The sequence below is a fragment of the Doryrhamphus excisus genome, chromosome 12, assembly GCF_030265055.1.
Source record: "Doryrhamphus excisus isolate RoL2022-K1 chromosome 12, RoL_Dexc_1.0, whole genome shotgun sequence".
Lineage (NCBI taxonomy): Eukaryota > Metazoa > Chordata > Actinopteri > Syngnathiformes > Syngnathidae > Doryrhamphus > Doryrhamphus excisus.
Window position 1 is genome coordinate 5,142,897 of NC_080477.1, and position 72,089 is coordinate 5,214,985.

General features: G+C 40.2%; 2 protein-coding genes and 1 long non-coding RNA gene across 5 annotated transcripts in view; 2 read left to right on the forward strand and 1 right to left on the reverse strand.

The window, feature by feature from the left end:
* Positions 1-3,631, forward strand: part of LOC131139428 (guanylyl cyclase-activating protein 2-like) — a 7,767-nt gene extending 4,136 nt beyond the window's left edge. The window contains exons 3-5 of the mRNA XM_058089057.1: positions 2,001-2,112; positions 2,224-2,367; positions 3,202-3,631. Coding sequence (XP_057945040.1) covers positions 2,001-2,112; positions 2,224-2,366 — 255 coding nt within the window. The 3' untranslated portion in view covers position 2,367; positions 3,202-3,631. The remainder of the gene's footprint in view (positions 1-2,000; positions 2,113-2,223; positions 2,368-3,201) is intronic.
* Positions 3,632-4,884: 1,253 nt separating this feature from the next.
* Positions 4,885-44,268, forward strand: LOC131139687 (C-Jun-amino-terminal kinase-interacting protein 1-like). 3 transcript variants are annotated; one of them, XM_058089509.1, is made up of 12 exons: positions 4,885-5,032; positions 17,780-17,891; positions 23,979-24,224; positions 28,570-28,651; positions 30,645-31,781; positions 34,097-34,172; positions 36,493-36,665; positions 37,687-37,790; positions 37,887-38,003; positions 39,517-39,587; positions 40,533-40,631; positions 40,837-44,268. In XM_058089509.1, the coding sequence occupies exons 1-12, from the start codon at positions 4,956-4,958 to the stop codon at positions 40,907-40,909; spliced, it is 2,367 nt and encodes a 788-aa protein (XP_057945492.1). In that variant the 5' UTR covers positions 4,885-4,955; the 3' UTR covers positions 40,910-44,268. The 3 variants fall into 3 exon arrangements, with proteins under 3 accessions (XP_057945492.1, XP_057945493.1, XP_057945494.1); XM_058089510.1 differs by lacking the exon at positions 4,885-5,032 and adding an exon at positions 9,919-10,161; XM_058089511.1 differs by lacking the exon at positions 4,885-5,032 and adding an exon at positions 12,716-12,938.
* Positions 44,269-48,538: 4,270 nt separating this feature from the next.
* LOC131139754 (uncharacterized) lies at positions 48,539-49,925 on the reverse strand. The gene is made up of 3 exons (XR_009132293.1): positions 49,776-49,925; positions 49,102-49,172; positions 48,539-49,009 (listed from the first exon to the last, which is right to left on the reverse strand). It is a non-coding gene; the product is annotated as an uncharacterized LOC131139754 (long non-coding RNA).
* Between the last annotated feature and the right edge of the window lie 22,164 nt (positions 49,926-72,089).

Below are 72,089 nucleotides of genomic sequence, written 5' to 3' on the forward strand. Positions count from 1 at the left end.
TCCGGTACAGAAGTCGTGTTGTTGATTTGCATATTTGTGTTGGCAAAATTTTAGCCCTCTGTATTTATCCCGGATTGGGACTGGCACAACAAGGCACTGGCTTGTGCCCCATTACATTACCCCCTTACTATTGCAATTATAACTATTATGAAACAGTTATACTAAATGGAGGCACAAGAAAACATTAGCGAAAAGTTGTTGCATGAGAACGGGAAGACGTTCCCGAAAAATTGGAGAGCACAAAACCAAAATCCTAAGTTCATGAGCAGGATGGTAAAGAGATTCGGGTTTGACGATCTGCTGAGAGGGGCTTCGGGCAGGAAGTCGGGTAAAAACAAACACAGCATATATCGGATTTATATCCGGTATATGCGTAATTCGGATTTTATCCATTATAAAAAGGCACTTCCTTGACTATGTTTCCAATGTACCTGGACTGGGCAATGAAAAGAGACGTAAGGTAATGAGAATTTAACTTTATTGGACTCTGAGCAAAACAAATTGTTAATTAAGCTAGGCCCTGTTACGCCCGTCAGGCCTACGTTATTTCCAATAGTGAGGTTAAGATCTCATTCACTGCTGTGCTAGTATTATTGACGTCACTCACTTTTATATTTGTCCTAAATCTGGAGCCAGAAGAAAGACAATAGCCAGTGACATCAACAAGATTAGCATAACGATGCGGCCATCCGATATATGCGAGGGAAATTTAATGGAAATGCATTGGAACGGGACTGGAGATTTTGTCCGAAATAGGCAAAATCCGTTATAAAAAATCCGATATATGCAATGAATTTTTATTGGAAATGCATTACAGAAAAATTGGTTCTTTTTTATCTGTCCGTTGTGAGCGAATTTCCGATATATCCGAGTCCGATATATCCGAGGTTTACTGTATCAGCATATGAGCGGGTACGTCCTATTTGTATGCTTTAGCAAAGAGATGGGGTTTTGAGTTGACTTTTTAAATCACCCATATAGCTTACGCTACGTCCATCGATAACCGAAGCATAGACATAGCGACAACTTTTACTATGTCTGCTCTCGGTGAGGTGGGTGTGTCTTTCGGAAAGATGCGTGCTGCAGTCTTCAGGTAAAAAATGCTGACAGTAAAGGACCATCTTGTTGAGTCTTGCAGCGAAATTGAGAGCTAATTTCGCTAGGTATCCTCTCTTCCGTCTGTCACCCTATGGAGAAAACTCATTTCAGCCGCTTGTATCCGCAATCTTGTTCTTTCGGTCACGACCCAGAGCTCATGACCATAAGAGAGGCCGGGAAGATACTGGTACTCAATGTACTGGTAAATTGAGAGTTTTGCCTGCTGGCTCAGCTCTCTCTTCACCACGATGCGCTGGTTGACCTAACGCTCCAACCTTTCCTCACTCCTGACTCGTGCTAATTACAAGCTCACCAATGTCTGGAGTTGCTAATAGCCTGTTCCACCACAATCGGTTGATCTAACATTTTTTTTTTTAACATGGGTAGCCCGGCAAAAAACGTTTCACGACCAATGTTGTGTCAAGATTGTCTGCACTCACCTACCTCAAGTTTATACATGGTAAGTCAGGGGTCTCCAGCCAGTACCTTGTAAGCCACCAGTAGCTCCTAACCACATTTCAAGCAGCTCTCCAAAGGGTTTATTCATTTATTACCAACTCCTATACAAACAAAATTAGAAAGTCAGGTTCGGCAGTAGTCCAGAAGTGCTCAGGAATACCTGGGAGTGTGACCACTCACAGGAGAGACTGGTTGTGCCCAGAAGCGGGTCGAGGGTGGAATAAATTAAAACAGACTAAGGGAAATACAGCAGGAATTGGTGCAGATTCTGGAAGCTCAAGAAAGTTTTTTTTCTGGTAATGTGTAGCTGCTCTGTAGGAGTCCACAAATCAATACAAAGGGCCGAAAATGAGCACAATAGGTCGTCTTTAAAGGGGACACGAACCACACACCTTGTTAAAGTATTGCGAAGCAACACAGTCTGTTTGTGTGTTTGTGCCTAGATCATCTACAAGATAAAAGATGGTCCCATTTGTGATGAAACAGGCAAAGAGAGTCTTACATCGGAGCAGGTGTGCGATCATATATTTCAACAGGTCGACATCAACTGCGATGGTAAGATGCCTTAACCACCGAAACCATTTCCTCTTATATAGTTTTAAATTATAAGTGATGATTACTAATTCTAATGAACATCATGTTTCTGTTTTCTTTCTGGTGCTGCAGGCCAGATTACGCTGGATGAGTTTGTTGATGGAGCACAGAAAAATCAGTGGCTGCAGAACTTCCTGACGCTTGATATCAATCCCTCTGGATGGGTCCAAAGATACCTGTGTGACAGGAAAATTACAGCTGGCAAAGATTCTTAAGGTTGTTTATAATATAAACCGGGGCATTCCAAAGTGTGAGGTGTTATATTTCTTTTACGTAGCCCTGATATAGCCCTGTCGTATTAAGCCAATCACACACAGTCCGGATATCAGGAAGACCTGGGTTCAAATCTCCACTTGGGCAACTCTGTGTGGAGTTTGCATGTTCTCTTGTGCATGTGTGGGTTTTACTGCGGTTTTCGGATTTATGTGCTGCCTTCGATACTGTCGATAACACTATATTACTGGAACGCCGTAAAACACGTAAAACACTGGTTTTACGTTCTTGGTTTCCGGGATCGGACGCATTGTGTAGTTTATGATAATGTGACCTCTGAGTACTGTGGGATCACTTGCGGAGTTCCACAAGGATCAGTGCTCGGCCCTCTTCCGTTCAATATGCACATGCTCCCGCTCGGTGACATCATTCGCAAACATAAGATCAGCTTTCACTGTTATGCCGACAACACTCGCTCTATGTGCCATTAAAGCTAACTGACCCACGGGACTGCTCTTGCGCCGTGTCTCATTGATATTAAATGATGGATGTCCTGTAACTTTTTACTCTTGAACCCTGACAAAACTGAGATGTTGTGTCAGGGTAATGTTGTACTTGTTACAATGACAATAAAGGACTACTATATTGTTGATTATTGGCCCTGCGAAACAGAGTTGCCTGTTTAAGGACACCGCTCTGAGTTTTGATAAAAGCATCATTACCCACAGTGACTCGAGAAAAAATCTCGGTGTGATATTCGATTTGACATTAAAAAATGTTACATGGGTTGGCACCTTCCTATCTGGTTGACCTAGTTGTACTCTATGCTCCATCCAGAAACCTACACTCACAACACGCCGGTCTTTTGAACTCTCCTTGGAATCCCCCCTAGACAGAATTGGACAAGATCTGAGGTGGTCTACCTCTTCGAGGCGCTGCCACAGAGGGCCCTGCTTTGACTGACGATCATCCCAAGAACTGCAGCAGATTAACTCTCCTGATGTCACTTCATCTACTATCTACTATGATATTTGAATTTACGTTGTATATAATTATATTGTGACATATGTGAATGTGACATCGCCCACTTGACATCCTTTGCACCCTGGTCATCCTGGAACGGGGAGAGGTTGGGAATCCCCTGGGTGTTTGAGTTTTTCCTTGCCTGGTTGGGGGTTCAGATCAGGGGATGTTGGTTATTACAAAGAACTTGTAAATCTACTGTCAATCTATGACTCTGTGACAAAGCATGAGGACTGTCCTTGTGAAGGGCTGTCCGAACTCCCATTTGTGGCTTGTAGCTTATTTTTTTTTTATTTGATTGTCACTTTGATGGTTATTTGTCTAATCTTTTGAAAATAAAATGCTATCATCCAGTCTGACATATAGTGTTGTTGGAAACATGTCTTTGAGTTCTCGCATTTGTTCCTTGTTCCTTTTTTTTCTCCATGTCGCCTTGTAGGCTCTGTGTAAAGTACATTAAACTTGCAGAGTAAACTTGCAGGGTAAACGTAAAAAAATTATGTTACAGTCATTCTAAGACAGTACTGTCCAAAGTGTGGCACAGGAGGCCATTTAAACTGAGAATAAACACCTAAAAAACTGTCATACAGACTGCTTTATAACTTCATTCATTCTTTCATTGTCTACCGCTTATCCTCACAAGGGTCGTGGGCGTGCTGGAGCCTATCCCAGGTGTCTTCGGGCAAGAGGCGGGGCATACCCTGGACTGGTCGCCAGCCAATCACTTTATAAATATTGGATTGCCCGACTCAACACTGTGTTCTTTAACAACTGACAATATTGATAGTAACAACGTGTTACTGTTGTGCTTTATGTTTCCCAAAGTATACTGATTCGCAAAAATAAAAATAAATCCTCAAGGCAACACGCATCCTGGACATTACGCCCTATGACTTTTCTTATTGTTTCAATTTTGATGAAAAAACAGAAATAAGGCACACAAATACTCGGACGTTCACATTGTATGATATGGCAGACACCAGCTCATTTGCATACAGTCTTCTGGATTCAATTTTAGTTACATTGTGTGCAGACTATGTGTGGTTACTATCACAATGTGTACATATTTTGTCTGTTTCATCAAGCTTTGAATGCAATAAAATTGGTTTGGAACACAATGAGGTGTTGTTGACTTTGAATCAATGTGTTTGGAGTTTATTGTTATTTGGTTAGTGATGCAAATCACTGCTTCATTGCCCTCCAAGTGACAGCAACCTCTCTGGTCCCCCTTTCAGGAGACTAACACAAATATCAAATTGGTGGCCATATAGGTAGAAAATTAGTGTGGCCTTGTGTGTATATGTCCGGACTTATTGTTTTTGTTTAGTGTTTAGTGGTTCATAAAAAATGTAAAAATAATAATATTTTAATGACAAAGATTTAGAGCATTTTTAGAGCTCAAATCTTATAATAAAATCTACAAAGACAAATATGCTACGAGCACCATACTCGAATCTCCAATTTCCCACAGCCTGCGAAAGCATCAGCCTATAGCAGCTGATCGCCTCTCAGGTGGCGTGTCCGCCGGTGCTGCTAGCAAGTCGATGACGGAATGAGAGCCGAGCGGCATGGCGGACGGAGATAAGAGGAAAGCCAGCCCACAGTTAGCGCGTTACATTCATGTAAAGTCTCCCAGCAAGTGTAGGTAAGAGCTTGTGAGGTTGATGATGGTGGCTGAGGCGCATGTTTAAGGGAAGGTGAGCTGTTTTTGAGCGCGGTGCTTCTGTGTTGCTCTTTCGGTGCAGACATGCTGGGTGGATGGCGCCTCTCTGTGTTCTGGTCTCCAAGTGTTACTGTTGCATGTTGTATGTGTGGATTTTGGGGTGTGTCTCTGCAGGCTGAACAAATGTCGCTGGATTGGACCTCAGTCTTCTGAAGTGTCATGCGTTTTATTATTGGCAGCTTCTAATGTTGCCTCACTGTTTCGATTTCATTAAAATATATTTCGCTCATTAAGCCAAAAAAATAATTTAAATATATAAACAAATTGAAGTTTGGCCATTTTGGTTTTCTGCCTTTAATAACTTAATAGTTTGGTGACCTCAGGGGGAAATAAGTTAATAAATTAGTCACCACTTAATCTTCAAAAGTTCCACTTTTGAAGAATGGAGTGGAATGGATTGAGTAAGGAAATCAAACAATGCACAACGATGAGCCAATTGAAGAAACAATACAAGCAGTTGATGTTTGCTAAATACAAGGATGAAGAGTCTTGAACCAGTCATGATGTGCTATATATATCACTATATTGACACTTACTATGGTACCCATTATGTCATATCACCTTGTACTTCGGTATGAGGTGCATTATTTAAAAAAAAAAAAACAACAAAAAAACCTTAAACTGTATTATGGAAAGCAGGAAGTGAACAAACGTAACAGTTACTGATTGTAAAAGTACCAGATGGAGGGGTAGGATTTAATAAGCTTTGCTTCTTCCTACTCCTTTTGGACATGTGGAACTGTGAACTGATTATGGGATGCACTCAATTGTAATCTGATGCATGTTCAAATGAAATTAAACCATTACCATTACCAAAAGTCACAGCAGTGATAATTAGAGTGAAGAAAAACAAACAATAAATCAAGAGTTGTCAAGCCTGATCCATCAAAATTGCTTGATCAGACTGCTATCAGGGTGTATTCAAACATTATGGGTCCGGTTAAATGGGACGAAAATCTGTACGCTCTGCTAATACGATTGCTCTGCTCAAGAGTCCAGGACTACTAAATGGCAACCGAGACTGAGGAAAGTGTGAATTCTGAGGGCACCAACTGACCCAAACATTGTATATGACCATCATCCCAACACCCAACAGAAAGCATACCTAAACATACCTGGCTCTTCAAAGAAATCATGTTGATTGGTACAGTTTAGTGAAGGCAGAAACGGCGTGGTGTAGTGGTTAGTCTTCTGGACTTGGGAGCAAATGCCCCGTGTTTGAATCAATCAAACCAGTAACTTTTCCACACAGCATAGCGGGATCAAAATACACCTCGCTCCACCTTTACTGAAGAGTGTTATTTCAAATCAAACATCCAAAGATGAGAGGTAATCAATAGACAGAGCTCATCTTTAGTTAGTGAATGTGTTACACATCCACAGCAGTGTTATTGTGCTACGTGCATGCATAATGGATTCAAATCAATAATGACAGTCGCTGCAGAGGATCGTCTAACCTGCTGCTCTGTTTCTAATCCACATGTTGAAGAGCTTTCACTGGAAGGAAATAGATCATCATTTAACATGTGCATGAATGTCCACCCCCTCTGCAAGTATTATTCCACTGATTCTTTTTTCACTGACCCATTGTACATCATTTGGTTTGGAACAATAAGGCTTCATCCAATGTGATTTAAAAAAATGAATTTTATGAATTTTTTTATGAATTTTAAAATTATATGACAAGACACTGTTTTCCAAAGGACTGCAATGTATTTTTGTAGTGGGTTGCAGCTAGGTGACGTCATTGTTGTTGTTAGGATAAATGATAAGAAAGGGGGGGGGGGGTTGGCAGAAAGTCAGTTTTGAGTTTTGGCCCCCTGTGTGATTGAGTTTGACAAGGCCACACAACCACGGATAATTTCAAAAACACACCACTCTCCCAAGTCTGTCCGCATGCACTGGATGGGTTGCAGAGATGGAACTACTCTGAGGTTCCAGTGTTCAGCTACTAAAATCACATGAATATGCTCAGAAATTGTTCTGACATTTTCAAAAAATTAGACATTGAAAATGTTGCAGATAACTAAATGTATTTTTTTTTTTAATCCGTTTGTTACTTGATATGCATTATTTCATTGAAAATGTTCTGGACAAATTTAAATGAAACCTTTTTACAAATGCTTCGTGTTCAGGAAATTAAATTCAGCTGATATGAATGTTTCTGCAGTGCCAGTTCTATATCATGCTGAATTCTTACCCTACTGCTCTTTCTCAGTTCTGCTGAATCTGCACATTCCCCTGAATAGACAACCAGCTCCCCTCCTCCCAACACTGCTACACAGAAACGCACACACATACCGCACATACTCGTACATCCATAAACACCTCAACCTCAGTTATAAAAAAATATTGATGTGTTCTGATCGTTCCCCCGCTGTCACTTTTTCCATCCCCACTTAATATGCAACACAGCGATACACCCCACCATGTTTCCCATTGCTCATGCTACAAATTAAACGAAATAAAGAATGCTGAAACATAGTTATTTAAACTTAAAACACATTCATGAAACATTTCAGATTTCCAATAATTTTGCTTGTATTTACTGGTAGCAATTTCACATGTATTAATTTATTTCTTATTTTTGTTACTAAAACAGAAACCATTACTTGTTTTATATAATACTCTCATCGTTCCTCTTTTATTTGAGGCAACTTCACTTCCTAATACGATCATTCAGTCCAAGCACGTGCATTGTAGAGACTGGACTATATGTGACGCATACCAAATATATTCTTTTAGAGATGGCGCAAAGATCCTGTGGATGAGGAGGTGCAATGAATATATATCATGTGTTGAAATTGTGACCTTAATATGTAATTAAGATGATGTTTTGTCACTGTACATTATATGCATTACAGCAAACCGACCGAAGTCTGTGCTCTCAATATGAGGTATAAACCTTGGACAGTTTCTGCACACATGCTGTATGTCCATATGGCTTCATGGTTTTAGTGAGCTCCTCTGAATTAAGGGAACAATTCTCTCTTCAATACTGTGTGGGTTCATGGTATTGCAAATCCAGCTGGCAAGATTAATATAAGCAGATATTGTAGAAAGAACATTTTCCGACAATTCCTAAATGACAGAACAGGTGTTGGGTGTAAAAGGGTGCAGATATAACATTGTACATGGGCAAAAATGTTGAAAAGCACCATACCTTTAGTGAACGAGTGTCATGTATTGGTGCTGTCAATGTGGAGGGAAATTAGGATTATGAGCAATACAGTCGTCCCTTGTCGCTTGGCATTTTAAACATCGCTCCCTCACTATCGCAGTACACTGGCCACTAGGCATTACATGTTACATTGATGAGACATACCTTATGTTAAATTACTTTAACTTGCTATGCAAGGAATTGTCCCATTGCTAACGTGTGAGTGATTGTGGTAGATGGATAGAAAAAAAAAAATTATTCACTATTATCTCTTCTTATTACTTACCATGGCTACTGTATTAGGTAACCTTTATACTCATGTTACTTACGTAATATAGTAGCCATGGTAAGTGATAAGAAGACATAATAGTGAATATTGACTGCAATTTCACCCTCGGCCATTTCTGTGTGGAGTTTGCATGTTCTCCCCATGCATGCGTGGGTTATCTCCGGATACTTCCTCCCACATTCCAAAAACATGCATACTAGGTTAATCGTAGACAAATTGTCCATAGTTATGAATGTGAGTGTGAATGGTTGTTTGTCTGTATATGTGCTCTGTGATTGGCTGGCGAACAGTGCAGGGTGTACCCCGCCTCTCGTCCAAAGACAGCTGGGATAGGCTCCAGCATACCCACGACTCTAGTGAGGATAAGCGGCATAGAAAATGAATGAATGAATGAGGTATAAAGGCGACTATAGGGGTGTTATTTCATGTCTACAGGCCTCTAATAATGGTCAAAGCGTATTTAGAGTAGAGTACAGTACACTAGAGGTTATCTCTATACCCAATTTTAATACACAACATTAGGAGAAGATGAATTTACTTTCCAGAATAACAATGACCCAACCCGTACATCTTAATCAACAAAAGAAATCATTTCCCAGATGAATTCATAGTAACCCATCTGGAGCCATAAACCTGAATCCAATTGAAAATAAGCAAAGGGGCTTTAGCGATACGCTCACGTTCAGATTTGTGACACTTGTGTTACCAGTAATGCTCAGTGACAAGAACGTGCTAGATCCCCACCATAGATGCCTGCAATGGTTGTCTAAGAATTTCCTTCACTTAAATGAAGGAAAAACGGAGTATATTGTTTTTACCCCTGATGCACCGCACAGTGAACCCAGTTTTAACACTCTTATCTCTCTTTTTGCTCCTGTTAAAAATCTTGGTATTAGGCCTGTCACGATAACACATTTTGCTGGGCGATAATTGTGCAGTAGTAACTGTATATATATATATATTTCAGTCCAAATTCAAATAACTGTAGTTTGGTCACTTCAGTGCTATTAGGAATGATGGTCATAGAAATTTCTATAAACCTAGTGATTATACACCAGCCATCTACTGTACTTGGATGAAGGGGAATGGGATTACCAAAAAAAAAAAAAAGTCAGTTATGATCAATGGGCCTCATGAATAATTGAGCATGACTATGGTGCAGAGCGAGAGGAGTGCCCTGTTGTGCTGATGTTTCCCTTGTCTGGGCTTTCCGTCCAGTGGGTATTCTGCTAACACCAGCATGTTCCTGCCCTATCATAGTAAATCTGATGCACACACAGCAGTGTAAACATCATGCAATAGAGCGGCAGGAGCAGATTATATAACACTCCTCCTAGATGGTTGCAGCTTTGAATAATTCCCCCACTATCTCCTCTCTGGAAGAGCAACAACAGCGAGCTCCGAATCTAACGCTTCTTCCATCGACCCGTATGAGCTGTACCTCCTCCTTGATGCTCCTCCCCCTCACTCACCCTCCCTTCTTTACTCTCTAAATCCCTTGTACCTTCTCCTCTTCTCTGCTTCGGATGCCCTCCTCACTTACATTATGGACTCAGAAGGGGAAGGAGGAGAGGGTTGGATGGAGGACCAGTGGGAAAAATGGTAGGGTATCATGCACCTTTGTCTTATGTTTTTACCGGCATGCAGCAATGTGGCTGTGTGACCTTGTTTTTGCGTGCACCTTTCTTTCCCTGGCTATTTGTCGACTCTTTGCATGTTAAAGCTCAGGGCAAGCTTGCCCTTGAATAGAGGGATGTGCATATGCCTTTGTGTGTCTAACAGAAGATTTAAAGCCTGCAGACCAAAATAGCAGGGGCAGGGAATACACTGCCCACATTATGTTGTTATGACAGTCATGTGAGTGCAGGAAAGGGTCTGTGTGAATAGGCTTGCGTTGGACTTGTTTTCATACATCAAATGATGAGTTATGGTGCATGGCATCTAACAGGACCGTCCTGCTCAGGTCTAAAGTGTGTCCTTGCAGGAGGGCAAAGCTGATGAATGACCAGCAGCTTGCAGCATTGTAGTTTCTCAGTGGGGGCATAAATGTCTGAATTATTGTGGACAGATGATGCACAAAAGATCAACCAGCCTTGCACTTGCATGTGCAAATAAATGCCAAGTTGTTGGTCAGATTGTAATGCCATAACTCATAGTACCATGCTCTTGTTGGCTATTTTGTTGGGTATACACGTACAATATACCACAATCCAAAACAACACATAAATATAAATACCACCATAATAATTTTCTTCAGGTTTCAGTCAGAAAAGCAGTGATATCTGCAAACTCAATGTGTCCAAAAGCCAAATTAACGATATAATCATAGTTTTTTTTTTTTTTACAAAGCCCTTTCAGTTATTTGCAATCTAATACAATTTCAAATACCATGTTTGGTGGTAATGAAGTGAATCAAAATGATTTTCTGCTACTTTGCCACATTTAGGTACAGAGTAAAGTGGAATTATTAGAGACATTCAACAAATTCAAATTGTATTTGATTACCTAAATTTACAAAAGTATCACATGACGGTGTATTGCAGTGACACTTTCAAACACACATTGAAATTTTGTATCATACATCTTTTGTTACTTTTATTGCTGTGGTCATATGCCCCTAGGTTACATGTTTTTCTCCCTTTTTGTAAAGTGATACATTCTGTGCTTGAGGCTCAACCTCCACCATGGATGTGGGGCATACAGGGGGATTGTGACCTAAATATGATCTACATAATTGTAATGTAACCAGTACAGGGTGCACCCCGCCCAGAGTCAGCTGGGATATGCTCTATCATACGTGACCCAGTGAGAGTAAGCTGTATAGAAAATGGATGGATGGATAATTGTAAAGTAGCAGCATGTACGTAAGTACAATGCAGTGTCAATAATTAGCTGGCTGGTCCATCATGGGCTCAACGAGTGCTCAATTGTCCTTCATGATGCAGAATGAGATGCTAGAAGCACCCAAATAAGATGGCCTGTCATCCCCCGCTGTCTGACTTTACCCAAAGTGCTTAGAGAGACAACCACCCTGCAGTGTTGATACTCCCTGTCATTGTGGAACTCTAACTGCGGGTTTTGCATCTGTTGTCAGGTTTCTTAAAGTGTTGATGTCTATATATGATACCAATAGAGCAGCGGCCTCAAACTCAATGTACCTGAGAGCCGCTGGAGGTAGCGTTTGCTATCTTAAACTCATTCAGAAAACACCAATCAACTGTATATAGTACAAGCATATATACAATAAGTATTTAGTGTAGTATGGAAGTAGTGACATATTCATCGGAATGAATCATAATCCTTAATTTAGGATGGCATATCTTTCTGTTCTTTGATGGTTACCGCCCAATTTTCTGCCGCTGTCACAAAGAGCTTTTTCTAGTTGACATTAAACACAAGTATAAAAGTAACGGTGATAGTTCTGTGGCTTTTTTAGATTTTTTATTTTACTAATACTAATATGACGATACACGGTTGAAGGTATCGATAATCCATAGTAGGGTTTAATATTGTGATAGTTTGATATATAGATATTTTGTCATAACCCTAATCTGGAGGGATGCCAACTCCCATCATGCATTGTGGTACCTGATTTGTAAAGTTATATGTTTAGGGTTGTTAATTATTTCCCAAATAATTACTGTTACAATTACAAAAATTACTGTTACATTACTGTTACATGGTGGGCCGCAAAATATTATGCGGCGGATCGCAAATGGCCCATGGGCTGCGGGTTGAGACCCTTGCTCTAAAGATATAAATTCAGATTCCAGGCAGTAGTTTGGGAATAAAATACCAAAATGACGGCAAACACCTTTTTCACCATTTGGGTCAGTGCAAATATACAGTGTCTATATGATGAACACAAATTGAAATGAATGGTAATGCTATCATGGGAGAAAGATTATGCCCTCTTAGAATAGGTCTAAAATGACTGAACAGCAAATTAAATATTAAAATCAACCCTTGAGAGACCGTTCTGCAGAAGACTCATTAGAAGTAAACGTGAGCTATGTCAGCTGCTCTGGATCCTCCTGGATGTATACATTTTTTTTAAAGTTGCCAATATGAAGTATATGCTATGGTTTTATCATTTACATAATCAACCATTAGCGGTTACTCGGTCTGTTCAGTCAGGAGATTCATGTTCAAATGTAAGTTGGAGCAGTTTAATTGGGTACTCTATATTGTCAATAGGTGTGAATGTTTGTTTTGTTTGTCTATATGTAACCAACGATTGAATGGTGAAGACTCCAGGGTGTACCACACCTCTCGCCAACATCCGCTGGGATAGCCTTCAGCTCTCACTCATGATCCTAATGTGAACAGCAATATAGAAAATGGAGGGACAGATGGAGCCAAAGATGCTTCTATATCAGGTTGATAATTAATGATAATCAATGTTTTTATGTTTCAACCCAAACATGCAAATCAGTAGGGATGATGGTGTGTACTTTTTCTATGAAAAAGTAATAGAAACTAAAAGAAATTAACAATTGAGACATGTTTGAAATGACAAAAAGGACTAAGGTGGAATGGACGGCATATTTTCCGTATAGGAATATCGCAATAATATTATAACAGTGATACATTTGTGGTCACAGTAATCGTTGAATGGTCTCCTAAACTGACACAATCGTCTCAATAACAATACACTACATAACTGGGTCTGTGCATAGTTTTTTTTTTCTTAACAGACAAATCTATAAAGTGTAGTGTCGGTGCTAGTATTTTCCGTTTCCCAGCGTGCTTTGCTATTTTTTGTGGTTTTTGTAAATGAGTGGAAAGCACATGGTTAGAACTCACATACACATAGTAGTCAATTAATATTCTGACTTTCTATTGTATTTTGATATTCTGATTTTTCTCTGGTTTGAGGTATTTTAACATGCAGCGGGAAGCAAGTATAGGAAAACAAAATCAAAAATAGATAGAATATGTCAAAAGTGTGGGAGCATTTGTGTGACGTGCATCAAAGTGGCACTGGCATGCCACAAATCCCTAAGACAAGGTAAACCTAACATAAAAACAATTAGCTTAACATTAATAACGTTAATGTACCTTACTAACATTACTTTAGCCATGTGGGAGGCTATATTTGTGTAATATTTGTGCAATTTTTAGTAATTTTGTACAATGTAAAGAACAGTAGAACAGAAGAACAGTATTTAATAAGAATATTTCATTCATTCAGATCTAGGATGTGTTATTTTAGTGTTCTTTATTTTTTTGAGCACTGTATATGACTCACTTGCTTGGTTGATGGATAATATCAAGTAGTGAACACTGCAAAAACTTTCACCCCTGACACAAACAGATATTCCCATGAACGCAAGAGAGTGTTATTTTGGCCCAAATCCAGAATGACAAAGGCAATTTTATACTGGTTATGAGAATAACTTGCAATTGTCCTTATCTGCCATCGAGTTACGTATGATATGTATGTACCTTTGTCCTGAATTATAGCCACAAATGTTAAGAGTTTTCTTGGGGTGTCGCTGTAAATGCTGTTATAGATGGTTGATCTTCAGCCAAATGTCTAAATGCTACAATGCAATGGTATGGATGTCATGACAAAGTGGACATGTGCAACCCACTCCATTGATCTTGCATTGATCACTAAGGAGACTACCGTGTTATGTGAGATGCTGTGTGTTTGCAGTACACACAGCAAATGTGTCTAGAAAGGCAAACCGGGTCTCTTAATTGCTGGTAATGAAAATCTTTACAGTTGGTCACTCCTAGATATTAGATTGTGTGTAGGAAAGTTTTTTTTTCTTCATGTTATTCCTGACGGCTACCTAGTGTTTTGCTCTTATTTGCTCTGTCAGTTCAAATCTTCAATTTCTGAATAAAGAGGTGAATATTAAAAATCGGTGGCTTTCTAAAATCCGGTCCATCAATTAATAAAATAAAATTGACTGATTAAGTGATTATTAAAATAATCGTGAGCTGCAGTCTTAGATACATGTTAAGGTACGTATTGGTGTCTGAACTGGTCCACCTTAGTCTATCGGTGATCTAGTGTGGCCATGCCGTTGAACCAAAATAATCAGTTTGAAGCTTAAAATTAAACATATTCTAAAACATATTGCGGTAAAGCCCAAAGAGGTTGTTGTATTTCTAAACAAAGTGAAAGGCTGAATGTTTTTCTAAAGAGTCATTACTCATTTTACTCATATTAAAATAATTGTTTATCAATGCACTAGAGTTCAAATGCCATTTTAAGAGAATCAACCTTGGAAGGCAATGAAAAAATCAGGAAATAAGTAGAACCATTTTTAATCAAATTGATCACAGTTTTCAAATGAATTAATCATCATTAATCATCATGTCACACTGTGTCTAATATATGCCCATTTTTTCTTTCTTTTTTTTTTTAAGAAAAGCAAATTGATAAGGGATTATATAACGTGCGTTTGTCTGTCTTAACAGCACCTAATGACCTGAAAATTTAAATCAAGTTAAGAGATGCCACACATGTCTGAAAATCCATTTACCTGGCTTTTTTAATAGCAGAATATTTGAATAAGACTTTAACCGTGTTATTATGAGCAATGAGGAGTTGCATTCAAAGACACCCCATTGTTTACATTCAATTCTCATGTTTTGAGTGAATTTTCTGGGATTTCCGAGCATTCTTAAATGCAGCAAACTGGACAGTACTTCCGCATCAAAAGTTACAAAATGTGGCATGTCCGTGAATGCATCTCACGGTCTGTCTAATGACAGTGTGGAAGTGTTGTTGAAATGATTAATGGACTACAGACGTGTTTGTTTGGAGTCTGAGATGCAAATATGGTGTTGGAATTGAACTGCTGTTGATGTGTTCAGCTCAGAATAAAGTGAAAAGAATGTCTATGAGGGACTGTGGAGAGCTACACTGTGCCATCTTTCGTCATAATGGAGAGCTGTGGCTTGCCATGATGATGTGTTAATTACACACAAAAATAACGCAATTAATTAAATACATTTATTACCACCATAGTTTTTAGATAAAGCAGTATCTATATCATTTAGATTTATTTAGATTTATATTTAGAACTGTTTTTCTAAACTGTTTCTGTTTTGATCCCTTGGGCTTTGGTGATTACTGGATGCAAATTATTTCAGTGTCCTTTTTCTTCTCTTCTCCCATTTCCCATTCCGTAACATGGCAACTTCTCTTCCTCCCCCTTCAAGGCCTCAATATAAATGTAAACAGATGCTTCTACTCAGGCTGCTTGAATCCCATGTGCATCTTCTGACACGAGGTGTCTGTAAATGATCATTGCTACTGTATGTTATGTGCATTGTCATTCTTTTGAGACGGTGACATTCACTTGAGTTATGAGCTGAGCAACAACTATTACTACTTTTTCTCTATCCTACTTCCACATATCTCCATAGTAGATATGCCTTATAAAGTCCCATTGTACCGAGTTTGATTCCACCGTTGTGTGGAGTTTGCATGTTCTCCTCATGCGTACGTGGTCTTTCTCCGGGTACGGGTTTCCTCCCACATTCCAAAAACATGCATGCTAGGTTAATTGGCTACTCCAATTTGTCCGTAGGTATGAAAGTGAGTGTGAATGGTTGTTTGTCTATTTGTGCCCTGTGATTGGCTGGCGACCAGTCCAGGGTTTACCCCGCCTCTCGCCTGAAGACAGCTGGGATAGGCTCCAGCACGCCCGCGACACTCGTGAGGATAAGGGGTAGAAGTCCTAATGTGTTCTCCAGATGGGATAATGTTTGATCCTGTAGTTTGAATGTGTGTGCACTGGTTGTCTGGGGTCATGTAGAAGTTCTTAATGTTATTTCACATAATTCTTGATTCCCCCATCTGTGTGTGCCGTTTGCATGTTCTCCCCGTGCATGGTTTTCTCCGGGTACTCCAGCTTCCTCCCACATTCCAGAAACATGCGAGGTTAATTGGCTCCAAATTGTCCATAGGTATGAATGTGTGTGTGGTCTGAATGGTTGTTTGTCTATATGTGCCCTGTGATTGGCTGGCGACCAATCCAGGGTGTACCCCGCTTCTGCCCCGAAGACAGTTGGGATAGGTTCCAGCATGCCCGCGACCCTTGTGAGAATTAGCATAGAAAATGAATGAATAATACTTTAACAGGTAAACAAAAAAAGGTCAACCTTGCTACAGGCCATGTTCAAATTTGTAATCACTTTAGTTCGGCAGAATCTTACAAGAGTCTGGCGATGTTTTGCTGCTTCAGAACCTGGAATATTTGCTGTGATAATTGGAACCATGAATTCTGCCGTCTACCAAAAAATATAAGAATGTCCAGCCATCTGTTGGTGACCTCAAGCTGAAACCAACTTGGGTTCTGCAGCAGGATAATGATCCAAACACAAGCAAGTCCACCTCTGAACGACTGAAGGAAAACAAAATGAAGACTTTGGAGTGGCCTAGTCAATGCCCTGACCTGAATCCTGTTCAGATGAGATGCTGCAGCATGACAGGGCAAGATATTCATGCTGGAAGCTCACTCCCCCCCATGTGGCTGAATTACAACATTTCTGGGCCACAATTCTTCCAGTGCATGAATAGGGAACCGGGTAAAACCTGCCTAGGCTACTTACTTATTTGTCAGTGCCAATGAGACATTTTTTCAAAAGCTGACCATACTAACTACTATTTTTTGAGCTTGATGGAAAAAGTATGCCCAGGCCCATGTTTGCAGGAACTTCCGTGCCCATGTTTGCAGGAAACGTCCGTTAATGCATTGTTAATGTCCTAATCCGATCTGCTCGCAGCCCCATTGTAGGGCTATATGATACAATGTTTAATTGATAATTAAAAACCATATATACATATATATGTATATATATATATATATATATTTTTTTTTTCCCTTACTTATACATGAAAGCAGACCTACTATTTTTGGGTTTTAAACAAGATAATCACACACATCAGCTTTGACTTTGGAAAGTGCTTGTGCTTGGTTCATCTTGTTTTGGTCTGTCTAGGTCCTAATCAACTATTCCACTGATCGTTAGTTGCAGCCTTAGTTCATTGGTTTTTTGGAGTTCTAAGAATATTAACTTTCTGCTTAGTATCCCTTCCACGATGCATTGCCTGATTTAAAGATTTACAACCTTGAAACCTGGGAACAAGCCATTGTTTGTTCTAGCAACAGTATATGTCAGAACAGTCCTGACCAGAAAAGTAATAATTTTTCTCTAATCTATTCCCTTTTCCTTGTATTTTTACCCTAACCAGGTTGACCCATGACATCAGCCTGGGTGAGTTTGAAGATGATGACCTGTCAGAAATTACAGAGATCACAGATGAGCGTGGAATGAGCCTTAACTGCAATGCCCCGGATGTAAAGGTAAGTAAGATCAGCACATTTTTACTGGGGGTGTCCCAATTCTAAAGATCGGATTGTGATTGGCTGCCGATCTACTGTATTTTCAAGACCGGATAAAATCGTACTTATGTTCTGTAGCTTACAGCAATAGTTCGCCCTCACTGTGTCTGGACTGCTGTGTCCTGGTGCAGGTTGCTTGCATGGGAAGTGTCATTGTAACCACTTACACTTATTTCTGGGGTCATCAATAAATTGCTAATATGTTGAAGAGAGTGTGTTTAAAAAAAAAAAGAAGAATATTCTAAATCACACCACAAATTTATAACGATGTCAAATGATTAGTCGTACCTGAAAAGTTTTTTTTATTGGATGGACTTTTACTGGCTCTTTTATTGGATAAGCGACCTGACTCACTGAGGTTTATTAGAAAAGCCAAACAATATTGTTGGTCATGCTGATGATGCTCATGAGCTACTTGTTGGAGACCCCTGACTTACCGTGTATGAACTCAAAGAATAGTCACCCGTGGTGCTCCTCCAACCTCGCCGGCGGGAATAGTCATTGTCGGACACACTCAGAGGCACTGTGGACCTCAGAAGCGGAACATGAGGGCGCCACGTTTACGAGCTGCAGACAAACCTTGGCACAACATTGGTAGTGGGAATGTAGTCATTGTGTTTTTTTGCAGGACTACCGTGTTGTAGACAGTGAGTACCATGGTTCTCTCAAACCACAGCAACAGTTTGCAACATATTTCACATTCATGGTCACAAAAACAGTCCCTTGTATATTGCTATCTTGCTCCAATAACTTCTGTTTGAGCTTGCCTCTGTAAACAGAGAAGCAGAGCTTGGTGGAGGGCGGGGGAAGCAGAGCTTGGGGGAGGGCAGAGAGTGTATCGCGCCTACAGCCACGCCCATAAGGAAGCCTGCTCCTCAGTGACATCACAAAGGAACAGTTTTACAATTCCCTCTGAAACCGAAGGTTTTCACCCATCCAAAACTTCTTTCAGTGCCCACTACCAAATGCGCAAACCTCATTATCCGAGAGAATACACAGAGATGAATGTATTATGCCATCAGATCTCAACAGCTCTGTTCTCTCCTCCTCCACCAGAAGCTTTTGTTGTACTTTATGCCCATTTTCATTGCCCGTGTTTATTTTTATGCACAATATAAAAACGCTACAGTTAAGTTGCATATTCAGTCCAAATCTGAGCTCAGTCGAGGGATGTGATGTTCCTTGCTGAGTTGTTTTGCCAGTAGCAGAAAGATGCCAGGGGCAATGAAATCTGATTGACTGACTGTAAAAAGAGACATCTGGTAAAAAGTGAAGTGTGTGTGATGAGCATATGTAACCCGCACTGCATCCTGTCCAACTTAATAATTAATGCTTAGAAGTTTATGGTTTGTTCATTATTTCAGTGAAGGATGCCAGTGCAGGCTTTGGGCTCCATGAGCCACTCCTGCACATCAAAAAAAATTATGTTGGAGAGAGAGAGAGGGACAGAGAGAATACACAGAGGTGAATGTATTATGCTGTCAGATCTCTGCAGCTCTGTTCCCTCTGAACCCATCATCACCTCCTCCTCCACCAGCTATACAACCCATTTCTGCTCCTGTAACCAAGGCAACTAGAGGGTTGAAGGCTTTTTCTGCCCCTGAGTCATTTATGCTAGCAGATGAGCATTTGGGTTATATTCACATTTAAGAGGATGATGATGACAATGCAAAAATGAGAGTCACTCACAGTCACTTTGTATGGGTATTTTTTTCTTACTACCATCTTATTCTGGAGGCCAGTGACTAGGAAGGTCTGGGTTGGGCAAAATGTTGTTAGTGTAGCGTAGGCCAGGGATGATAACCAATAAATAAATTAATTGCACAATATATGAAAATGAACTAAATAATTTGCCGTCCTTGACATGTTGCCATCTGCACGCATGTCTTTTTTCCTCTGACTAAATGGTCCCATTTTGCAACTGAAATGAGACATTGAGAGTAAATTTTACATACATTAAGTTGGACAGAAGAAAGGTATTTTAATTATTTTATTCCGTTAATTGTGTTATTTTTAACAAAAAAACATTTTTAAACATTGAACTTCTCATGGCGGTCTAGTGGTTAGCGCGCAGACCTCACAGCTGGGAGACCAGGGTTCAATTCCACCCTTGGCCATCTCTGTGTGGAGTTTGCATGTTCTCCCCGTGCATTGCGTGGGTTTTCTCCTGGTACTCCGGTTTCCTCCCACATTCCAAAAACATGTTAGGTTAATTGGCGACTCCAAATTGTCCATAGGTATGAATGTGAGTGTGAATGGTTGTTTGTCTATATGTGCCCTGTGATTGGCATGACAAGTTTTGCACTCACCTGCAATGTCTTTTTACTGCCACATGGTTGACATCACTCCTGCTCCTATTTAGCATGTTAGCAAACACTGTTGTTGTCATCACATGGTGATCACGCATATATGGTCGCTGTGACGTGCTGGGGCAGAGTCTGGATTTGACTGCTTGTATCCGAGTGCCAGTATCTGAGATTTAGTCGATTATAATCTGACATTGTCTTTTTCCCAAAATCAGCCCGATATCTGATATCAATTCGGCATTGGGACATCCCCAATGTTGACAATAATCTTAATCTGGTGGTCATAGTGAGGAAGTTGTGTATTGTTGGTGTGGACAGTGACGGAGAAACGTGTTCACGAGTTATTATATTGCATTTTTTGTCAATTTCAATGGTAGCGGTAGTAACTATTAATTTAGCAGAGATATGAGGCACCGTTACTGATTATGTGTGCAATGGTGCCATTTCTACTTGTGATAGTAAACATTATGCATACTTCATGTTGTATGTAACATATGTACATTATCTGTTTACAAAGACACGAGTCATTACATTTGAAATTGAAGAAATGTGTTCAGACATGATTTAGCTTAGTCAAGTTAGTCAGGGTGCACTGCAGGTGCATCTGATTATCATTGTAGGATAGCAGCAACAATGACAAATAGCTTAGCTTTTGCATCCCCTGAGTGGTGCCGTATGAGCACAATATGATGTAACATAGCTGGAAAAAGTGTCTTACTAACAGAATAGTGTTCTTTTTTGCTACTCTAATTTTTTGCCTGTGTTTATGCCATCTGAAATTCAGGATACAGAAAGGAAGTTGCCCTACAACCAAGTGATTCTCAGGTCGATCAAGAGGTGCAGAGAGCATACACATAAATTGATTAGTCATAAAACATCAGGCTGAGTACAAGTGAATCAATATCCCTGGCTGAGACAGGTGTTCTGCTTCTTCCAGTCATATTTCAGCATTCTAACAACAATTGAAGGCCCAGGCTTTTTTAATAATACATGAAGGACTGGTACAGTTTCAGGATCCTGGGAGTGAAAGGAGTTGTGACCTGAGTAGAGACCTTTCAGTGTCGACACATTGGCCCACAGTGGTGACCTCATCATTGAGCTCATCCTCCCAAAGGGTTTCAGGAAGCGGCTTGTCTTGTCAATAATGGACTGCACCACAGAGGGACCATTCAGCAACCCAAACGGGATGGGTCTGCTTTAGTAGATTAATAGTCATATTTTCGTGTAAGTTATTTGAATAATTTTTGCATAATTCAGCTTAATTAGAACAAACAGCACAACAAAGTGGCCTCCCTCATGGATGCACAGTGAAAGCCAATCTATGTATCAATCTGAATGTGATCACCGTCATGCAGGGTTAATGTGGAGTTGCTCAGGCTCACAGTGCAATATAAGGATGATGTTGGTCCTTGGTATGAAGTGACAACATGAATTAGTGTTTCTGTGTGTGGGTGTCGGTGAGTGAGGGAATCAGTTGATTTGATTAACAGTTCTTTGTTGTGATAGGATGGGCCGGATTTCAGTGTAATGGCCAAATACATTACCTGATGATAGAAACAAATAGAAGCTCAATTGAATGTATTTTACATGCAATTGTAACTACTGTGCATTCCCCTTCTGTATGTGTCTGAGCTGCAAACACACCGAGTGGTGGTGCACACTGCCCCCATGGATACAGCTCGCGTCATCTCACCCACTCATGGTAACCGAGAGGATGCCGCCTCATAAATATAAACCAAATCAGACAAGTCCCGTGTGTTTCTGATGCTATTACGCATCCTTCACTGAGATGGTGTTTATTTATGCTTATCATGCACTATGGGTGTTTAATCATTGATGTTATATGACGAAGTTACTGAAATGATTTTCTGCTGCAATCTATACAAGACAGCTGAAAATTATATATTCATAAAATGGAAAGTATGTTTTTAACCACATCTAATTCTTTATTTTATTTCATTTGTGAGTCATGGGTTTAGACTGTGTCATAGCAACCCAGGGTGATTGTGAGATTTCCCCTTTTTCAGCTTCTCTGATTGGATGAGCCCTGAGCATCACAGTATTGCTGTGTCGTCAGGGCGCCGGCAGCATGTGTTTCTTTTCCACCTCTTCATCGTCACTTGTCTCCTAGCAACAGAGCGGTGCTCTTTTAAAGGGGCCAGTTGTAAATACAGGCCATAAAACACAAGAGCAGAAGTCTGTTCAATTAGCAGATATTGATGTTCACTTGGAAATTGTTGAAAGGTAAGAAAATGAGCCTTCTCAGGATTTAAACCGGTTCCAGTTTTACAGAAGCAATCATTGTTATATTGTTATATATTGCATACATTTCAATAAAATGGCCATATGGTGGCCGAGTGGATAGCATGTAGGCACACAGTCAGGAGATCGGGAAGACCTGGGTTCGATTCTCCTCATCTTTGTGTGGAGTTTGCATGTTCTCCCCATGCGTCCATGGGTTTTCTCCAGGTACTCCTGGTTTCCTCCAACATTCCAAAAAGAAAATATGCATGTTAGGTTAATTGGCGACTCCATAGGAATGAATGTGAGTGTGAATGGTTGTTTGTTTATATGTGCCCTGCGATTGGCTGGCGACCAGTCCAGGGTGTACCCCGCCTCTTGCCCAAAGACAGCTCGTATAGGCTCCAGCATACCCCTGTGACCCTCGATTCGCCGACTTAAGAAGTTATCATCATAATAATTAGAATATTATAATATTCATTCATTCATGTTCTACTGCTTATCCTCACGTAGGTCCCGGGGGTGCTGGAGCCTATACCAGCTTTCCTTGGGCAAGAGGCGGGGTACACCATGGACTGGTCGCCAGCCAATCACAGGGCACATATAGACAAACAACCATTCACACTCACATTCATACCTATGGACAATTTAACCAATTAACCTAGCATGTTTTTGGAATGTGGGAGGAAACCAGGAGTACCCGGAGAAAACCCATGCATGCACAGGGAGAACATAAAAACTCTACACAGAGAGTCTCCTAAATGTGAGACCTGTGTCCAAACGCTGTGCAGTCCACGTTATAATGTTATAATCATAATGTTTGTTAAATCATCAAAACATGGGAAGATACTGTCAGCATTATTATCAATATAGATTTATTATATATTATTATATGATATATGTTCATGTTTGGTCATGGTTTAATTGGTTTAATTTTATCAAGTAATTTTTCAATTACTTGAGTAAGTAGAAAAAAACATTTTTGTTTGGTTAAAGCGCTTTCCTCCATGACTTACACAAAATACTTACTGTTTCACCCTTGTTATAGTATGTTTGTATATTTGTTATAGTATATAATATAGCATAGTAATAGTAAATATAGTCTATGTGGAGGGACTGATACAGTACATCCTTCACTGCCGAAAAGCTAATATGATCAGGGCTTAAAAGTGCTGGGTAGCAACTGGCACCTAAGTGAGGAGCATCAGCGTGCCCCGTCTGTGTATGTTGAAGAAAATAAAGCAGAGCTGTGCTGCTGGACACTGATTAGTAGAGAAGAGGAAGGGGGGAGTCCATCCTGACCATAGAATATCCTCAGCTGTCTTTGGGCTCTAAGCTGCTCAGCCCTGGCAGTGAGAGTGCTGCAAGCTACAGCGAGAGAAGCTTCTAATTGGCCGCTTCAGTCTCCTCATCTCATCCACGCAGTCTCTATCTCTCCATCGTGCTCTCTGTTTCTCTATCTTGGCTACAACTGACAGGATGTATCTTCCAATCCCTGCAGGGCCATGTGAGACGAGGGACCAATAGCAGGCCGGGGAGGGCAGAGCTTGGCGCCGTTGGTCAGCTCCAGGCTGAAATGCTACATTTGGACCTCATTGACGGTGCTGACGGTTACCGCGGTGACAAAGAGGCCTCCATCGCACCTCCGCTGGTCACCAAGGACCCGACAATACCGGTTACCATGGATACCTACCGGCCCAAGAGACCTACAACCCTTAACCTCTTTCCAATTGTGCCACGCACACAGGTAGAGTGTAGATTAATCTTATACACACACACACACACATACACACACAGCTTTTGTGAAGATGAGTTAGTGTTCAACTTCAAGCATTGGACGGATGGTCATATTTGTTTGGAATCCATTTTCTTTGGATTTTATTTGAGAGGCTGTGTTCATTGGGCAAGATTTATTCCTGCTCGTGTTTGTCTTATTTTCTGGTGCTGTTACTCGTGATGTGGTGTTTGATGTGGAAATGTGTTGGGAGCTTGTGTTATGATGTCTATCATTACAGTGCATGGTGTTATGATATTGTGGGTACATTATAACATACAGTACATGCCTGTTTGAGTGGATGTGACTCAGGTTATTTGTCAGTCGGGAATGGATCTTAACAGTGGCCAGATTGTGAGTTAGTCAAAGGGTCACTTGTGCACAGGGATGGACTGGCAATTGGGAGTGCAAGTTTTCACTTTCAGGTGTTCCAAGAATAGTTCAATTAAGTTCAAAAGGCTGGTAATTTTATCAGGCGTTATCGCTCCTACATGTCTCATCCACAGTGTTAGCCAGCAAAGAGGTCCAATAGTTGATTTCTTTATATAAAGTCTGGAAAATTAAATTGGAACCAATTTACAATGCACTAATAAATGTAATATGGTATTAGTGGCCCATTGTGAGCAAACCATCGAATAAATATTCTCTCAGCCTGTACCAATGTGCACCCTCATTGCTTAAATTGGACCTATTATGCTTTTTCCACTTTTCTGACCTATACATGTAGTTAGAATGTTGTATTCTCGTGTTAAATGATGCCAAAGTTTCAGATAATGAGGTTAACGTATGGGGAAGTGAGTTCTGAAAGAAGTTTGGGAAGGCTGAAAACGCTCGGTTTGAAAAGGCGTGGTAAGACTGTTTCTTTGTGATGTCACAGAGGGGCTGATTTCCTTATTTCTAAACTTCCCCCGCTCCGCTGTTTACATGCTTGCAATGCTCGAAAGGAAACGCTACATTTGGCTGATATGGGCATGCACTGCGTTCTCACAAAGAAACACAGCTTTCTGATATGATATTTTAATTGTACCCGAATACAAATATATTGTTTAAACATATTTAAACAATAAAAACAAATTATTCGTGAAAAAGTAATTATTCGTGCTGAATTCCGTATTCGTGTTTGGCTCCACCCCTATATATATATATACATATATACATATATATTTACAGGGTATTTGTGACATTTAGTAGACTTTATTCATGCCCCTATGGAAGGCCTACATGATGATGTGTATATCTGGTGGCTGATTGTACACCCACTCCTCCAGGCTGTCAACATGATCCACTGTGCTACATTTGTCAACGTCTAAGTCTGTCCACATTCCCTGAGGTGGAAAAATGACTGGCGATGCTGCTGTACGATTGTTCTGAGTATCCTGTCTTTGTTCGAGCTGTCAGGACTAGAAACTATAAAGGGAATAATTGCTTGACATCCTGTCTCCTGTATTTTTACTTTGACCTCCTGGACGCTTAACTCGGCAATGCATAGAAAAAATAGTACCAAATATATATATTTTTTAATTTCTTTAATTTAAGTATTTTAATATTATGCTGCTAAAAGTACATTATTTTTCCTCCTCATAGAGTATTACGACTTTATGCTTGTAAAATTGATTTATTTTTTCTTGTAATTTTGTCATTATTCTCATAATATCTTTATGTATATGATTTTTTCCCCAGCTTTATTTTGTTTTGAGTCTCATATCATGAATCATGAAAAAAATCACCCTTTTTCCCCTTTAATAATTCTATTAAAATTATGGTAGTTTTTCTCATAATAATATGATGTTATTATAAACAATGTTATGCTTGGACAATTATGGCTTTTTCTTGTTAAATTACAAATGAGCTCTGTTGCAGTTGTTTAGTTATTGTTGTTTAATATTTCCATTAATCAAGTAATCGGAAAAAAACATCATTAACATTGGTTAAAAAACAATAATAAATTCACAATAAAAAAATGTAAAAATAATTAATGAAACTAAATAATGAATGACGAGTTGGTTTACTTTTATAGATAATCAAGCATTTTTATTTCTTAAATTGACATTGTACGTACATAGTGTACCTGGTGGTTATTTTTCGAGATATTTTTACATAAAATGCCATTTCACTATATGCATAAGAAAAAACTTTAAGTGTGTCTAACTGGTGTGCACGAAGCAGGCAAACAAAGTAAGTGAAATAGTATGTGATATCTTTTTGGAATAGGGGTAAGTGGAACAAAATACAACTACATGAGAATTAAACAGACAGTAAAAATTATTTAATAAACACAAAACCACAGCTTTCACTGAAGTTGCTGTTTTTTGTTTATTTTTTAAGAAACAAAGTAATACTTTGATGGAGGTCGAGAGTTCCTTGAGTCTCGTTGGTAAAAGTTAATTCATTAGCTCAGTTCAGGGGTTTGCAACCGTTAAACATACAATAAACAGAGACAATTATTTCAAAAATATAGCAGCCGAAATCAAGGTAACACAACAAAAAGTTGATGCCAAGGACGCCACTGGTCACTTGGTCATATTAATAAATCAACAAACAAGTAAATGAGAAATCACATTTCCGCAATAGGAGTTCATGGCGCAAACAAACAAGTAACTTTTCCACAGAACCTATACAACATAGGCGGTTTAAAATACGATGGGTGGCAATTGTAAAAAATTGTGAGCATCTTACCGTAGCGTTGTTTTATTCGTCAGCCATCCGGAACTAGCGTTTCACCACTGGGATTTCATTGTTGCAGCACAGTGGCGACGGCTATACCGTGGATACAACGGATACACGTGACGGTGTTGAACTTCTTGTTTGGCCACATTTTCTGTCTATTTTATATTATTTATATAATTATTATTATTTATTTTTATTTGTATATTTTATCTATTTTATTTTATTTTACATTTCTAATGTTGTTTTTCATTCCATTTGGTAGCCGTGTGATGTAATTGTAATATTTTGTTTTGTTATTCAGCAATATCATGTGGGAAAATTTACACCATCTTACAGTTTTTTATTACATTAATTCATGTATAACTCATTTATTCAAGTTATAATATCCATTAATTGTAGCTTAACAATGGAAACAAATACAGGAACCCATGTTGAAGAAGCGCTTTAGCTGAAGTGATTACGTAAGATAAAAATGAGCGTGGTAGTGTTTTTCAGTGCTGCAGAGTTGCAGTGAGACATGCTGGGAACTGGGTGACTGTTTCCAGGTCAGTGACTGAATAAAAATATAAACTGGACATTCAACTCTGAATCATTTGGCAGACTTATTTGGTTGAATAACAAAGGAGATCATGACCGCAGTGGCATTTTGCATCGCAGTATTTTGGAAATGAGTATTATGTCTGGCGCTGTTAAATGTCATTAATCTAGTGAAGAAACATTTGCAAAATTCCTGTTTAACTCAAACATGCCTGGCAGGTTTAATCTTGCTGTTTGCCCTCTCTAAGGCTGTTTGAGTAAATGCACTAGACAGAAAGTCGAACATGATATCTGGATTAATGCTGAGTCCTGCTAATCTCCCATCTGGTTGTAACACACTTATAAGTATGTTTGTCTTTGCTTGCAGGGCGCTCTTACATTTATTCTAAATAAAGTGTTCAGGTTTAGTGTTCCTGTACTGTATTATGTATCTTAATACACAAACTGTATACGTCATGTCCCCCAAGCAACTGTTTTTTTGTATCCATGCCAAGATGCTCCCACTTCTCTCGTTACCACGACAACAGCTCTGTCTCCGCCTGGTACACAAGAATGGGAACTGAGTCATGCATCATTGGTGGGTGGACAGAGGAAGTAACTATATTTTTAACAAAACTTGTTAATCACATGAGTTTTTAGATGTTTATTTTAATCCCCTGTGATGATGTCTTATTAGTATTATTATATTTATTTTATTGTAGTAGTGTTCATATTTATTGCTATTGTTATTAATTTACACTTGCCCATAAAGGAAAACAACTTAGACATTTTTTAAAAAATTGTTTTACAATTGACAGACAGGTCATGTTAGCTGCCATGTACAGATGATAGTACGGAAATGGAACATATTTTCAAATATAAATACAATTTTAAGAGATCCCCTCTGTTTGCTGGTGCATGTGTGTACGTCCCCAGTGGGGAAAAGGTCTGGTTCCCTTTAAATTCACACCACTACTCACAGACAAAAGACTCATTCAGTGCATATTTACCAGAAAAAAAGCTTTGTGTGTGTTGTTGGGTGAGAGAGGGACAACAAGTGGAGTCTCCGGATGCAAAGCTCATTTTCCTTTCTCACCGCTTCCTTCGTGTGTTCTCTACCTCTCCTTTCCCACAGGACACACTAAACAACAACTCATTTGGCAAGAAGTACACATGGCAGGAGAAAGTTTCGGGGTCATCCTCACCTCTCAAGACAGGTGAGTTCTTGTGGATTGAGTTTGTTTTTAATTTGTGTATTTTGAACGTTCAGCCTCCATTGAGTGTTAAGTGTAGCGAGATGAGGCTGTTGAACGACTGTGTGTGTGTGTGTGTGTGTCAGCCTGGGGCTCAGCGAGGGGTGAGCTGTCCCAAGTCATTGCTATAGCTCTCACATACATCATGTGAGACAGCATTGGCCTCAGTAACACGAACAGACAGATAATATCCCGGAATATTTGCAAAAATCAGACTAGAGGAACTTTTCTCATGAAGCTCTCACATCTATGTATAGCACTATAATTCTAACACAGTCAACACTGCTATTTTTATTCACACGGCGCGTTTACTGACATGATGACAGATGCTTTTATCTAATTTACCTTGTGAAATGTGTGGTTCACATTCAAAGGAAAATGAGCTGGCAAGAAAAAGGAACACAATGTCATAGCATGAATTCAATCTATGGTTTTCAATAATAATAATAATAATAAGATAAGATAAGATATGCCTTTATTCGTCCCTCAGTGGGGAAATTTGCATTGCACAGCAGCAAGAGTACAGAGTCAGTTAAGCAGTACAAAATACACAATATAGAAAAATAAACAATATAAACAACCCAAGTATTAACAAAATCAACAGTTTTTTATATACAATACAGTATGTAGATAATATGATGAACGAGATGAGATATATGACCAGTCAATACACTTGAGATCTTGCTAGTGAGTTAATATGAGGCATTATGGAAATACATAATAATAATGCAATACATGATGCACAATGTGACATTAAAAACCTAGACTTTTTGTGCTTAGCGAATGAGTTCCTACTTCAGTGGCATTTTGGGATAACATCCTATATAACAGAGGTAGGGAACCTATGGCTCGGGAGCCAGGTTGGGCTCTTTTGATGACTGTATCTGGCTCTCAAGCAACATTTTAAAGTAAACATCACATAAATCACTGTTAAAAATAATATTAAAAATCAAAACATTCTTATGCATTTTAATTCGTCCATCTATTTTCTACTGCAATATGGCCGACCATATCCATCTTTCCTGATGATATTTTCCAGGTCAAACACCAAAACTTGATTATTACTGGATAATGCGGTAGTCTACCTCGGTCATTGAGATGTCAACATGTAAATGTAAACTTTCCTCCTTTAGTCAAATAGCTAAAGCTGCAGAAGCAAGCCTTCTGACGAAGATGGCCAAAAGAATTAAATATACGGAGTACGGTGCAAAACCATGCAGCAGCAGAAGTTGTATTAATGGCAACAAGTATTTGATTTATTATTGGACACTGCGCTGCTCACGAAAGTATGCTGGCCACACCCCATTGGCGTGGGGTAGTGTGCCTGGTCTACGTAATTAGAGCCCATTATATCTAAAACTGTTGGTCTTACATAAACATGCACACATTTTATTGCATTCAATGTTTAAAAAAATGTATATGGCTCTCAGAGATACACATTTTAAAATATCTGGCCTTCATGGCTCTCGTAGCCAAAAAGGTTCCCGACCCCTTGCTATATAAGAAGACCTGAAGTTGAACTGTGATGCCTCAGCGTTGTCCTTTTAGCCCTTAAATGTTCATCTCCATGACAACAATCACCTGTTATTTGCTGATTTTTGGCTCTTGATGTCAGCGTACCATGCCCAGTAAAATCCCTGTGACTGTGCTTCTTGGATGTGCATTGGATTATGACATAACCTGTCAATCAGCATCCCTTTGACGTACTTTGAGTTTGATGAGTAATGGGGATTTAGCTGAATAATCCTGACATATGTTACCTAACCATTTATACTTTTCTATCATCCTCTCTCTTCCCTCCATTTTATGGTGACATGTGATGTCTGCCTTCACGCTTATGCTCTTCTGTTGTCGGTCATGTCTGCGTCATGTTTATCAACTCATGCGTTTGTCAGCTTGTTGATTTGTGTTGGCATGTCCAACCTTGTGTTACTGTGTGTCTTTACCTATCTTCTAGGTGAACTGACTCCTCCACGTGAGCACAACTGCCTGAGCGACGAGGACAAAGTACAGAGTGGTGGCGCACAGACCAAAGACAGAGGAACCTCCACCGACGCCCCCTGCAGGCACACACACACAAGTGGACGTTCGCAAAGCGGTACAACAGCGGCAGTGACGCGGCCAAAGTTTCAGGAGAAGCCACCTGCGCCGCCACCGCCGCCCCAGAATTACAAACCAGCTCCTCTCTATCCAGCGGGAAAGGTAGATGGAGGTGGCCACCACCGGGAGAGGATCCAGTACCACTCAGACACTCATCTGGAGCCCACAGAGGAGATTTATCTAACACCAGTACAGCGTTCTTCTGAGCCCGTGGAGCCTCCTTGCACACAGGACCGTCCTTTCCTTTCACAGCAGACTGAGCAGGGCCGCATGTCTATTAGCTCTGATACAGAAGGCCCACCTCCTTACCAGCCACTACCAGATCGGACCAACCCCTCTATTTACGAAGAGGAAGAAGTGTACATCCCCCCACCTTCTTACGCTTCCTGTGTAGAATCACTCATTACGCCACCGAGCATGGCGCTCTCGGCTCATTCTTCCATAGCACTGGACCTCAGTTTGAAGGCGTCAGGAATCGGTGCAGGGGCAATGTTGAGAGCTGGTTCATCAGTAGAGTACGTCGACGCAACAGATGACAGCTACTGCGGGGAGGATGAGGATGTGGATAGAATAATTCTGGATGGAAGAATGAGGAAGGTGGGAGGAAAGGTGGACGGCGGCAGCAGCAGAGCTGGTTTTCTACGAACTTCCATGAGTTCTGACGCCAGCGGCCTCTCATACGACTCGGTCAAATACACACTGGTGGTCGACGAGCATGCGCAACTGGAACTTGTTAGTTTGCGGCAGTGCTACCAAGGTTATAGCGACGACAGCGACTCGGCCACCGTCTATGACAACTGTGTCTCCTCACCCTATGAGTCTGCCATCGGGGAAGAGTACGAGGAGGAGGATGAGGAGGACGATTGCACCCGCTTGGGCGGAGTGAGACGAGAGGCCACGGCTTGTCTGTCTGGAGACTCTACGCCGGACGTCGACCTGCATTTCTCCAAGAAGTTCCTGAATGTCTTCATGAACGGACGCTCTAGCTCATCAAGTAAGTCAACGTCTTGTGGGCTTCACTATTTAAACGTCACAACACATTGTACACTGGGTACTCCGGTTTCCTCCCACATTCCAAAAACATGTTCGGTTTAATGGCGACTCCAAATTGTCCATATGTATGAATGTGAGTGTGAATGGTTGTTTGTCTATATGTGCCCTGTGATTGGCTGGCGACCAGTCCAGGGTGTACCTCGCCTCTCGCCCAAAGACAGCTTGGATAAGCTCCCCGTGCATTTGCAATTCAGCATTCACAGAATCCCAAATTAGATGTTTTTTGGGTCAAAAAATGTATTTGTCAATTTTTTATATATATATATATTTCATCCTGAAAAATATCCATTTCATTCATAGTATATCCATGAGATTCTGCATTTAACAGTAAATTATGTTTTTATTCTCCAATTCCACGATGTGTGATTCCAGAATTATAGGACCCTAAGATTGGTAATTTCCTCATATCTTCCAGAAAATGCACCAACTGTAGTGCCCAGTTATTCAATGGACAACATAAATACAGTAAACCTCGGATATATCGGATTCAATTTTTCCCACTGGTTTTGTCCGATATAAGCAAAATCTGTTATATGCGTATACCGGAAAATGTCCGTTTTACGCATATATCGGATTTATATCCGGTATATGCGTAAATCGGATTTTATCCATTATAAAAAGGCACTTCCTTGACTATGTTTCCAATGTACCTGGACGCGCAGGCAACGCTGCAAACGCTGCAAATGACGTCGTATAGCGGCCTGTCACGATTCGGCGAATCGGAGCGCCACAATGCGGCCATCCGATATATGCGAGGGAATTTTAATGGAAATGCATTGGAACGGGACTGGAGATTTTGTCCGAAATAGGCGAAATCCGTTATAAAAAATCTGATATATGCAATGAATTTTTATTGGAAATGCATTACAGAAAAATTGGTTCTTTTTTATCTGTCCGTTGTGAGCGAATTTCCGATATATCCGAGTCCGATATATCCGAGGTTTACTGTATGCACATCTTCATTTGTTCAAATCAAATACTTATGGCGACAAACCCACATACGGACCACGCTGTCAACTGTAGGCTACTGGGAAGCAACTTAAGATGGTTGCTTATTGCATTGTTTACATTCATTCATTCATTTTCTACCGTTTTTTCCTCACAAGGGTCGCGGGGGTGCTGGAGCCTATCCCAGCTGTCTTCGGGCAAGAGGCGGGGTACACCCTGGACTGGTCGCCAGCCAATCACAGGGCAGCATTGTTTACATGAAATTAATAATTAAATTAAGACCCCTTGGAAAAACAACAAGGATGAAAGGATGGAGGACACACGTTTTCATGTAATACACCATGCGCACACACGGCAAATAATTTTAAATATTAATCTGTGATAAAGATACCGAGTGTGTATGTGGTTATAGTCATTGTTTGAGTGGCTGCATCCGAGCCATAGTAAAGTATATTTATTTATTATAAAGCCCTGAAGCAGCACATCCACACTGCAGACAATTGTGTGTAATGCTGTCTAGCCCAACTCATGTCATGGTTCAAAAAGCTTAAGTCTCTGTTGAAATAATGCGGTAGAGGTATTAAGACCTTAAATGACTGCGGATTAACCTTTCCCATGCAAATCTGAATTTTTCATGAATCTAATGCAAAATCATTTGACCAAGGTGTTGCAAATACTTTTCCATGAATGGATTGGTATTATTTTTCTTTAAGCAGGTTTGGGGAGTGGGGGTGGGAGTGGGGGTGGGGGTAGTTCAGGAATTAAATGCCAGCAGGAAAATTAATGCCTTTTCCATTTGTTGAAATGCCAACATTCAGTAGATGCATCTTTATCGGTCACTCTTACATTTTATCCATCCAACAATCCAACAATGAAAAAAGGCTCTGTTAATAACATGATTTGTTTTTCCAGAGCAAAGATAACATTCCTCCATGTAGGTGCAGGTGCATGTTCAGAAATAAAAACTCATTGCAGCACAATGACAGTACATGTTTGTCCACCCAGATGTTTCCATATGTCCTACACCCTCATTAGAAACTCTCCAGTGGTTTGTTTATCCGAGGCATGCCGATGTCCCTGGGGAATGTGGGTAGAAATACACAAGTCATCTGTTTCATGCTTCATTAAAGAGGGACGCCTGAATAACTACAGTACTGTATACTGTGTGTAATTAGTACTGTATATTATATGTAATTAGACTATACAGCACAAAGTAGTAATTACAAATGTGTAGCTATTAGATTTTGATGTGATGAATCTCCATGAGACTGACATGCTCTTGTCTTTTTTGTGTTTTTGTTGTTTTAGGTGCAGAATCTTTTGGGTTGTTTTCCTGCCTCATAAATGGAGAGGAACGGGATCAGAGTCATAGAGCCGTCTACAGGTAAGAGGGATGCATTGGCCCACAAATACTGTACAGTATGTTTATCTTCATACCTTTTAAAAACAGGTTTACATTTAAATACATTTTACTTGCCACTGATACAGGAGGGAAGATGAATTTTCAATACGTAAACATGTAAACAATCTCTATTAAGGAAACAATGCCTTTCGCAGAGCACGAAACTTGCTTTTTCATTGAATCAGACAGGATAAGAAAACCAACCGATAATCCAGATTATCTCAAACATTTGATTTGGCAGGACGCTGAAATATCCCTTATAAATGTGCTTACACAACTACCACGGCCTCTTGATCCAGGGGGTGACAATTGCCTAACAAATGTCAATCCTTTGTTTTTCTTATCACGAAAGGTGGTTTGACTATTCCAGACCACTTTGTGTGATTATTCCTTGTGGCCTTCTTATGTTATGTAACAATATTGCTAAATTTTCAATCCTCAGAAAAGTTTTAAATAACAACATGATTGAAGGAATGGGCCAAACTGGAAGGAAAAAAAGATAAAGGTCCCTTAAACTAAAGGCTCAGAGTTGTTTGTTGCCCACAACACACAATAAGGCACTCCGCTTGATTGACTGTCGGACCATTTCCCACTGACACAGAGACGTAATACGTACGCAAGCAGCGATAAACCAATCAGAGAACAATATGTAATACGTACAGTACGTACGCTTAACCTCCGCCACGCCTCCGGTAGGTATACTACCGGTATGCTGCAAAACAACATTGCGCCCATCTCCCCGCTGTTGTGAAAAACAAAGTGACCCAATGAATTCCGAGCTTGCCATCATTCCAAGAGGATAAACAAAAGAACTCCAACTGCTGGACATTGGTGTAAACACGGCGTTCAAAGTGAAGTTGCGAGCGGCATCAGAGCTGATAAGATGAAAGATGGCGGACACACCTTTACTAAGACTGGGAGGCAGCACGGAACGAGTTATGCTGCTTGGGCTGAGGTATTTGCCGTTGTCTGAGCTTTTGCGAAAACTGGCATCATTGCTGAACGGCCACCTGGCAACAAGACTGACTCCAACAATGATGAGAGGGAACCTGGCGTGTTTGATGGAGAAATTGCCCAGCTTTTCAATGCAGATACAGAAGATGAGGACTGTGATGGATTTGTCGGAGAAAATTAATTTAAAAAATGCAGTGAATGTATTGTTAAATAGTGGACTAAAGTTCAACTGACTGTTTTACTTCTGTTGCCTTTTTTGTAGACGTTTTTTAGCATGTGCCTTATAATCTGGTGCTCTTTATGGTGTGGAAAATACTTTATTTATCTGCAAGGAAAAATCACATTTCCAGCAGATCTTCTAAACCAGGGGTCTCAAACTCAATTTACCTGGGGGCCACTAGAGCTAGGGTCTGGGCAAGGCTGGGCCACACCAGGTTTTCCAAAACAAAAAACACATTTATTAAAAACAGAAAAATATACAAAGGTTTTCAGTGCTTTGGTTCCGATTTTCTACAATAAAAGCTCTGATAAAACATTCCACTGTTCTCAAATATCTTAATTTTTATTTTTCTGCACAAAATAAGATGAAAAATAAATAAACAAATCAAGAATAAACAAAATCAATCAATCAGTAATAAATAAATATAATAATAATAAAATGGCAAATAATAAAAACTTAAGAAACCACATATAGTTGGTGGGTAGACAAATTGCGCAACTGCAGGGTCTTGAGACAGCATTAATCAACATTAATCAAACGTAATAATTTTTTCTGGGTACATGATACCATACAGCATCAAACTTGCGGCCCGCGGGCCGCGTGTTTGAGACCCCTTTTCTAAACGCTCCCACATCTGGTGGCACACTTCCAGGCTTTATTTTTCTTTTTGTAAATATCTAGTATCTTAAAATATATATAGATATTTACAAACCTCATCAATCTTGCTAAAGATGGGTCAGTGGGGTGGTGTCATGTTCACGAGGAAGGAGGTTTTCATTCTTGAAAAGCCACACCAACCAATAGTGGGACAAAGAAGTGAAAGAGGGAACGTTTCTCATGTTTGGTGGTCATAAAGACACATATTATAACATAACTTCATTAATCCATAGCTTTTAGGGGAAAAAAACTCTAATTGGAGTGTCTCAGTACTTTTGTCCAAGTGTACAGTACATGCTATACCATAACAGACACCAGATGGCAGTGTGATGTTGGAGCAACATGACAACCTCAGACTATCAAAATATATAAATATATAGTATTCTACTGTCATAGTTATTAACTGTCATTGTTTTTAAACAGTTAGCCAGTTCATTCAATAAAATTCCTTAACTTTATCCATATCTCCAGATTTGTCCCTCGGCACGATGATGAATTGGAGCTGGAAGTGGATGATCCATTGCTGGTGGAAGTCCAAGGGGAGGATTACTGGTATGAGGGCTACAACATGAGAACCGGTGCCCGAGGAATCTTCCCTGCTTACTATGCTATAGAAGTGACCAAGGAGGTAGACGGCTTCAAAGGTAATAGTACCTCAAGGAGGCACAAACACTTACATTGGCCGCAGGCTTTTCCAGGTGTCATTGCTAGCTTGACAATTTCACATCAACATTTCAATCAAATAAAATGTTGCAATTATTAACATTCAGCTTCAGCACCGTACCCTTTTCAAAACCATCCTGATTTATTCTTGTTTTCATAGAAAAAAGAAACAATGTATCTAATGCTGGACACCACTCCCCCCGTATGTACGGGACAATCAGCGGTCTAAAGCAAATAACCCAAGAAATAATTGAATTCATCTGCAGTCAGGGGACCATGGGCCAATAGCACTCATCATCATCAAGTGATCCCGTACCCGGCGCATCACCGTTGCACAATGTAGTGCACCGCGCAATCACACATGTTATGGAACAAGTTTACCACGTAACTTCAGATACAAACCAAAATAGAGGCAAGCTGTGCCACGAAAACATAGCATGGACTCATGTGTTAACACAAGGATAACATCCATCCATCCATCCGAGGTCGGTGTGGCCCATGGGGAATCTGTGGACCATGTTTTCATCCCTGCTGAATAGGCCCCAGCATACCCGCAACCCTATAGAGCGGGTATAAGCGGCATAGAAGATGAATGGAAATAAAAAAAATAATGACAGTGGTGTAGTTGAATGTGATAACAATATGTAGTAGAATAACTACGTACTTCCATTTATGGTAACTATTGACTGAGATAAGGGATTAGATTGAATAGATCCTGGACCTTAGCTTGTCTGGTGTAAATTAGCGCCACAGAATAAATCTCCATGGTAACTTACTATATGTCAGAACATATCCCACTTTCTACAATCATGGACACATTGAGCCAGGATAACAAAGATACCCCAGCTTAATTCTTGTGCAACGGGCCCCCGGTACAGTATATAGTATAGTCACCCATGCCTCTCACCCACCCCCATTATGGCTACACTTTGAGAAGAACTGAGTCACTGTGATATATTAATGCAGTATTATCATTGCATTGTGTGGCTCATCTCCTTCCAGCAAAGAGCAGTGAATGGTTGGACAGATACCGACTAAAGTTCCTGGGCTCAGTCCAAGTGCCCTACCACAAAGGAAATGATGTATTGTGTGCTGCCATGCAGAAGGTCAGTCCCTCTTTACATATTAACAGAAAGTGGAACGTGATTTTAACATTTGTGTGTGAGTGATTAACATCTCAAGTTTGTATTTGTTTTTCCCAGATTGCCACCAACAGAAGAATGACAGTCAAGCACAACCCTCCCTCTTCCTGTATCCTGGAAATCAGCGTCAAAGGAATCAAACTGGCTGTTGAGGAGGATTATTACACCTGCCAAGGAGTAAGTCTACTTTTTGGTCTTTTAATGTGCACCATGTAAAATCATGACGTGTTGACGAATATCACATTAGCCTTCCTCTTGTGTTAGCTTTCTGGTATCATCTCTTATGTTAACGGGCCGGTTTTGACCCATGTATTAAATCAGCTATAAAATACACTAAAAACAATAAGTTACCATCAAATTTGCTTCTCATGTCTTGGTTACCTTCTTAGGCTTCCTCATCCATGAAAATGTTGGTTTTAATACTTTTGGTGTGGGCATGTAGGCCTTTTTTGTCACTATACCCCTCAATTTTAATTTCCAAAAATGGTAAAATGAACCTCAAAAGAATCATATTAATAAATTGAAGGTTCTTTTGTTACCTGGCTATTATTGAGAGCTATAGAACATATCTCTTAAATCAATTAGTTTTATTTATTTTCTCATTTTAGTATTAATCACTAAAGAAACATCTATGGTGTTGGGCTCAATTTTGACCCATACGTATATATTAATGTCAAGAAAAGGTAGAAAAAGTTATTGTTTTCAGCAACAGAACTTTAGTATAAGCTGAAATGAAAAAGCAGAACAGGTCCAGATCTTGGTTCACTGTACTTCTTGCCATTCTTTCCATGATCCAAATTGTAAATGTGAAATCAGCCATCAGTCAAATGAGTGAATTCCCCTCACATGTCTGGACCTTGTTTTTCTGCTGGTATACTGGAAAAGCGGTCAAAATGAGAATCCCCTGAAGCTTACATGATGAGAAGAGGAGCTGGTTGTCATTGTGTTGGCTAATTGTACACTTGTGATTTCAGTTGTGGCTCAAAATATTGCTTTATAGTCATCTGATTATAACCGGGTCGAAACCGACCCTAACAATACAGTGGTCATAATTTCAACCAGACCATTTTAAAATTTAGCAAAAGTAATTTTTTATAATAAATATAATATAATATAATATAATAATAATTTTTTGGTTTTATTTTGTTGAAATAGAGTTTCCTGATGAAGTCAAAAAGCCTTGATGCAATAAACAAATGTTATGTGATTCTTTTTATGCATTAAAATGTAAAACGGGTCGGTGCCGACCCTAACACAAGAGGAAGGTTAAGCCACTTACAATCTCTCTTCACACTGACGCTTGTGTCGCCCTCAAGTGGCCACATATAAACAAACACGAGCAAGATCGTTCTAAAATGTAGCATGTATGTGCATGAAACACAAATATCATTTGCTCATAAAAATGTATTCTTAATTCTAATATTCATTTTAAATTAATATGTTGCAGAAAATGCACCAGCATGAATCAAAGCTCAACAAAATTACACTAAACGTGGATGCTTCATAAAGCATTATTATATAGCAATTGAATGCATGTTTAATACATTTAACAAATATCGACATCGATGTCCTATATGGAAAATACTGCTGCAAGAAATATTGCTTTGTGAGATACACCACGTTTTGATTTGACTTGAAAATAATAGTCCTTCTCTTTCTGTGCTTACCTCCACCACCACTCCTCTGTCAGAGCACCGAGTGCAGTCACTTCTTCCAGTTAAAGAACGTCTCCTTCTGTGGTTATCACCCCAAAAACTGCAAGTAAGTCAAGTACATTGTGGATATTAAATATAATTGTTCTTAATCGTACCTTGTTGTCATCAGAAGTCATAGAAAGTAGATTATTCCTCCACCTCAGAACAAACGGTGACACTTGTCCATCACCCTCTAAAGCAGGGGTCTCAAACTCAATTTACCTGGGGGCAACTGGAGCTAGGGTCTGGGCAACGCTGGGCCGCATCAGGTTTTCCAAAAAAAAAAACGCATTTATTAAAAACGGAAAAATATACAAACTTTTTCAGTGCTTTGGTTCCAATTTTCTACAAGAAAAGCTCTGATAAAACATTCCACTGTTCTCAAATATCTTCATTTTTATTTTTCCACACAAAATAAGATGAAAAATAAATAAATCAAGAATAAATAAAATTAATCAATCAGTAATAAATAAATATAATAATAATAATAAAAGGTCAAATAATAAAAACTTGAGAAACCACATATAGTTGGTGGGTAGACAAATTATTTTTTTTTAATTAACAAAGCATTATTAGAGCCCTGTAGACATGACAAAACACGACTATAGTCACATTTATACTCTTTTTATTTACAACATATTGCGCAACTGCAGGGTCTTGAGACACATGCTAACTCGCAAACTAGAGAGCTAGCGACCTAAACGGTAGCCTTCAAGTTATTTCCTTTAAACTTAAATAGCCAAAAACTTACCACTTCCACACGGATAGGGAGGATAACTATTAACAGTTATTTAACCTTTAACATGAACATTAATCAAACGTAATAATTTTTTCTGGGTACATGATACCATACAGCATCCATGTCAAACTTGCGCTGGCCGCACTAACATTAAAATTTCATATCAAGGCGGGGGCCTCAAACTAGTGTGCCGTGTGTTTGAGACCCCTGCTCTGAAGAGTGACGAATACTGATAAATGATCACAGGATGTGTCATTTGTTGAATTTCTGCAGATATTTTGGTTTCATAACCAAACACCCGGCAGACCAGAGATTCGCCTGCCATGTGTTCGTGTCTGAAAATTCCACCAAGCCTGTCGCAGAGTCAGTAGGGTGAGTCTGTGATTGACTCTTTTGTAGTAAACTTACTGACACGCAAATACTTTTTGTTGAACCAGTTCCAACCAGAGATGGAGTCATGCTGATATAACCAATATCACTGCAAACACCACAAATTATAATCATTTATTACTGATAAGCACTTTTGATACCATTCCTTGGACATCTGAGGTAATATCGTAAAACTCTGTATCTCCAGGAAAGCCTTCCAGTTCTACTACAAAGAGTTTGTGGAGTTTTCATGCCCGACAGAAGATATCTACTTGGAATAGCCTCGTCCTGCCTTCAACCACAGCCCTGTACAGTACACTGTATGATAACATGATGTTGCATGAAGGACACATCTAAAAATCTATAAATAAATAACACATCTGATGAACAACCAGGAAAAAAATACAGTAGAAGGGAATACAGTAGATCTCTGCTATTTGTTTTTCAAAAACCACAGTGAAAAAAAGTGAGTAATGGATGTACCCATAAGAAGTAGGGATGCTCCGAACAGGGTTTTATGCTGATATGTCGATTCCGATCAACCATAATTTGTAATTAATTAATCTTTACAGTCTTTCCAGTCTCTGTGAATTGGTGGTGTAGCGAATGCCGAACCGGGAATAAGCGGGGATCTACTGTAGTATTCAAAAGCTTTGTGTGGTGTGAGGAGGTTAGAAGAAGCCTAAAGAGTGTCAAGAAATATGCAAAATGGCGTCAGTGATGAGGTGATCACAGGCTGTCCATGAAGAGCACACGTCACTGCATTTGCAGTGCTAGTCAGCTAAGTAGCAGTCACCTCAGCAGGTGGAAACCAAGGGCACGACAATTGAATAGGACTGTTGACTCATGCGTGTTTGGTCGCCATGATGGTGAGCAGAATCCAGAAACATTGCATTGTAAACATGTCCGCGGCACACTGCTCAGCCATTAATTGCTCTGAAAGACGTCCAAAAGACAGTCAGTAGTGAAAGTAAGTAAGAAAGTAGTGAATACATTGTACACCGTTGTCTTCCTGGCCCCACCCAGAGGTCATGCTCACCATCATGGCGTACTCCACTCATTGGTGACATTGACAGTCCCATTCAGTGACAGTGTCCTTGGTGGAAACGCAACTGCCTTGTACTTGCACCCATTTCAAGAAAACTTGTGGTATTTGGAAATACAAGTCAGCAGGGGGTGACTTTTTCTGTGACCTTGAATAATTGGAGGGCGTGTATCAACAAATGAACATCCTTGCATTGCAGATGATCACTCACACATCGACACAACAACAAAGGAGCAGGCAGTAAGTTAGTAAACAGTGGTTTTGGTTCCGAGCATCTGTGAAGGGCATTCTGGGAAGTGTAGTAAACGACCAGACAATTTAAGAGTAGACTCACAAGATGAGGACCATTCCACCGAATCACTACTATTTGCTTTTTGTAGCTCTCTCAAAATAAACTTCTGTCTTTTTTTTTTTTACTTCAAATGTACTAATACACATCAAAGGGTATTGGTGCATCTCAGGCAACTTATTTCATTTTTGTACAAGTTTCTTAAGTCGAAGATGACTCATTTTAGTAACAAATACTGTATATTGTAGTCGTGCGGAAAAAAAAGGATTAGACCACCCTTGTTTCTTCAGTTCATTGATCCATTTTGATGTCTGGTACAACTAAAGGTACATTTGTTTGGAGAGATATAATGATAAAAATAACTCATAAGAGTTTAATGTAAGAGCTCATACAGTTGTATGAAAAACTTTGGGCACCCCTGGTAATTGTCAAGATTTTCACTGGTTGTTTGGATCAGCCATTTCAGTTAAATATATCATACAGTAGATGAACACACTATTGTATGAGAAGTGGAATGTTAATGGTAATGGTAATGGTTTTATTTCATTTGGACATGCATCAGATTACAATTGAGTGCATCCCATAATCAGTTCACAGTTCCACATGTCCAAAAGGAGTAGGAAGAAGCAAAGCTTATTAAATCCTACCCCTTCATCTGGTACTTTTACAATCAGTAACTGTTACATTTGTTCACTTCCTGCTTTCCATAATACAGTTTAAGTTTTTTTTTTTGTTTGTTTGTTTTTAATAATGCACCATACACATAATGGGTACCATAGTGCGTGTCAATATAGTGATATATATAGCACATCATGACTGGTTCAAGACTCTTCATCCTTGTATTTAGCAAACATCAACTGCTTGTATTGTTTCTTGAATTGGCTCATCGTTGTGCATTGTTTGATTTCCTTACTCAATCCATTCCATAGTTTGATTCCACATACTGAAAAGCTATTTTAATGTAGCACTAGCATATAAGTGTGAAAATGTGCAATAATTATTTAAACTAAAGCAGGCATTGATTTATTGATTTGAATACTTTTAACACCAATTATTGGAACACAAAATTTGTTTGGTAAGCTCATTGACCCTTGACCTAATCATGAGAAAGGGTATTTAAGGTGGCCAATTACAAGTTGCATCTTCTCTGAAGAGTAGAAAATGATCAGGGGTGGCCAAACTTTTTCATCCCACTGTATTATCTAGCAACGTCCATAGTTTTTTTTTATATCTAATAACCAGAATCTTAAGTTCTTACATGAATAACTCTATTGTATCCCGCAAAAATGTAACTGTGAGCTGTTTTTGTTGTCACCGTTATATTTGCCCAAACAAATGTACCTTTACTGATACCAGGCATTAAAATGACCAAGATGACTGTATATCACCATTCAATATATACCTCGCCATCCCATCACTGGAGACTTGATGTAGTTTCAGTCCAAATCTAGGATAAATCTTTCATATTCCTGAAGGGCACTTGCTTTTTAGAACGTTCTTCATTGTCTTGTTACAGCGCGACATCATTTTGTGACATCACAAAAGGTGTTCGAATAAGCAATAATGTGGTCCAAGCTTGTGTTGGACAGAAGGTTCATCCCAGGCGGTATTTTGACATGATTTAAAAATGAAAAGTACACAAAGATACAGCAGACCCTCTGCAGCAGGTACATGGGAGCAGAAAACGTCACTTGTAGTGCCTCTTTTTCATTGAGCATCGGGACCTTCCTCCATCCTTATCACAACATTTGAAGTGATTCTAAATGATGATGCTATTGAGTGTTTGAATGCAGATTGTGATGTTTGTGTGTTTGATGTGTTTTTTTTTTCTTCCCACTGCCCCTCATGTGCTGCATTACAACAGTCCAGTATGTGTTGATTCCAAGCCGGGACTTGCAGCATGCCTTGTTTATAAATATATTTTGGAATGAAGGTACGCAGAACACGAGCCAAAGTAGTGGGGACAAAAAAAACGAACGCTCATTTGTAAGAGATAGTTTTATGGGATCTATATTTAACAAAGAATGTTTCTAAAACAGATAATTCTTGTTGAAGGATGCGGCCATCTTTTAGCCCCCACTGTTGAAGACATGGGACGTTCAAGAAATGAAAAAAATCTCCCGTTGCTGCTGATGTTGTGACTATTTTTTTTTTTCAAGAGCCAGTCAAGCCAGACAGTGGGGGGAGGAGGGGGCTGCACAAAGGGTGTACAAACATGTCATATAGAAATGATTTAATATCTGTAATTATCAACATTGTATTAATTCAGTGTGTGGATTTTTTTTTTAGGTGAGAATTCTTTATTTAAAAATGTAAGAAATCGTGTGTCTTGTTTTTATTACAACAGTTATATATGCATTAATATATTATACATATATATATATATATATATATATATATATATATATATATATATATATATATATATATATATATAACCCCACCACCCCCACACGGGCGCATATCGGGAAATGACAATATCTTTCATATGACATCAGTCAGGTGACATCACGCTCCCTTCACGATTTGGTCTTACTCAAGGTACACACAAACACACACACAACTATTATTGTGATTATGGCTAAACTAATTCAGCTGTAAGATGCTAATATCTATAACAAGAGTTATATTTTCACTTGTTGCAGCTAGTTACACACGTGGACAAAATTGTTGGTACCCCTCAGTTAAAGAAATAAAATCCCACAATTTTCACTGAAGTTACTTGAAATTTACAAAAGTAACAATAAATAAATTTTATTTGAAAATTAAACACTCAAAATCAGCCATCACTTTTGAATTGTTCATTCATTCATTCATTCATTTTCTACCGCTTTTCCTCACGAGGGTCGCGGGGGTGCTGGAGCCTATCCCAGCTGTCTTCGGGCGAGAGGCGGGGTACACCCTGGACTGGTGGCCAGCCAATCACAGGGCACATATAGACAAACAACCATTCACACTCACATTCATACCTATGGACAATTTGGAGTCGCCAATTAACCTAGCATGTTTTTGGAATGTGGGAGGAAACCGGAGTACCCGGAGAAAACCCACGCATGCACGGGGAGAACATGCAACATGCCGAGGGTGGAATTGGTCTCCTAGCTGTGAGGGCTGCGCGCTAAACATTTGACCGCCTTGCCGCCCCCTTTTGAATTGTTGATTAACATAATTATTTAAAAAAAATAAACTAATGAAACAGGCCTGGACAAAAATGATGGTACCTCTTCAAAATATTGAAAACAACTTGAAATTTACAAAAGTAACAATAAATAAAAAAATATTGAAAAATAAACACTCAAAATCAGCCATCACTTTTGAATTGTTGATTAACATAATTATTTAAAAAAACAAATTAATGAAACAGGATGGTACCCATAACTTAATATTTTAACTAATGAAACAGGCCTGGACAAAAATGATGGTACCTCTTCAAAAGATTGAAAACAATTTGACCAGAGTCACATGATTATCTCACGTGTGTCCTTTAATTGACATCATAGGTGTCTTCAAACTCATAATCAGTCTGCCTATTAAAGGGTGACAAATATTCACTGTGCTGTTTGGTGGCAAGGTGTGTACCACACTGAACATGGACAACAGAAAGCAAAGGCAAGAATTGTCCCAGGACATTCGAAAGAAAATGATAGACAAACATCTGAAGGGTAAAGACTATAAGACCATCTCTAAGCAGCTTCAAGTTCCTGTGACAACAGTGGCACATATTAGATAGATAGTCTTTCTTTATTGTCATTGCACAATAACACAGCAGTGAAATTGCCAACGAAATGTCGTTGCCTGGTTCCCGTATAATAATAAATAATAAATAATAATGTGGAGAATAAATAGATGACATCAAATATGAACAATGTACAGCGTAAACAGTAATTTGTACAAATAATTTAGAATAAATAATCATAATTATTCAGAAGTCTAAGGTCCACGGGACAGTAGCCAACCTCCCTGGACAGGAAAACTGATGACAAATAGAGACGGATAGTTGGAATTGTATCCAAAGAGCCCAGAACAATCTCCAAAGAAATGAAAGGTGAACTCCAAGGCCAAGGTCCATCAGTGTCAGATCGCACTATTGGTCGTTGTTTGAGTCAAAGTGGACTTCATGGGAGACGACCGAGGAGGACACCACTGTTGAAAGCTAATCATAAAAAAGCAAGACTGGGATTTGCGAAAATGCATGTTGACAAGCCACAGAGCTTCTGGGAGAATGTTCTATGATAGATGAGTCCAAACTGGAGCTTTTTGGTTCGTAGACTAAAAAATCAAGCCAATCAAGAAAAGAACATTGTCCCTACTGGGAAACATGGAGGAGGCTCAGTTAAGTTTTGGGGCTGCTTTTCTGCATCTGGCACAGGGTGTCTTGAAGTTGGCCAAGGTACAATGAAATCTCCAGACTATCAAGGCATTCTGGGGAGAAATGTGCTGCCTGGTGTCAGAAAGCTTGGTCTCAATCTCAGGTCATGGGTCTTTCAACAGGACAACGATCCAAAACACAACCAAAAGCACCCAAGAATGGCTAAGAGAAAAGTGTTGGACTATTCTGAAGTGGCCCTTTATGATCCCAGATCTGAATCCCATCGAACGTCTATGGAAGGAGTGTTTCAAATGTACTTCTTCCCTGAGATCATATTTCTCCTCTCTTGTAGAGAAGTATTGGATGACATTTTTAGCTAATTGGTTGTTTTTAGCCTTATGCATTATTTTAGCTGTTTGAAGATGAACTATATCAGCAAGTTGAAGTATTTGTGATTTTAGAAATAAGGAGTTAGTATGTTCTCTGTAGGCGGCATTATCAATTATCCTTACTGACCTTTTTTGCAGTACATTTAGCGAGTGAAGATTGCTTTTATAGTTATTAGCCCATATTTCCACACAATAAGTAAGATATGGTAGAACCAGAGAGCAATAAAGAGTGTGGAGTGATTTCTGATTGAGAACCAATTTTGCTGAAATATTTCTGGCCACCTTATGTTGTATATTTGTAATATGAGGTTTCCAGCTCATATTTTCATCTATTGTGATCCCCAGAAATGTATTTTCCTTCACCCTTTCAATGTCCACACCGTCTATTTGTATTTGCTGGTACGTGTCCTTTCTGCTGTTACCAAACAGCATGATTTAGTTTTAGTTTTAGTTCAAGTGATTTAAGTGAGAATTGTGGGATTTCCTTTCTTTAACTGAGGGGTACCAACAATTTTGTCCATGTGTGTATGTAGAAAAAAGAGTATTGTTAGATTGCTTAGATTTACCAGAAAACTGTGGTGGCGTTAACCATGTTCTAGTGTGTCTTTGAAGCATCCATTTTCTAACCATTTGTGATGTTCAGGGTCAGAGAGTTGCAGCCAGAGACATCACCAGAGACGACCTTCCACAAGGTGAGTCAACCACTAAATGGGGGTTGAAACAACTGGTGGCCACATTGAGTCTGCTAACGTCAACAAACCATCCCAACAGTTCAGTCCATTTATTAATGAAAACATTCAATGGCTGTCACACGGAGGCCATTCGCAGCTATTTTTTTTAATAAAACCAAAAAAAAAAAAGTTTAGACACCACAGTGAGAGGATCTTTGATTTAGTGTTTTCATAGCAGATAATCATATTGCTTATGTTTTCATTTATAACGTGACAAAAAATGGAGGATTATATATAGTATAAGTATCATAACAGTGATGGGAATAGTGTTCTGACAATGCACTACACCAGTGGTCTCAAACACGCGGCCCGCGGGCCAAATGTGGGCCACAGGACACTAGTTTGAGGCCCCCGCCTTGATATGAAAGTTTAATGTTAGTGCGGCCCGCGCAAGTTTGATATGGATGCTGTATGGTATCATGTACCCAGAAAAAATTATTACGTTTGATTCATGTTCATGTTAAAGGTTAAATAACTGTTCATAGTTATCCTCCCTATCCGTGTGGAAGTGGTAAGTTTTTGGCTATTTAAGTTTAAAGGAAATAACTTGAAGGCGACTGTTAGCTTCAAGTCGCTAGCTCTCTAGTTTGCGAGTTAGCATGTGTCTCAAGACCCTGCAGTTGCGCAATATGTTGTAAATAAAAAGAGTATAAATGTGACTATAGTCGTGTTTTGTCATGTCTACAGGGCTCTAATAATGCTTTGTTCATTTTAATCTGAAAAAATAATTTGTCTACCCACCAACTATATATGGTTTCTTAAGTTTTTATTATTTGCCGTTTTATTATTATTATTATTGTATTTATTTATTACTGATTGATTGATTTTCTTTATTCTTGATTTGTTTATTTATTTTTCATCTTATTTTGTGTAGAAAAATAATAAGTAAGATATTTGAGAACAGTGGAATGTTTTATCAGAGCTTTTCTTGTAGAAAATTGGAACCAAAGTGAATTTTTTTAAATTTTTTTGTTTTTAATAAATGCGTTTTTTTGGGGGGGGAAACCTGATGTGGCCCAGTCTCACCCAGACCCAAACTCCAGTGGGCCCCAAGTAAATTGAGTTTGAGACCCCTGCACTACACTAAACCAACAGTGACATATTTTAAAAGATGGCTCAGACTATGAATTTGATTTTATTTCCAGTTTATTGAACACAACAGGTAGCAACAACAGCATCCATAGAATGGCTGAACAAAGGTAGTAAAAGCGATTAGGAGCATCTGCCATGCTGTGAATCATCCATTATCCATTTTCATGCTTATCCTCACAAGGGTTGCAGGCGGTATGCCAGAGCCTATCCCAGGTAACTTTGGGCGAGAGGCAGCATACACCCTGGACTGGTCGCCAGCCAATCACATGGCACATATAGACAAACAACATTCACACTCATGCTATTCCAATGGAGAAAACCCACGCCCGCACGGGGGAGAACATGCAAACTCCACACAGAGATGCCCAAATGGAGAATCAAACCCAGGGCCAACATGCTCACCACTCATACACCGTGCGGCTGCTGTGAATAATTTTCTTTTAAAAGTATTCATTCTCCAGGTTTGGATAATAATGACTTCCTGCGATGGGTGGTGCAGGGAGAGGGACAGGCTTCTGGCCGTAATCTGCAGTAAGTACATATACTGTATATAGTATAATATATATATTTTATTCATAATAATTTATATGACATAAGTGATGGAAGAGACTCTCTCACCATCAGTATGATGAACGTACGGTTGGATGTGGCTGGAGTCAAACAGCTCAATTTCTGTCCCATCTTTAGTTCTGCAAGATGATACAAAACCATTGAATGTGTCACTGCTGAGGCATCATCAAATCAAATCAACTTTATTTGTAGAGCACTTTTCCTGCAGAGACATACAACACAAAGTGCTTTACAGAATTAAAAGGGAGGAACCCCCAGCCGGCCGGGTAGAAGGGACCAAAGGATGGCACCCCCTCAGCAGACCCGACACAGCCCCCAGTGCATAAAATAGGACTAAAAAGATAAAAAAAAGTTTAAAATATGAGTTAAAAGCCTGATTAAAAAGGTGTCTAATCTTTTTTTAAAAATATCAAGTCTCTGCAGTCCTGAGGCTCTCCAGCAGGCTCTTCCACAGGTGGGGGCCATAGTGGCTAAATGCTGCCTCACTGTGGGTTTTAGTTCTGGGTTTTGGTATAGTTAAAAGGCCAGTGCCGGAGGACCGCAGGGTCCGCGGGGGTTGATATGGTAAAAGCAGATCAGATAAATAAAAAAGTGCAAGGCCGTTAAGACGTTTAAAAACCAGTAAGAGAATCTTAAAATCAAAAAATTATACTGTAACTTGGCAAAAAACACAACATACATGCATACTTTTCACTGGGGGAAATAAAACTTAGAATGTCTACCTGCTCACCAAATGACGACACAGACTTCCACTGACCACAAGTGTGAGGAATAAGAGATGAAATGTTGTCATTTTAACTTTATGTGGTACAGTCGAGTACATGCAGGATGATTAGAATGTGAAAATTGTAAATGTTATTTCAACTAATCAATGTGTATTTGTAGCTAAACGTTATACTCCATGCATGCTTGGCCTTGATATCATAGCTTCCACGGACATGACAACAAGCGTATCATAAAGACATACAACTGAGTTTTGATGATGCATCCCAAACACTTTAAAGGTGATGCAAAGCAACACTAATCCAAGTGTCTTGTCATCATTGGAAACATGTTTGTCATCAGTGAAACAACATTTTAACCAATTAAGGTCCAGTGGATTTTATGTTTTTAGTCACCTTTTCTGTTTTCAACATCCTATTGCAGAATTCTGTAGATATGTTTATTCATCTAATGTTAAAAGTAGTAAAAAGGATCAATAATCAAGAACATGCATTGAGTGGATCTCAATGATCTAAATACAGTGGTGGGAAAAAAGTGGATGCCCCCTTCCTGATTTATTATTTTCATTCATTCATTTTCTACCGCTTATCCTCACAAGGGTCGCAGGGGTGCTGGAGCCTATCCCAGCTGTCATCGGGCAAGAGGCGGGGTACACCCTGGACTGGTCACCTCACAAGCCAATCACAGGGCACATATAGACAAACAACCATTCACACTCACATTCATACCTATGGACAATTTGGAGTGGCCAATTAACCTAGCATGTTTTTGGAATGTGGGAGGAAATCGGAGTACCCGGAGAAAACCCACGCATGCACGGGGAGAACATGCAAACTCCAACCAAAGATGGCCGAGGGTGGAATTGAAGCCCGGTCTCCTAGCTGTGAGGTCTGCACGCTAACCACTCGACCGCCGTGCAGCCCATTTCTTATTTTGTCACACTTAAATATTATTGAAACACAAGTGGACACAAAATTCAGCATTTGTATTATTAAAGGAAACTTATATGGGCCGCATGGTGGACAAGTGGTAGGCCACACGGTCAGGATATCGGGAAGACCTGGGTTCGAGTCTCCGCCTGTGGGTTTTCTCCGGGTACTCCGGTTTCCTCCCACATTCCAAAAACATGCTAGGTTAATTGGTGACTCCAAATTGTCCATAGGTATGAATGTGAGTGTGAATGGTTGTTTGTCTATATGTGCCCTGTGATTGGCTGGCGACCAGTCCAGGGTGTACCCTGCATCTCGCTTGAAGACAGCTGGGATAGGCTCCAGCATACCTGTGATGGATGGATCTATTATGCTAATTTTTTCGGGTCTTTGTATTGATTGTGGACTCCTATAGAGCGGCTACAGACGATAATCAGCATGCAAAGCATTCTAGTTCTTCCAGAATCTGCACCTATTCAGCTGTACATTATTCCTTTGGATTTTGTGGTTCCTGCAAAGAAGGTCCGTCACATTCACGGGTACTTTAAAGGACATCCGGTTTGTGTAGCTACCGTAGGAGTTGATGATAAACAGTGATGTATCTTTTTAAGATGTCAGCTTTTAACACACAATGGTTATGTGTTGGATTCCAAATCCGATCTGGAAGTAGAGATTGGACAGTCTGAAGTTTCTCAAGAAAAGAGGTTATTTCAAGACGTCTCTTAATTGTAAGTAGCTTAAGGTGATGGTGGCGTCATTAGAAATTGTAAACAAATGTGTCTTTCCCGTATTAGCCATCGCTCGCAATGTAAACATTGGAGCTGAGCTTGGGGGGGGGGGCATAGAGCTTATCTGGCTTACAGCCACGCCCATATAAGCACGTCCGCTCATCTGTGACATCACAAAGGGGCAGTTTTACCACCGGGGTAGCCGGGGTGTCCTGAAGCTTATCCTAGCTGACTTCAGGCGAGAGGTGGGGTACACCCTGGTCTGGTCGCCAGCCAATCGTATGACACACAAAATTGAGATCTATCAGTCTGGAAAAAGTTCTAAAGTCATTTCAACTGTTGAACAAGAAGAACATTAAGACTTTTTTAAATTTTGCCAGAAAACATGTTGATGATGTTGTGTGCCCCCATTAAATCTGGCCTAAAAGTAACACCGCATTTAAAGAAAAACAACAGTAAAATATGGTAGTGGTAGTGTGATGGTCTGGAGCTTTTTTTTTTGCTTTTGAGTAGTCTAGTCAAAGTCCTGACGTGAATCCTATTGAGGCAAGAACTTAAAAAGGTGGTTCAAGCTGGAAAACCCTCCAATGTTGCTGAATTAGAACAATTAAGTGGGTCAAAAGTCCTCCACAGCACTGTATGAGACTCCATGCAGTTGTTGCAGTTTAACGTGGCCCAATCACTTTTTTCCACACATTTCCATACTGTCGGTTTCACAAAAACATTTTATTCATTAACTTCTGTAAAATTCAACGGTACCTGTACTTAGCATCAGCGCAACTCAACCTGCCCACCACCCAGCATGAAGCCCCCACCTACGACATTCAGCTGACCCTGAATCATCTTGAACCTGCCTGTTTGAGAACAGTGCTGCATTATTCATAGCCTGACTCCATCTGGCAACTCAGCTCACCCTTCATCACCCCAGCACCCGACCAACCTGTCAAAGACATACTGGAGAGGAAAGGAAAGGCAGAATAACATCAGTAGGAGTTATGGCCTTGGTGTCTGTCAAAACAATGCTGGTGTGCAGAATAATGGACACTTTTTAAATAACTTTTATATCATTTTTATTAGTTTAATAGGACCCAGTTTGACTCAGTGGACCATGCACAATTGATTAAGTTACCCCTCAGTACAACTTTGGTACAGACTAGGAGGAAGGAAGTACGTTGTGGAATTTGTGGACATTATAATAAAACAGTTGTTGTTTCGCCATGTAACCACATGGGGGCGATAATGTTTCATCAAGTTCATATCATCCAATCCTTGCAGTTACCAGTCCTGTGCACACTTTTAGTGTTTTTAGTTTAAACTATAGGAAACATTACAAATGTGAAATAATGGTTAAAAACATGTTATTGGACACTAATTTAGCATGACATAAATACCATAGTTGGTTTTGAGTCAAATTATCTGTTTTACTTGTTTTGATGACTTATTATTCAACAACAGAAGTGGTCACAGCTTTGACGGACTGATGATGTAAAATAAATTTGTTTGTATAATAATTGTATATTCCGTATGATTCCAATCGTTTTTAATAATTTTTGTCAGCATGTGTCCAATAATGTAGAGTTGCAGAAACCTTTATTATACACCATGACTTTCCACAGACCATGTAACGTATATATTTAATGTGTGACATCATTATTCTTGCTAATCGGACAACAAAATCCACAGAAATGTCATACTGGGGGGGCTTTGCTATTCCATTTTCCTGTCTGGGATGTTGTTCTTATTCCACAGACAGGCAGTTTCATTCCAGGGAGTATTTGTTGGACTTTCTGACCTCATCTTGCTCTTCCGCTTAATGAGATCTACGTTGAAACCCAGCTATGAAAATATTGAGGTGACCTGGAATCACGCAAAGCCCGATGCATAAACATCACATTGACCATAAAAGTCAACACACCTGCACACGTCTGGCAGTTTGTGTACTCACACATTTCCATTTACACATCTGCCATGCCTCCTTTAGCTTCGTCAAACAAAGGTGCGAAACCCACTTCTTCTTCTGCAAAAGGGGGTCTACTAAATATTGATGTCATTTTTCTGTTGGGGTGCCAAAATGTAGTATGCACCTGCCTACTTTTGTTAAAATAATTATTGCATACTTTCTGTAAATCCTATTTCACTTCTCATCTATCAGTGTGTTTGTCTGCTATAGGATATATTTACCTGATATGGCTGATCCCAACAACCAGTGATTTATAAAGGAAAATCTTGAAAATTATCAGGGGGTCCCAAACTTTATGTACTCAAAATGTTACCAATAAATGGTAATGGTGAAACATTTCAGACTGAGCATAGTGCTGTCAAAGCTCCAGGTCTAACATTTCAAAGTTATCAAGTTACAAAGCAGAACAGTTAAAGTGGACCTATTATACTTTTCCCCACTTTTCTGACCTATAAATGTACTTAGAATGTTGTATTCTCGTGTTAAATGGTACCAAAGTTTCAGATAATGAGGTTTGCACATTTGGAAGTGAGCCCTAAAAAGGTTTGGGATTGCTTAAAACGCTCCGTTTGAAAAGGCGTGGTAAAACTAGCTCCTTGTGATGTCACAGAGGGGTGGACTTCCTTATATGGTTCATTGTTAGGAAGTACTTTGGGCGTGTGGCCAATCACAACTGAGTGGGCGTGTCATGGGTGAAATTTATTCAAACACACCGTTTTGGCAGGAAGCACAAATCCAAGGAAATAAAGCTGGAATAGGTGCAGATCCTGAAAAATCTAAAACGCTATTGCGTGTAGCCATAGGAGACAACAATACAAATCGAAAAATTGAAAAATGAGCATAATAGGCCTTGTTTAACATACTCGCCTCTGTTGGAAATTAATCCAAAAATGAATTAATTAATCCAAAGATGGTCTAATCTTCTAGCTAGATGACTCTAGCTAGCTCACCGGTACATTTCGCCTCTTGTGTTGTTTATTCAACACCATCAACCTATTGCTTCTCTCACAACACCCAATGCATGTCTCCACAATTAATAAATAATAATTTATGGCTGATTATTATCGATACGAACCGCATCATTTTACGATTCACATCCCGTGTAAAAACGACCCGACAAGGTGTATATAAGTCATGTGTTAGTTTGTGCCAATGCACACAATTTTTGGTCACAAATTGTGTGCCAAGTAATTTATACGTAAACAGGAAACAGTGAGCATGCTAGTCTTCATGCTTTTCAGGTGTGCCATTAATAAATTACATGAATGACGCACATTGCCATGGTAAAGTGCGGAGGAAAAATTCATGCAAAAGTGACAATAACTTCAATTACTCCTACATTATCACCTTGCGCTGAGATCTACAATCTTGTTCGGGATTTGTTTCGGGAAACCGACCAATAGTGAACCGGAAAAAGCCTTAACCTTACCTAATATCAGCATTTAGTGTCTATTAACAACAGCGACACCTGAACTGTTCAACACAATCCATTAACCTTAAGGGAAAAACGCCTGATACCTGCCAGCCAGGGGAGTTGAACACGCTTCCTCGCATTTAACCACTCACCCCCTGCTGCCCTTCTTGCTTGAATCCCACAGTGATCTTTTTGACAGTACCTTTTTTTTCTCAGAACCACAATAACCCCCCCCCCCCCCCCCCCCCCAACACCATCCTTGCATGCCCTTGCACAAGGATACGTGTCAAAGTGTAACATCATACTCCCAAGTATCACTTTGCCCCCCAAAGGTCGCATTCCTCTGTAATTATGGAGACTGTGACCGTGAACGGGTGGTATAGTGTGATAGAGAGAAGAAAAGGAAGAGTTTCAGAAAAGTGAAGATCCACATCGAAAAGGTGGATGTTGCTCAAAAGCGAAGACGGTGTGAAATCAGCTAACGCAGAACTACATCCAGCTCATCCTTTTACATCCACATTCTTGTCTGACACACAAAGAACTATTGTGTTCAGCTTGATCTGAGGCATATCTCAAGCTACACACCATCACACACACACACACACACACACACACACACTTTTGGCCTTGAGCCACTTCTTCCATTGTGTAGCATTACGGCCTGACAGCTTTAATAGAATCTGTAAATCATTCTGTACCGTGCAAAGATGAGGTAGGGACTTCAAAAGGTGAGAGAAGTAGAAGAGACCGATCGGCGAGGTGAGGTGATGAGCTTCACCCAATTGAAGAACATCTGCGACATTCTGGAGCAGAGCATGGTTCCATTCCTTGGGAAGGTTATCCAACGTGATAAGGAGACCAAAGACACCTCCTAGATGATAGGTGCCTTGCTCATGAAGGTTATGAAGTGAAGTGGGTGGCAAGTATGGCTCCTTGAACCCAACTGAGTGTCAAGGTGTCTGCCATTCAACGCCAATGGAATATCATGGAAGTCCAGTTTTCTGTTATTATTTTGAACAGATTCATTAGATTTGCATTAATTTCTTATAGAAAAATTGATTGGGTTTCACTGTATTCTTCCGATATGTGTGGAACATTTGGACAAAAACTATTTTTGGGAGTCAAATGTCTCCTGTGTGTCCGCCGACTGGCACATGAGAGAAAATTCCCCAAATTCCCCCAATGAATGGGTCTGGGTAATTCATCTCCAGTAGGGATTTGGCCTGTCCTCTGACACATGAGTGACATGAGTGCAGTGTGCATATGTGTACATAAAGGAGGTGTTTGATTGCTCCCCCCTCGGGCCTGCTCCATCAAGCCCTCTTCTCCTTTTGATGTTTCTTTTTGCTCCACTTGCCTTTTTCTTCTTCCACGGCCACCTGCTCTATTGGACTTTTATACTTTATGGTCTTTCATGCATTCAAATAGATCATACAGTGAAAATGTCAAGTACGTGCTCGGGTATGTCGAGATACAGGGGCGAGATATTATTCATATAGTATTTTTTATTTACAATGATTAGGCCACAAAAATGAAAAATAGTAACAAAATGTACTATAATGTACTAATGTACTATAAATGTACTTAGCATGTTGTATTCTCGTGTTAAACGATGCCAAAGTTTCAGATAATGAGGTTTGCACATTTGGAAGTGAGCCCTAAAAATGTTTGGGATTGCTTAAAATGCTCCGTTTGAAAAGGCGTGGTAAAACCAGCTATTTGTGATGTCACAGAGGGGTGGACTTCCTTTTTTTTTATTTTATTTTATTTTTTTTATTTTTTTTTGTTTATATGGTTCATTGTTAGGAAGTACTTTGGGCCTGTGGCCAATCACAGCTGAGTGGGGGTGCCGTGGGTGAATTTTATTCCAACACACCGTTTTGGCAGGAAGCACAAATCCAGGGAAATACAGCTGGAATAGGTGCAGATCCTGAAAAATCTAAAACGCTATTGCATGTAGCCATAGAAGACAACAATACAAATTGAAAAATTGAAAAATGAGCATAGTAGGCCCCCTTTAACATACTCGCCTCTGTTGGAAATTAATCCAAAAATGAATTAATTAATCCAAAGACGGTCTTGTCTTCTAGCTAGATGACCCTAGCTAGCTCACCGGTACATTTCGCCGGCAGCCCAGCCTCTCGTGTTGTTTATTCAACACTGTCAACCTATTGCTTCTCTCACAACACCCAATGCATGTATCCACAATTGATAAATATAAAGATTTATGGCTGATTATTATCGATACGAATAATGTTGTTTGACTGGAAGTGATTGACGCTGACGGCTCTATGCAGACTGCAAGATACAAGATAGATCAGCAATTGCTGCTTAGCTTCTTCTTTCTCTTTGGGTTTTTCCCTTCAGGGGTCGCCGCAGCAAATCAATCTCCTCCATCCAAGCCTGTCTTCTGCTCACACCAACTACCCTCATGTCCTCCTTCACTACATCCATAAACCTCCTCTTTGGTCTTCCTCTACGCCTCCTACCTGGCAGCATCCTTCTACCAATATATTCACTATCTGTCCTCTGGACATGTCCCAACCATCTCAGTCTGGCCTCTCTTGACTCTGAATCTCCAAGGCCTATAACATGTAATGTCCCTCTGATGTACTCGTTGCTGATCCTATCCATCCTGGTCACTCCCAATGATCAGCAATTGCTGATTAGCTAACCTTGAAATTTGACATCCAGACCTACATTATTCTAAGACTTGTAGAATATCGTACATAAATATAGATTTACTTATTAACATTGAGAGATCGACTCCAAGATACAAGGCTAGTGAGCAGCAACCACTGTTTAGCTAGCAATTTGGCATGAAAACTCATATTATTATTCTATCTAGTCCAAAAATTGTGGATTTACTTCCTGCCACTTTACAACGCTTTTCACAGTTGACGGTTTTCTGGGTTTTTGACTTTTTGTTTATTTCCATCTGCGTCAGTGCTTGTATTTTCCCGGTCTCAGTCAAGGAAAGATAGTCAGGACAGCTCGTGGTCGAAGAACCCTCCAGAAATACACAGTCAGTCCCGGACTTTCTTTTTTCCGAGGCCCAGTACCAAAAGGACTGTCCTCAAAATGTGCCGAATAATAGTACAACACACTGGGGTTGGGATTAGGGGGTTAGGGTTGGGGTTAGGGTTAGTTAAGGTTAGGGTTTGGGGTTGGGGTTAATTAGGGTTAGGGTTGGAGTTGGGGTTTGGGTTGGAGTTGGGGTTAGAGGGTTAGGTTGTTAGGGGGTTAGGGTGTCAGTGGGTTAAGGTGTTAGAGGGTTAGGGGGTTAGGGTTAGGAAGATTGCCACAGCAAAAATAAAAAGATTAGGGTTAGGGTTTGGGGTTGGGATTAGAGGGTTGGGGTTAGGGTTTGGAGTTGGGGTTAGTTAGGGTTAGAGTTAGGGTTGGAGTTGGGGTTAGGGTTTGGGGTTGGGATTAGGGGGTTGGGGTTAGTTAGGGTTAGAGTTAGGGTTGGAGTTGGGGTTAGGGTTTGGGGTTGGGATTAGGGGGTTGGGATTAGGGGGTTGGGGTTAGGGTTGGAGTTGGGGTTAGTTAGGGTTAGAGTTAGGGTTTTGGGTTAGAGGGTTAGGGTGTTAGGGGGTTAAGGGGTTAGGGGGTTAGGGTTAGGAAGATTGCCACAGCAAAAATAAAGAGATTGGGGTTAGGGTTTGTGGTTGGGATTAGGGGGTTGGGGTTAGGGTTGGAGTTGGGGTTAGTTAGGGTTATGGTTGGAGTTGGGGTTAGAGTTAGGGTTAAGGTTGGAGTTGGGGTTGGTTAGGGTTTGGGGTTGGGGTTAGAGGGTTAGGGTGTTAGGGGGTTAGGGTTGGGAAGATTGCCACAGCAAAAATAAAAAGATTAGCATTTGGTGTAATGAGCACTAGAAATGGATCGCATTCTCAGCTGCCTGCTTCAGCATCTTTCTATCAATGTTTAGTCTATCATTTTCTTTGAGCAGTAATTTTTAAATGCATTGCAAATGGAGTTGAAAAACCACGATTGGACAACTTCGTATGCCACTTGAGATTTGCCGCAACTGTGTTTGGGTTACTCTGGGTTTTTTCTTCCATAGAATCTTTAAAATGGAGACAATTATTTTAATACCAGAGCATATAATTACCCGTAATTGCTTTCTATAAATAAAATCCAAGTCAATGGAGTACCAGCTATTTCTGCTGAACACTGTGTGCGTGTGCATGTACATGTGTGTCTGTGTGTTTGTGCTGGACAGGAGGGAATTGAGTCAGATTAATGATAACAACTCTTATGTAAAGTGCCGCAAAGTATATATAGAGTCAGCTGGGCTTGTGTGGGGTGTGTATACGGAAAGTTTAGAAACCACCTTTCAGATGACACACGCACACACGCACATGAACAGCTGGTTCTTCCAAAGCCAAAAGTTATTTCGAAAAAAAACTTTCCTCTAAAAGTGATTGCAATGAGCAGTAAAACCTTAAAAACACTAATGATAATACTGGTAATATTAAATATATCTATGAAATAATATAATAATAACACTGCCTACACAGCACTATAAATAACAAAATAGAACCCAGCTGTGGCCTAAATAAAAAGACGTATGGAAATATAGACGGCATGTTATATTATTGTTATTATATAATCTTGTTATGTTCTTCAACACTCCTATAATGCATACATGTGTTAGTACATAGTAAGCACATGCAGTCACTGTAAATCATGAGGGCGTGTGACCCAAAAGTTCAGCAATCTGTGTTTTCTTCTTAAAATATTGTCCCAGGCTGGTGTGGAGGGATAATCTTCTTTCTCCTCCTAGATCTTCTTAGAACGGCGCCCAGAATCGATGACCCCTCCAGCATTCATTGGCTTTCAACAAACTTTATCCTGACTGATGGTTGCGACAGTCGAGCAAAGAGCGGCTAATATTGGTGGGTGTCTCTTCGCTCTCTGAGCTTTTTATGATATTCATTTTCACTTCAATGGTAATGGCTTTCCTTTTCTTTGGGGCACTGCCACGAGGAGACATAGTGTAGTCCACATTGATACTGTAGTTTCTGATGTATAAGATGCACCGGGGCTGCAGGAGTGGTTAGCACGCAGGCCACACAGCTTGAAGATCCGGGTTTGAGTCCCCGCTCGGGCTCTCTGTGTGGAGTTTGCATGTTCTCCACGTGTGTGGGTTTACTCCGGATGGATAGATGCCGCCTCTGTCCACCAGAGGGAGCCAGAGGAGCCCAGAGGGAGGCTGACATCATTGCAGCGTCCTGAGAGACAGGGAAAACAGTAAAATAGTTGTTCTTTTAATTTTGTATTTGTATTGATACTGTTATTGTATATTTACTAGCTTACTACCTTTTGAGTGTTAAGTTGCTGTGTGATGAATTTAGTGTTTGTAAGATGTGAGTGAGTCATTCTATGAGGTTATGACCTCCTGTGGTTTCCAATGGGTTGACAAGCTCCAAAATAGCTGAAAAAAAATCCAAGGCACTCTCTAATCCTGTTAAATTCTTTTATTATTTTATTATTCATCAGGGGGGAAAGCTCGTTGTGAGTGCGCTGATAGCTCATCATTGGCTCCTGCCAAACAAAGAACTACTGTTTCCTCGCTGACTCACGAGTGGCACAGTTAAATGATGAGTTGTAGTTCTGAAGTAAAGGAGATGTCACAAGAATAAAACTTAGCCACAAACTAGCCACAAACTAGCCACAAACTAGCCACACACTAGCCGCAGGGTTCAAAGTTAAAGAAAAATATAATGGCTTACACACCGGAAATTACGGTATGAAGCAATGGTATTCAATGTTACACTTTAACTAGCTCATGATTCTCATGTTTATACGCCAAAATTACGTTTTTAATTAATTTAACGAATCTATTTGGAAGGTTTTGACCCTCGACCCCATCCAGAGGCCATGTTGATGCTGTCAGCTGGTCTACATAGACGTCTTGCCGAATGGTATAGCGTCACACTAATGTTTGACATTCAGTTTCAGTATCAGAGTTTGACCTTTCAGTGCGCCGTCTTCATTTCAAGTATTTGTGCAAAAACCAAACAATGCTGTAAAATTGGTGCCAATACACTTGGCTATTCTAACCTATAAAGTCGATCGATAACAGCCACGTTTGAGTTGTGGCCAGTCGCTATAAAAAAAGTTTCCTAATTAGGGTGTGCGTGATGTGGTTGCAGATTTCTGTAAAACAGCACATGGAAATGACTAACTGTACATGTATAATTTTGTGGTTGTTGTCCTCTCCCTGCTCAAAATTATATTTATTGCTCAATCATGTGTTCTCCCATAAGCTGATACTACAATGTATCTATATTTTATATACATTATATAGTTTCTCTATTACACGTAAATATATATAGTACATGTATATATAGTACATTTCCCTTATCAATGATATCTCCCTTACAGAGATACCACAAATAAAAAATAAACATTCATTAGACTTCAATAGCTGGAAATGAGAAAGGGGCAAATCCTGTCTGAGTATATGGAGGACATTCTTAAACTAAGTTTTTGACCATTTTAGTTTTTAGCTGTGCTCACACACAATATACTGAAGCTGTTTTTGGGATTGTCGCCCCGGCTACCTCTCATTCTTTGGCTTCATTTCTTTTGTAGTTTATAAATCTTCTTTTAACGTGTGTCACTCAGCACAGCATGTGTTGAGCTGCAGGACATGGATGGGACGCTTTGTCCTGGAGACCCACACCTGGAAGACAGACGGAGTCACGCTGCTGGATGTTCAAAGACTTTGACACACACGCTGACACACTGAATCACCAAGGAGAACACAAAGATGTCGCAAAGACAGCCTGCCTTTCTCTCGTCCTCTGCCTTTCTGCAGAGTTTTAAGCCAAAATTGCATCAGGTTATCGTATCGTATCGTATGTTGGTCTATTGGACTAAGAAAAACCAAATGATATACTGTAACTGAGTCACTTTCCATGTCTGCAGCTAACAGATAGTTGGAGAGCAGGGGTCTCAAATTCAATTTACTTGGGGGCCACTGGAGTTCGGGTCTGGGTGAGACTGGGCCGCACCAGGTTTTCCAAAAAAAAAAAAAAAACGCATTTATTAAAAACAAAAAAATTTAAAAAACTTCACTTTGGTTCCAATTTTCTACAAGAAAAGCTCTGATAAAACATTCCACTGTTCTCAAATATATTACTTTTTATTTTTCTACACAAAATAAGATGAAAAATAAATAAACAAATCAAGAATAAAGAAAATCAATCAATCAGAAATAAATAAATATAATAATAATAAAACGGCAAATAATAAAAACTTGAGAAACCACATATAGTTGGTGGGTAGACAAATGATTTTTTTCAGATTAAAATGAACAAAGCATTATTAGAGCCCTGTAGACATGACAAAACACGACTATAGTCACATTTATACTTTTTTTATTTACAACATATTGCGCAACTGCAGGGTCTTGAGACACATGCTAACTCGCAAACTAGAGAGCTAGCGACCTAAACGGTAGCCTTCAAGTTATTTCCTTTAAACCTCAATAGCCAAACACTTACCACTTCCACACAAATAGGGAGGATAACTATTAACAGTTATTTAACATGAACATTAATCAAACGTAATAATTTTTTCTGGGTACATGATACCATACAGCATCCATATCAAACTTGCGCGGGCCGCACTAACATTGAACTTTCATATCAAGGCGGGGGCCTCAAACTAGTGTCTTGCGGGCCACATTTGGCCTGCGGGCCGAGTGTTTGAAACCCCTGTTGTAGAGCTTCAGACTTTATTTTAAGATGTGTACCAAAGCCTTTTTTGTATGTTTTTACTCAGTGACATGACATCATCAATTTAGGTCAGCGATATCATCCATGAGGGTAAAAACTTCAAAAAGCGACCTTGTGAGCGTCTCTTCTCATAAAAGTGGTGCACACTTTTCCACAAGCTAACATGTGTCGTGTTTGTGTTGTTTGCAACTGAATCCCTTATCTTCACCTGGCAGGAAAACTGACTGACATCAGTGCAGGAACGCTACCTTCATTTACCCAGCCTAGTACGAGAACTGAGGACTTACAGTGTTTCATGCACACATATAGTCTCTGAGGAACTCACACTCTCGGTTATTTGTGTGTGTGAGAGACAAACTGGATTGTTGACATTATCTCAGTGGCCCATTTGGGACAACGTCGCAGTCACTGCTGGCTGACTCGACCACCTCCGGTATCCTATTTCCAAATATCTGTAGCAGCAGCATGGAATCCTCCCTAGTGTCTTGTTGGTGTCCTTAATAATTCTACTCTGAGTGGAGGTTGATGATAGTGGAGGTGGCGTACAATCACTGACTTACAGGGAGGTTGTCCTCATTTTGCTTTGGAGTTTTGGTTTGAAGTGAAAACAGGCTGCTCAAAAAGACGAGAATAATTCATTCATTCATTTTCTACCGCTTTTTCCTCACGAGGGTCGCGGGGGGTGCTGGAGCCTATCCCAGCTGTCTTTGGGTGTGAGGCAAGGTACACCATGGACTGGTCGCCAGCCAATCACAGGGCATGCAAAGAACATGCAAACTCCACACAGAGATGGCCGAGGGTGGAATTGAACCCTGGTCTCCTAGCTGTGAGGTCTGCGCGCTAACCACTCGACCGAGAATAATTCATTCATTCATTCATTTTCTACCGCTTTTCCTCACGAGGGTCGCGGGGGTGCTGGAGCTTATCCCAGCTGTCTTTGGGCGAGAGGCGGGGTACACCCTGGACTGGTCGCCAGCCAATCACAGGGCACATATAGACAAACAACCATTCACACTCACATTCATACCTATGGACAATTTGGAGTCACCTATTAACACCTAATGTGGGAGGAAACCGGAGTACCCGGAGAAAACCCACGCATGCACAGGGAGAACATGCAAACTCCACACAGAGATGGCCGAGGGTGGAATTGAACCCTGGTCTCCTAGCTGTGAGGTCTGCGCGCTAACCACTCGACCGAGAATAATTCATTCATTCATTTTCTACCGCTTTTTCCTCACGAGGGTCGCAGGGGGTGCTGGAGCCTATCCCAGCTGTCTTTGGGCGAGAGGCGGGGTCCACCCTGGACTGGTCGCCAGCCAATCACAGGGCACATATACACAAACAACCATTCACACTCACATTCATACCTATGGACAATTTGGAGTCGCCAATTAACCTAGCATGTTTTTGGAATGTGGGAGGAAACCGGAGTACCCGGAGAAAACCCACGCATGCACGGGGAGAACATGCAAACTCAACACAGAGATGGCCGAGGGTGGGAATTGAACCCTGGTCTCCTAGCTGTGAGGTCTGCGCGCTAACCACCAGATCGCCGTGCCGCCCGAGAATAATTCATTTTGTTTAAAATTTTTTTTTCAAATACTAGTCACATTTATTTACTTATATTATGAATAATAATGAATAAAGACGGTATGTGAGCTGATGTACCTTTATAATAACTGTCTAGTCGTGATGTGCAAATGGTGTCACTCGGCACATAAAACGGACGCCACCCCCTCCGAGTAAAATGTGTCCTTAATAGCTTATTCCCACAACACCATCCTTCCCATAATACTTGTCGCCTTTAGTCCCTGTCACACGAACTTGTCTGCGACCGTCCAGCTCCTCATTGTGATGTCGCCGCAGCAGATGGGAGCCCTTTGAGGGGTATCAGCTGAGGCTTTATCCCCTCATCCCCCAACTCACCAAGACATTAGTCATGCCTCTGGGCAACACGAACACAAGAAGGCTAATTGGAAACAGATCACACACACTGGCACTTATGATCACATTTACATGCACAATCACACGCAGGCTGGCGAAACTGCATGCAGGCCATTCCACATACACACACAAACACAATATTGTGCACTTGATTAATCAGACCCTCGCACCAACACACTCTTACACAATGTCTTGCAAACACTTGTTCTCTGTCTTTCAGAGGCCCCGTCGTCTCTCCAAAGGAATTACCTCAGGGTGAAGGAAAGGGGGTCAGTTTATTGTTTCTTATCAAGGGCGTGAAACAAATGATGGACTCAACAGACGGGTAATGAGAGCAGGACAGAAGGAGCAAAGAATCGGTGCTGCTTTTCCTCTTGGCAAGTAGTGGACATCTACGTTCACATGGTGCAAGTGTTGCATGAACCATATGGCTTAAAGGGGAGTACACACACAGTGTTCCTCATTACTTTTGTATGTATCATTTGAAGAGGAAACAGCTCAACAGCAGTGGTTTATGAAGTATTTGAACTAGATTTGGGTATTTTAGTCTCATCTGGAACCTCCTTGGTGTTTAACTGAGCAGGGTGTATTTAATGGAATGGCCTTTATTGTCATTATATAAGATTTTTTTCAAGTTTAAAAAAAAAAGTATATAAAAGTAGAGTAAAAAAGACAATTTAACAAGATATATACAAGATATCCAAAATATACACATAGTACTGCACAGGAGCATATGCAGGATCAGACATATTGCAGATATATTAATTTTAGTACAATTACTTTACTTCAAAATCTACCAGAGCAAATAAAAGTTATTGGAAAGGAGACTCGGGTGTTTTTAAAAAATAAAACTTATCTGCCAAATGATTTTTTTTCAGCTTTAAATGTTGAAGTCCATTCACATGTATGACAAATTTAATTAAAAAGATGTAAATGTAATCAAAATAGTTATAGTAAGTGTTGTCCTCGGCTGTAACAACATCAACTACTTGGCTGTCTGCTTTCATAATTTACTTTGTGTGTGTGTGCTGACCTTGACTTTCTATTTGTGTAAAATGGAAGGAGGAGAAGACGCATCAATCACCTGAAATGTAACATAGCATTGGAGTACAGTCTGAGACACTGTACTACACTTAACAACCAGATCAAAATGCTGATTAGACAGCATGATTATTGCATAGGCATGACTGAGGCTGGCCACAATAAAAGGCCACTCCAAAATGTTTTATCACATCCAACGATACCATATATGTTGTGCAGACAGAGCCTTCCGTTGAGTGTACTTTACATGTACTACCAATTTTTAAAACCAACAAGCCATCAAACATGTTACTCAATAGGGTTGGGGGGGTATGCTGGAGCCTATCCCAGCTGAATTTTGGGGAGAGGCGGGGTACACCCTGAACCAGCCAATCGCAGGGCACATATAGAGAAAGCTCTATTCACCCTGACATTCATAACCCACACATGCACGGGGAAAACATACAAACGGCACACAGAGATACACAAACAGATAATTAAAATATTCCATATCTCCAACATCCTTCTTGCCATATCATACCATATCCATCCATCCATTTTCTATGCCACTTAGTTTCACTAGGGGTATGCTGGAGCCTATCCCAGCTGACTTTGGGCCAGAGGCGGGGTACACCCTGAACCGGTCACCAGCCAATCACATATAGACAAACAACCATTCACACTCACATTCATACCTATGGACAATTTGGAGTCCCATATGGGCAGTTGGGGGCCGTAAGGATATGGGGGGATGTGCTTGGTACTTACATGCAAATCAGGTCAGTGTGTATGTGTCGGATTGGCACCCTCTACCGCTACTAATACTGTGGTGCCTGCCATACTGCCCATAAAAACAAAGTGAATAGTGGTTAATTATTCATTCATTCATTTTCTACCGCTTTTCCTCACGAGGGTCGCAGGGGGTGCTGGAGCCTATCCCAGCTGTCTTTGGGCGAGAGGCGGGGTACACCCTGGACTGGTCGCCAGCCAATCACAGGGCACATATAGACAAACAACCATTCACACTCACATTCATACCTATGGACAATTTGGAGTCGCTAATTACCCTAGCATGTTTTTTTGGAATGTGGGAGGAAACCGGAGTACCCGGAGAAAACCCACGCATGCACGGGGAGAACATGCAAACTCCACACAGAGATGGCCGAGGGTGGAATTGAACCCTGGTCTCCTAGCTGTGAGGTCTGCGTGCTAACCACTCGACCGCCGAGAATAATTCATTTTGTTAAATTTTTTTTTTTCAAATACTACACACATTTATTTACATATATTATGAATAATAATGAATAATGACGGTATGTGAGCTGATGTACCTTTATGATAACTTTGATAAATTTGACTGCCGTGCCGCCCTATGGTTAATTAGAAGGTAAAAAAGTACATTACAACAGAATTTTTTTAATGAAAACAACTTTCACTTTTATTATTGTATGATGTTGAATATACTGTACAGCAGGCCAAGATCCCCTCTCAGGACGCCATCGATGCTAGAACCACCAGCAATGAATCCACTATGTCATTGAAAGCAAAAGTTACAATCCTTGGTATGGAGCCCTGTTCCCAAGTGGATTTTTACATGGCCAAATTCCGGATCGAAAAATGCCAGAGTGCATATGAGTTGGTTTTAGTCAAGTGCAGCGTATGATTGAGAAGCAACTCTGCCAAGGTTAGTCTGTCTCCACATTGTGTTGCACCTCCCTCTCATTCCCTCTCTCTCGCTGTCAGATGACACAGACGGGAAGCAATGGAAGTAAGTTTGTGCCAATTAAGTGATGCCCTGGAGCGCGCCTGACTAACACAGCTAATTTGTGTACACTGACATGTGCAGTCTGGTACTTGCACCAGCGCAGTCGGAGGCGGGTGAAGCTACCTATTCTCTGGATGAGTCGAGTCAGCAGTAGAGCCGAGTTGATGGACAGCAGCTGATTAGGAGAAGGCCAGGGCGGCTCGAGTTAGCTCACATGCCCCACGGCTTTGTCAAGGTATAACGCCACCCTCCCCCCTCCGCCATGACTTATTTATTCATTCTTGCTGGGTGATGTGTTGACAGCCCGGGGTTCCACACAGCGGTGATGAACAGGATATTGTTCTTGAGAGCTGTTACGCCAACGAAATGCTCCACAGTTGAGTGGCCCAACCCTTCATGCTGAAGATTGGCCGACAAATGATATCGGCAATGGTAGTAATGGTAAAGGAGGTGATGGAGGAGGTTCATAGACTCTATACTGACAGTTAAACTGGTGACTTCATGGCTTCTTGGTCTTCCAAAAAATATGCTGAAACTGCAGATACTTCACCAAAAAGGTGTGCTGAATGTCTTTTAACTTGACATGGCAAAGTCCAATTAATTTCACGTTATTGATCACAATCTGTCTTTTTCGCAGTAGAAAAAGATTTGACAACACTCAGTGAGGAATTCCATTCATTCATTCATTCATTCATTCATTTTCTACCACTTATCCTCACAAGGGTCAATGAACAATGTATTTTACTTGTATGCCGATTTGTATGCCGAGGTTTTTTTTAACAGTCCCACATTGTACTCCTTCATTTAAGAGTCTAGTTTGCAGTTGTTGTTTTTTTCCCCTCCCCTCTCCTAGTGTTGTCCCGCCCTTCTTCCCCCCCTTCATCGCCCAATCATCCCGTCCTGTCACCCCTTGTCTCACTGCATAGTATGTTGTATATGTATGGACGGATGATTGCACAATTTCGCTTGCACTCCTGTATAAATGACAAGAATAAAGGGCCTACTACAAGGGTCGCGGGGGTGCTGGAGCCTATCCCAGCTGTCTTTGGGCGAGACGCAGGGTACGCCCTGGACTGGTCACCAGCCAATCACAGGGCACATATAGACAAACAACCATTCACACTCACATTCATACCTATGGACAATTTGGAGTCGCCAATTAACCTAGCATGTTTTTGGAATGTGGGAGGAAAACCTGGAGAAAACCCATGCCGGGCAGCCAAGAGGAATTCCAAACATCCAAAAATCAAAGAAGGAAAACTGTAGATTTGAGAAAGTAGGGAACGTTGTTGGAGCCAATTCTATTGAATCTTGATGTGCGGACCAAAACTGAAATATCGATTCCTTTGATGCAAGTCTTTATGGGCTAAAATTGATGAGACTTTAAAATTGAATACTTTGATATTTGAATCATTTGAGGTATCATACATCATTAACAGTAACAGAGTGGAAAGTAATTAAATGATTGAACCCTTGTCTAAATCATATGCGGTTGGTGGGAATAAGTGTATATATTGAGCCGACCAAGAAATCGTCCTGAAATTAACACCATTAAGTTGACGGAAAATTGCAGCTGCCTATATGGACAAGTCAGATGCCATCTGGGCAAAGGTTTGACGGTTAAACAGGAAAGTTATTTAACTTTGTGGCGTTATTGACGTATGTTGGGCTTTCAAAGTGAAGAACACCGTACCAGCTGTCAGGCATGGTAGTGTTAGCATCATGCGGGGCTGTTTTGCACTATGCAAAGTGGATGGAATCATAAAAAAGGAGGACTACCTCCAAAATCTTTGACTTAACCTCAAATCAACAGGAAGGTAAATGAAACTTTGTTGGAACTCCGTTGGAACACATTTTTGGGACATCATCCCAAACACAAACACAAAACGGCTTTTGGAAAGGATAAAGTATGCTAAATTTTGTTGTATCATTCATTTATGTTCACCTCATAAATTGGGCACTGGGCATGCCCGATGCCAGTGTTTACAGGAAGCTGGTAGAATGTTGTTCCAGCTGGTGAAGATGGCTTCACGGAGGGCATCCACTGTCTTTTTGTTACCTTCCCTTGCCATTCATCCCCAAATCTTCCCCAATTTAATTGCATGATAGTACAAAAGAAAAAGTCTGTAAGAGGGCCTATGTCAGGCGGGCACTCTGATAGGCAGTCCCGATTGTCTCGTTGAAAACGGCAGTCATTACCACATAAATGAGGGCCTTCAGTCATGAATATCTCCACAAAGCCAATCTGCCGTTTGACACCCATGCACAACCTGAAGCCCCATTTGTTCCATTGAAGTAAAAAGCACCAAAGATCATGATGGCGGCCCCTCCACTGATCCGTGTGGAAAACATCTCAGATGGTATTTCTTTATCATGCCAGTAACATTGGAAGCCATCAGGACCGTAATGGTTACATTTTTTTGTCATCATCCACCTTTCAGTGTCCAATGTTTGGTTCTCTCATGCAAATTAGCAAATTCTAAACAGGCAATTTCACAGTGTCGAAGGAGACAGAGCGTTTTTTTTAATTCTTCAAACCTTTCTTATTTACACATTTAGACAATTCAGAGATTTTGTAGCAGAAAAATTGACAAACACTAGTATATGTGGAAGGTTTGGTCAATAATGGAGTCTAGATGTAGTCTTGCTCAAAGTGGTCTTCAGAAGTATTATTTTGAGTAAGTTATTTTGAGTCACACAATTACACGTTTTCAGAGTAAATGTACATGAGAACATAAGTACACAGTATATTTTTCCCCATGTTTACATGTACACAGTGTTCTCACACTGTGGAATCGACCATGTTCGTTAAAGCAGAATTCCATGTACTTATTGTATTTATTCAGTCGATAAATAAAAATCATTCACTTCTTTCTCTTTGGGCTTTTCCCATCAGGGGTCGCCACAGCAAATCAATCTCCTCCATCCAACCCTGTCTTCTGCTTCTGTCTCTCTCACACCAACTACCCTCATATCCTCCTTCACTACATCCATAAACCTCCTCTTTGATTTTCCTCTACGCCTCCTACCTGGCAGCATCCTTCTACCAATATATTCACTATCTCTCCTTTGGACATGTCCCAACCATCTCAGTCTGGCCTCTCTGACTTTATCTCCAAGGCCTCTAACATGTAATGTCCCTCTGATGTACTTGTGCCTGATCCTATCCATCCTGGTCACACCCAATGTGAGTGACCAGGTGACCCCCACTCTCTCATTTACGCATTTGTGTGAAATACGGAACATCTTGATGGAGTTTAAGTACAAACATCAATATTTCTCACAGTCAAAGTAAGAACATACATTTTAACATTAGAACATGCTAGGCGCTGATTGAGTTGCATATGGATTTCATATGAGGATTAAATTATTCAGCATCAATGATGCTTATGTCAATGAATAAAAGGTGTTATAGTATTGTAAAGATCAGTAAAAGTCACCAAAGGTTTTGCATATTTGAGTAGGTCAATGACACTTAGTAGATCGAGAAAGATAGATGGGAATCTTGTCATGCAGTCAGCTGACATTTGCTTGTCTCGACTCTTGGTTGTCAATTTTGATACATTGCTGATATTATTTTGTCTTGCCACAATCACCTCTAATCCTCAACTGGGTTTTATATTTCTGACCACAGAACACTCCGTTAATTTATTTGGATGAGTTTGTCTGTTGCCCATGGTTACGAGTGCACTCAGCTTTCATTTTTGCACAGGGTCACATAAGTTTGACTTTGGGCCGTCTCTGAAGCAGATAACCCATATTTCCCTCTAATTACCCAATCAGACTGCTTCCTGCAGGGCCTGGAAGAAAATAGGATAATGATGGACAAGGAGAGAAGACCAGAGAGGGGAAAGTAAGAGAAAATGAAAGTCTCATAGATGGTGGCATATAGTGTACATGGGCACCTATTCCTATTGTCACTGCTAAATACAAGGATGAAGAGTCTTGAACCAGTCATGATGTGCTATATATATCACTATATTGACACTTACTATGGTACCCATTATGTCATTGGATGCTCATATCACCTTGTACTTCGGTACGAGGTGCATTATTAAAAAAACCCAAAACAAAACAAAAAAACCCTGAACTGTATTATGGAAAGCAGGAAGTGAACAAATGTAATAGTTACTGACAATAACCAATTACCTAAAAATGTCATCCAATACTTCTCTACAAGAGAGGAGAAATATGATCTCAGGGAAAAACTACATTTGAAACACTTCTATGCTAGGACTACGTTAAAAAGCCATAGCATTTCAGTATGTGGAATCAAACTATGGGATGGATTGAGTAAGGACCTCAAACAATGCACAACGATGAGCCAATTCAAGAAACAATACAAGCAGTTGATGTTTGCTAAATACAAGGATGAAGAGTCTTGAACCAGTCATGATGTGCTATATATATCACTATATTGACACGCACTATGGTACCCATTATGTCATTGGATGCTCATATCACCTTGTACTTCGGTACAAGGTGCATTATCAAAAAAACCCAAAAGAAAACAAAAAAAACCCTGAACTGTATTATGGAAAGCAGGAAGTGAACAAATGTAACAGTTACTGATTGTAAAAGTACCAGATGGAGGGGTAGGATTTAATAAGCTTTGCTTCTTCCTACTCCTTTTGGACATGTGGAACTGTGAACTGATTATGTGATGCACTCAATTGTAATCTGATGCATCAAATGAAATAAAACCATTACCATTACTGTATACTGGAGATGGAAAAAGCTTTATAAAAAACAACAAAGAATGCATAGCCTTGGGTAAATGCTAAGGGGAGTCAAATACT

What these genes read in the sequence shown, in the direction of transcription:
- LOC131139687 (XM_058089509.1), top strand. Translation starts at nt 4,956, where the DNA reads ATGGCGGACGGAGATAAGAGGAAAGCCAGCCCACAGTTAGCGCGTTAC. An exon ending in CAATTGTGCCACGCACACAG is followed by an intron (nt 24,225 to 28,569) that starts GTAGAGTGTAGA and finishes CCTTTCCCACAG; the next exon opens with GACACACTAAACAACAACTC. An exon ending in CGGACGCTCTAGCTCATCAA is followed by an intron (nt 31,782 to 34,096) that starts GTAAGTCAACGT and finishes TTGTTGTTTTAG; the next exon opens with GTGCAGAATCTTTTGGGTTG.